Consider the following 72,089-nt stretch of genomic DNA (forward strand, 5'->3'; position numbering starts at 1 on the left):
TGATAGACTGGATTTCATCGAAACCTAAAACATGGGTTTCAAAAGTCCCCTTGAAGAAAATGAAAAGACTACAGCCTGGGAGAAAAATTCATACATCTTATAAAGGCCTTTTATCTTGAATGCATAAAGATTTCCCACTCAGTAGGACTTAACTCAATATCACTTCAAAGAAAAATAAAAGGGTTAAAAGACACATTTCTCAGGAAGATATAGGGGTAACTAATAAGCACATTTAAATATTTCACAATTTAGTCGGTAGGGGCAAGTGAAAACCCAAGGAGATACCAGTTTACATCTGCTATAATGACTATCATCCAATAGATAACCTCTAGCATGTGTCAATGAGAAGAAGGAGAAACAAGCTCTTTTAAAAAAATTAAAGTATAATTACCATATAGTGTTATACCAGATTCAAGTGTACAATATAATTCAACAGTTCTAAAAATTACTCGTGTTACTAAGTGATTCTTTTACTCAGTATTTGTGGCATCTTTCCCTGGGGAATACCTTCCTCCCTGGGGAAATCAACTATATCAAGAAAACCAAAGAACAAAGCAAATCAAACACCCTGATCAGGTTGGACAAATGGCCTATAGGAAGCATTTTGTTAGAGAAATGTCCATTGTAAAGCCGATAAATGGATAACCTTTTATAAATATACAAAATGTTAATAATGAGTGTGATTAGCGTGCTCCACCGGTTTACTTCTCCCCCAGCACCACTGGGGTTTCTTACTGAATTCCGTGTAAAATCAACACCACTTACTACTTCATTTTCCCATAACTGAAAATGTCTCTGCTGACCTCCTCTGTGCTCTGAACCTACTGCAGGGATCTTATGTGCAAGGAGCCAATAAAGGAGAGACTGAGGGATGAGGAGTTCACAGAAGTCCAGACACGCTAATGCTCGGCTCAGCAGGGACTCTAATCTCAAACTGGATATCAAGGAAAAGGATAGGATGCTTTGGTGGTGCTGGAGGGGGACATGTTTCCCTAAACAGGATTCCAGAGTGTGCAAAGTCTGTGGCCAACAAGAGACTGACTACAAAACTGAGAATCTCTATTTAATGCAAATACCTGAGCCAAAGTTTAGACAGAAGGTAAATTAGCTGAGGATGTTTATCGGCTAAAACTCACAAAGGATAAATATCCAAGACATAAATCATTTAAGTTAAAAAGTATTTTATAACATTTCCTCTAATCTTAAATAATTTAGTAATTCAACTTTTATATCATTTTATCTTCATTTTTATCTATAGCATACTCTCAATGATGTATTATAATACTTGTATTATGTCCATTTTTTTTTGTATTTATAAGATTATTACATTGCTGTTACAAAGTAACTGACAATCTTCATTTGCCGGACACCCTCCTTACTGTTCTGCATGTAGTGCATTATTTAATCGTCATAAACCTATGAGGTAGTTGCTGATTTTCCTTTCTGCAGATGAGGAGCTGAGAAACAGCGGTGTGAGCATGGACTCCAGGGCTCACAACCAGGATGGGGAGGGCCGGGAACAGCGCAGGTGACCTGGCTCTGCTGGATGCTGGAGCCTCGGCAGCCCAGCCTTCCCTTGGCGCCACCTAAAGGACACAGATAAGCTGGTCTCTGAGGGAGAATCTCCATGGACACCAGATATGAAGAGAGCCCCTCAGCTTCCTCGTCATCAGACAGGTGCCCACCACCTCCTCAAACAACCTGACCCTGTGTGGTCGCCCTCAGGTTGGTGAAACATTAAACGTCAGGTGACAGCACAGGCAGTGTTTATACAGAACATGCATGTGTATTTCCAGGACCAGGAACTGGGGGATCAGATTCGCAGGGAAATGCTGATGCCCAGCAGCAGAGCCTCGAGGGGTGGGTGACAGCCTTGCTGTGACAGCCAGTCTGGGTGCAGTACAAGTGCCCGTCACTGTTGGGGGATGAGTTAGTGCCGTGGCTGCAAGCAGTGGTACAAGGAGCAGCACAGGGGAGCAGTGAACTGTGGGGACAGACTCATGGACAGACATGGGCTGACAGGGATGCTAGGCCATTTATATACACGTAAATGTGCACTATTCACGGGCAAATCTCTACAGTTTTCACAGGTACAGAGGACACCAAACATATCAGTCAATATTCTCATTTGAGGCTGGGAAACAGGGGCCTTGCAGGAAGAATCCCCTTACCTAAAACTGCCAAGCACACTGAGTCCACACCTGGGAAGCAGGCTTCCTGCCTGGTAGGTCTGGCCCTTCCCCTCCCCCAGCAGGTCCTTTGCAGTAACAGACACCACTTCCCTGGGCTCCACCCTGTGGACTGTCCCTGTAGGACCTGCCTGCAACGCTCAGCAGTGGGGGCCAGAAGACAGAGGAAGGAGCAAGCCAACTACTGCAGCTTTTAACCCAGAATCTCAGTACTGAAGACAGGACCACAATTCGCATTCAAAGCAACAGCCCAGTGAGGACAAAATTAATCCCTGAATCACAAACATCCACGCGGGTTACGTAGGGCACAGGCCTCAGAGCCTGGCAGACTGGAGGTTCTCCGTGTGTCTTTCCTAGCTGGGCAATCTCAGGTGGGTGACTCCACCTCCCTAAGCCTCTGTCTCATCTGCAGAATGGGATGAATGACACCTGCTTGAGGCTTGCAGGGAGGGAATCGGTGTGTACAGCGTGTGACACTCAATAGAGTGCATTTGTTATTATTTAATGGATGGTTTCTGTTACAACCTTTACAAATAGTCTCTCAAAAAAGGCAAGCAACTCTTAATTCACAAGGGCTAGAGGAATCTCTCCTACGTTCTCGGTCCAGCACCGTTACCTGAATGATGGACGGCTCCTCAAGAGCAGCTTCTGCTCCTTGCTCCTGGCAAGTGAGAGAGATTCCTGAGTTCTGCAAGCTCTCTGAAACTTTCCTCATGGCCCCTTAGTCTTTAGAGCTTAAAGGAAACTCTCTCTCTCTCTCTCTTTATGTCTCTCCGTACACACACGTTGAATCTGTATATATGGAATGGATGGTGTCATGGGTTCATGGGTTTTGGACTTTGTCAGACTAAGGCTTTAATAAAGCCTTCAATACTTCTATGACTCTGAGCAAGTGAAATGTTTTAAGATTTCCATTCACTGACCTATCAAGTTTGGATGGTATAACTATGTTAGTATGTTATTATAAGGAACAAATGGTTATAAGAATCACATTTTATGTAAGATTAATACTATTTATTTACAAAGGAACCAATTTGGCCCAATCCCAGGCCCATGGTGGGGCATGTCTCCAGAGTGAGCATTATTATTCCCATGCACAGTTACTTTCCCAAAGACACACGTGTCCCAAGGGTCAGGGCTTGGACTGGAGCTGTCATTCTGTCCTCTTCGATGCAATAAAACCTCAGAGAGTAAGGAGGTATCATTCGGCCTCCAGGGCTCCCCTTTGGCAGTTCCATATAGGAAGGACCTCTCCCCCCAGTGCACCACTGATCAGACCACATCGCTGGGTGCTCAGAGGGCTAAGCCCCAGGCTGGACCCCTGATCCCTGAGGCGAGCAGGTCTGGGAGGCTGGCAGGCACAGGGACTGGGTCTGAACCAGCTGTTCCCTGCAGACCGTGTGCACCTGGCAGCCTCGGAGCCTGTGGGAAAAGCAGGCAGGATGTGAAGCTGTGGCTGAGGTTTCTGCGCTCCCCTGGACTCTTCTGGAAACTGTCCTGGTCCAGCCCTGCCACCGCCCTAGCAGGGAATGGGGCTGCTGTCTGGGAAGCTGGGGGCAGGGGAGGGACACTGAGCAGCAGGGGGCCCGGGAGCATGAACTGTGCCCTAGTCTGGCTTCCTCTCTCCTCCACTGTCAACAACTATCTAGTCTGGCATGTTGAGTGGTGATTTGGACATCCAGCTTATTCCCTGTAACCTAGTGAAGCAGTGAAATTGTATTCATCTCAGACTCTCTTGTGGTCACAAGGGAGCTGTCCCAGGTCAGGGAGAGCAGGCCAGCCTCTCAGAGTTTAAATGAAAAGTCCAAGCTTTAGCACCTGGCTCTTTGCACAGGGTCAGCCTGAGTCCACACCTGCTCTGACCCACCTGCCTCTCCCCTGGGGCTGAGGTCAGGGGCCATCAAAGCAGTTGTATTCATAGCAGCAGCAGGATGACCTGGGAGGACAGGAAGTACTGCTCCCTCCACAGCCACCTGATTTCTCTCTTCCTGGGGACCAGGGGGTCTTGCACAGAACCCTCTACTCTCCTCATAAGGGTGGGGGAAGTCTTACCTCTTCTTCTCTGCTGCTCAGGAGTTTTCTCCTATTACTTTCTAGACATGTGTCTTTTTTTTCTAAAATTCAAGTTCAATTTGTCAACATATAGTATGTCACCCAGTGCTCATCCCATCAAGTACCCTCCTCAGTGCCCATCACCCAGTCATCCCATCCCCTGCCCGCTTCCCCTTCCACAACCCTTTGTTTCTTTCCCAGAGTTAGGAGTCTCTCATATTTGTCCCCCTCTCTAATTCTTCCCACTCATTTTCTCTCCTTTGCTTGAAGTAAGTCAATCGGAGAAGGACAATCATCATACGGTTTCACTCATATGGGAAATATAAGAAATAGTGAAAGGGATTAAAAGGGAAAGGAGGGAACATGTGTCCCTTTTAGACAAATATATACTTTCAGTGTCACTTGGAGAATACCACCGACACACCACAGAGGGAAGAGAAGTAGAAGACAGGAAAACAATTATCACCTGTTGAAATAGTTGTGCAGGCCCAGGATGGAGGCGCTCCTGCTTGAAGTATCAAGTCTGCAAACTAAAGCTTAGGTAACTTTCCTATTCCTGTAAAGGCTGCCCTTGAACAGAAATACAGGCTATCCCAGCCAACCAAGCCCCAAACATCAAGAATGTGTAATGATTTCCCTGATCTAATTAAGATTAAATACACAATCTCAGTCGATAAATTTAAGCTAAATACTATCTCCATACACCGGCCTGACGTGCCAGCCTTGTGAGGAAATCCCTAACCTTCCAGCTCATCCTGCCTGTTCCCCTTTTGCTGCTTCTAAGGCTCTATAAAATTCCCTCTTGCTCTGAATCCCTGGGGCAGAGTACTCCACTGCTTATGAGGCCCTGAACTCTCCAGTCCATGGATTGTTCTCCTTTGAATAAAGGACACCACGCTTTACACGCTAAATTGTTTTACTTTAATCATTTGACTTACCCAGGAGAGTATTTGGCTGGAGGTTTGGGGTAGACTTCATTACACAGTAGGTCTCATCATGGCCCACACTTGTTCAGCCTTGAATTTCAGCAGGGTTTGAAGAGAAACGTTTATAATAACTATGAGAAATAATTAAGAGTTTTGAAAGTGAAATAAAATTTATTTTCATAAAAGAATAGACGGTTGTAAATTTTTTCTGCAAAGGAAGATTTTTTTATTGGGTGAAAGTCTAGAAAAGAGAAGAAAATAGAAAGAGACGTTCGACCAATTTCTCACCACCCCCATTGCTCATCTTCTATACTGAGGCACTTTCCACTTGTCATTTTACTGTGCAGATGTCACCCACATTCTCACTCTTTTTCCCGCTTAATATTTTAGTACAGCTGCCCTAGACACCTGCTGAGAGTCTGAATGATGGCCCTGGAATATTCTTTTAGCAGAGTATTCTAGTCACCACTTCATCAACTCAGTACAACCTCAAAGCTTGTATTTTGGGACACTTGAGCCTTAAATCTTGGTTATAGCTCAGCATGTCTCCCTTTCAGCTTTGACCAAGAGGAAGATCTCAGGAGCTAGGTCTGGTATCAAGTGCTGAAGGATCCAATCCTCCTTGCCCCAAGCAAGTTCCCTTCCTAGGCATCCCCACTGCCTTCTCCTTCCAGACTGACACGCTATCGTTAGCAAAACTAATTGTCATAAGTACACCCAGGAGTTCCTGGTATATTTGGCACACCCAAAAAGAAACCTTCATTTCAGACCAAAGTCCACGCTACCTTGACTCCTCACAAGCTTCATTTCAGATGCGTTCCTCAGCTGACCCTTCCTGAGGCCCTGCCTTTACCATTTCTGAGGATCTGACACTGGAACTACAGCACCTGGTCCCACCCCCTGACCTTCACTGTCCTTGCTTTCTGGGCTCCTCCCTCCCTGCTCCCTCTCTTTCACCAGTACCTGCCAGGGCCACCAGGAAGCACAGGCTCAGTCTCTAACCGGTCCTCTGCCACCCACCCAGTTGGTCTCCTCCCAGCAGGTGCAGCTGCAAGGTTACCCTGGGCTTCTCTCCACCAGGTGGGAAGTAGACCATGATATGTCTCCTTGCCTTCCTGTTCACTCTCTTATTTCCCGGTAAGGCCAGACTCTCTCCTTGGTGAGAAGTGTGGGGGGTGCCCTGAAGCTCCAGGCCACCCTAGGCTCACAGCTGTCCCCCTCACAGGTGGTTTGGTGGCATTCAGCCTGGAGCAGCCATCCGTGGTTGTGGCACGCATGGGCAGCTTGGCCATTCTGCCTTGCAAAGCCAGCACCAAGATCAGCTATATCCACTGGTACCGTCACCAGGAGCATACGACCCCCCAGAGGATCCTCAGACTGGAAGTGTCTGGATCTTCTGTGCACAAGGATTCAGTCCTGAAAGCAGATAAAATCATTGCCATAAAAGATAAAGATGTCACCAGCTATAGCCTGTTGGTGCTGAAGCTGGAGAAGAACGATGAAGCCGTGTACTACTGTGCTGCCTGGGAAGCGCACAGCCCCATATGCTGACCAGGTCCCTGAGCAAAAAGTTCTCTGACTCTGGGTCTCCAGGACTGGCACTTCAACCACCCCTGAATCCTTCGGGTTGCCCTGGGGTCACCCTTCAGCATCCCAGACTCTTGCGGACACTCCCTCCACATGTCTACTGCATGTAATCCTGGAGGCTAAGGAGCCCCTGGTGCTCAGACTGGCATAGATCCAGGGAGCTGTCCAGCCTGGAGGGACTTTTCTGAAGATTATGCAAGTGTCGTTGCTGAAGCATTTGGAGCAGAAACGGTGGTGCTCGATGCAGTAGCCTCTAGCCACTAGCCACAAGGGGCTACTGAGCACTTAAAATGTAACTAGTAGACTAGTCCAAGCTGAGATGGGCTGCTTGTGTAGCACACAAGTCACATTCTGGAGACTATAAAACTTACAGTATGAAATCTCTTAACACTTTGTATGTTGAAATAATATTTTAGATATTTTTTTTTTTAAGTACACTCTACACTTAGCATGGAGTCCAGTACAGGTCTTGAACTTATCACTGTGAGATCAAGACATGAGCTGAAATCAAGAGTCAGATGCTTAACTAACTGAGGCACCCCAATATCTTTTTTTTTGTTTTTGTTTTTAAGTAGGTTCCACACTCAGCATGGAGCCCAACATGGGGCTTGAACTAATAACCATGAGATCAAGACCTGAGCCAAGATCCAAGAGTTGGTTGCCTAACCGACTGAACCACCCCGGTGCCCCATGCATATCTTTGACTAAATAAAAATAGTCCTAGAATTAATTAATTTTTTCTATTAACCTTCTTTAATGCAGTGGATAGAAAAGTTTTAATTTGTGTTTCAAATTGGTGACTTACATTTATTTCTATTGAATAGTACTGTTATAGACTGACAATTTTTTAAAGATTTAATTTATTTATTTCAGAGAGAAAGAGAGAGAGTGTGTGCATGAGTGAACATGGGGGAGGAGTAGAGGAAGAATGAGAGTCAATATGGGACTCGATCCCAGGACCCTGAGATCATGACCTGAGCTGAAATCAAGAGTCCGCCACTTAACCAACTGAGCCACCCAGGTGCCCCTAGACTGGCAATTTAAGATTCTGATCATCTCCCTGAAAAATGTGCAAATAAAATATCATGCAAATAATGTTAGGGATAAAGGACTCTCTGGAGATTTGCCACAAAGTGGTTAAAAGCTGAGAATGAGAGTCAACTCCGGATTCTACTTTCTAAGTTGCTGCCCTGTGAACAATTAATTACTTTACAGGGGGGAGTCAGTAATTAAAAGCACAGTATCTCTCAACTTCTCAGCACCCTCATCCACTGGCATACCTGGAGCTCAAGCTCCTATGGGGGGACATGATTCTCAGTGCAGGATAACACAATGAACCCTGAGACCCGGGCCTTCTACCTTCCACTTCTGAATACTACCTCACATGGGGTTTTGAGTACAGCTTTCCTACACCTCTGTTCTCTCATCTGTAAGCTGAGGTGATCTACCTGCTAAAATTATAGGACTTATTTCTGTATTAAAGCACAATTTTAGAAATAAGGTAGCAATATGTTCACTGCCTTCTTATAAAGCTAGTCAACTTCTTGAGAAAGAAAAGAAAAGAAAAGAAAAGAAAAGAAAAAAAGAAAAGAAAAGAAAAAAAGAAAAGAAAAGAAAAGAAAAGAAAAGAAAAGAAAAGAAAAGAAAAGAAAATCTGTGTTATAGATTCTCTGGCCCTAAAATGGAAAACACCTGCTGCTGTATGTGGGGAAGAAGAAAAAGCCCTTTGAGGAGGTATAAGCTGAACAAAACCCATTTTCAATTGAAATTTCAAAGTCTATATACAGCTTAGTTGCCTTGAGAAAAATGATTAATGAAAGGAAAGTCTAAATGATCTGAAGGACATTGGTCCCTCAAGCTCACTACTCCTCCTCTGTCTCCCTGAGCTTCTGTATTTGCAATGGGAGATTTATAATTTAGACATGCCTTCTTTTGACAGAGTTCAGCTAACACCCACACCTTACCCTCTACTGAAGGCCTAAGGCTAAGACCTCCAGCATGTGCAGGAAGGGGTGGAGTTGGAGGCGTAGAAACCTATCTTCCCTCTGAGGACTATTCCTTCATTTATCCTCCCCACTGTCCTGATACAACTGAACACTTTCCTCTCAGTGCCTGACCACAGAGCAGTGACTCTGAGAGCTTATTATTAGTTTGGTTAGAGAAAAAATAGCTAAATATGAAGTCATTGTCATGAGAAGTCATCCCAAGTCAACACAAATCTCAGTTTTTGACACAGTTCCATAGTGCCTGTGAGTTACATCCTAAGAGGACAGTGGCCTTCTGGATGCAGCAAACAAACCCTATGTGGAGGGAAAAGCAGGCCCATATTTGGAGTCATGTCCTCCTCCTGCCTTCTCCTTGTGGATATCATGAGTTTCACCATGGACACTTTGGCCACACACACCAAATGAAAACCAGCCAGAGGCCAACCAGCCCTCCTGTCCTAAGTAAATATTTGTTAACTAAATGGTTGTTTAAATGGCTAATTCATAGAAAAACCGAAAGCATCTTATTCGAATGTACAGGACTGAGTATAGTGGTAGATCTATCAATGTCTGTTGTGATATTTTGACTATTAGAAAGGGGTTCATATTACCTCATGGGTGGGGGATTTTGTATAGATGAATGCTTGAAATATCCTGATGATTTGGGATCAACTCATTTTCTTTCATTCCTGAGGTATGTGAGACACAGTGACTTTGAATTACATGACCAACATTATAGTATCAAATTAAGGCTGATTAAGTCTAAGAGTATCTTAATATCAGGATTTTCGTAGATATATTATCCATTACCAACTGCTCACACATGCTAGTATTTTGGCTGTTACCTCAGATTCCCGTTTGTGCAAATCACAATTTAAAAATTGTCTGGCATGCCTGGAAATCCATGTTGACTCTTGTGTGTTGAGTGGTCTTTATGTTTGGGCCTGAGTACTGGTTCAGGGACATAGCCTCAGCAGAGGAAAGGGCACAACTTTGGAGAGGTCACCTCTACACATTGGGATCAGGATAGTTTTTTCTGTCACTTCCATATGTCCAAAATTGTCTTACCAAAACTATGTACTGTTTTTGAATTTTATTTTAAAAAAGAATTAACATGTTTCCTAATATTAAAAATCACTGCATATTTCTAAGCACTTAAACACAACATGTGCAATTTGACGGTTAGAAAGGCCTGTAACTGGCTCTGTCCTGATCACTTTTCTCCCTTCTTCTCAAACAAGCTTGGGTTCTTTACAAAGCAAAATCTTATTTTCTCTCCTGATTCCCACTCCCTCTGTCTGCCAATTTAGAGACAAGGTTCATGGTTGTCATGTTTTGTTGTTGTTGTTTTGATCTTTACAAACCTTTATTTAAGAAAGAAGATGTAACTATGAAAATACTACATACTAAGCAGGACAAAGACTATGATCCTGAGGTCAAAAAAAGAGAGAGAAAGACATATGTCCAAGTATTAACAAGGCTACCTGAGTGAAAGATGATGGGTAGTTATTCCTGCTTCCTTACATTTTCAATAATTTCCCAAAATCCTATAGCGACACAGAGCTCAGAGTATCTTCTTGGGCTGAGTGTGTGTTTTCCCCTGTGCAAGACAGATACCAGCTACTGCAGAGAGTGACACAAGTACTCAGTCTTCTTATTAAGTGTACTATAATTTCCTTGCTTTCTTTAAGTCTCTTTTATCCACATGCAGATGTAGGAATGAGATCATCCCTAGCAGAATAACACACATTGTAGGATAGATCCTCCACCTTTTTCCACACTGCTCTGTACCCCCTTAGGCTAATTTCTATGGATTTCATTAATGGGCATCTTTGCTCTGATTTCTATCAAATGTTGAAAGTTGAAGTTTGAAGAACTATCACCATGTCACCCAACAAAAGCATTTCTTCTTGGACATCAGATTTCCAAGGCCCTAGGAGAAAAGAAACACATTTCTCCAATGGCTTCATTGGTATGAAAGGGAATGGCCACTCCCACCTGCACCTCTTGGTTTCTGAGCATAAACCTTTGGCTCTGGGTTATACAACACCATATGTTGGCTCTGGGGAAGGATGCAGCCAACCTAAGGCCACCTGTCAGGGTGGGAATCCTGAGCTCACTCTGCTCCCACTTCCCAGTCTCCTGCTGATGCTCCCACTGTCTGCTCCCAAGCAGCACCCAGAGATAAGGAAGACCACAGGTACAGTCTATGAGGGTCTGCCTTGTAATACCCGGGGCAAGGTAAAGAGAGGTGGACAGTCCATCTGCAGGAGAAAAAGAATGTATTCAAGCAAACAGTCAAATAAGTGGGCTATGTTGGCCCCCAAATAAATAAAACAAGTTGAAGAGTCAGGAGAAGATTTTATCTAGTTCCTTTCATTTCACTCTCCACAAAACCACCAAGGTCCCCTCTCTAACAGAACAGGATATATTCAGTAAAGAAACAGGAAACAGACAAGTGTTGACAGATTATCACTAAATTCTGTGCTTTTCTAGTTGATAAATTAGCAAAAAAAGGAGCATATAGATTATTTGTAACGCTTTTGTTCTTCCATTATATCAGGGATTCTGAGTTATTTTTCGAGCTATTAAGCAAGTCATCATCACCTACTATAATAAAATAAATCAAGAGATCTCTGTGTATATAAAAGATTACAGTGCTTTATGAACCAATATTATGATGAATCCAATTCTGTGCTCTTGATGTTCTTTAATGCAATACAAGTGTGCACTAGTGAAACAATCCCAACTCTCATTAAAGGAGCCTAGAGAAATACCCGCCACCTTCATGTCAACTAAAATCCTGCCTCTAACATTTGTTATAATTGATTTATCCTTTCTGTTTTTCCTTGATCTATGTTCTTGCTACCTATGAGTCAACATATAGCTGTAGCAATCACAAGCTAATCATTCCTAATAACTGCAGCAATTCTGTTGCTGTTATTTTTTTTTTACTTGTAGATTGAAGATACAGAATAATTACCAAAAATCTGCAATTATATTCTGAAAGTGGTAGAATTAGCATTTGCAGTCCATGGGTCAAGAGATTTCTTTGATTCCTTTTCTTTGCTCAGCCAAAGCAAAAACAATCAATTAGTTTATATGTGCAGAGTTGAATGTATAGTCATTCTCTCAAGGAGCTCAGTTCCACTTGAAAATAAATAAATATAATGTTCTGATAAGAATATAATAAAAGGTATTTTATTAATGAGAACTCCTTAAGTACTAGACACTGAATTAAGCACTTGATACACTTCTTGTTATGTTATGCCTCTGTAGCAAAAAATGATCAGACTAATGGCTATAAATTGTACCCCCACATGTATCACTCTAACCTTGTCCTCCGATGCCAGGTTTGATTTATTTACCTATTGGCGTGAATTCCTATTTGGACACTTCATACTTTGAGGTCTGATTATCTCAGAGAAAAGTAAGGTATAGTATCTCATTCCCCAGGGGTTTTCAGTAATTGTGAAAAGCTGAGGCTGAAGATACTGGCGATGAATAAAATGGAATTCATACCCGTTAAGCTCCATTGCCTGTCAGAAAATGAGCTAGCTGTTGTGTCTGTCCGAGATCCTGTGATTATCATAAAAGTCCTGCAAATGAGGATGCCTGGATGGCTCAGTGGTTGAGCGTCTGCCTTTGGCTCAGGACATCATCCCTGGGGTCCTGGGAATGAGACCCGCGTCAGGCTCTCCACAGGGAGCCTGCTTCACCCTGTGCCTGTGACTCTGTTTCTCTCTCTCTCTCTCTCTCTGTCTCTCTCATGAGTAAATAAATAAATCTTTTTTTTAAAAAAATCCTGCAAATAAACTCATTTCATGGAAGGAAGAATTGATGCTTAGAGAGGAACAGAAATGTTTCCAAATACATAGTCCAATTGCACTATTGGGCCACTTTAAAGATCTTTAATATTTGTTAACTTTACAAATCTGGCATTTGTGGGAAAATATGGATTGTCCCAGACTGGCTACTCAACCCAGGAGAGCCTGGTCAGGACAGAATGATTGGTCACTCAAGTAGTCATGGCACACATCTGGAAGAGTTTTCTTTCTGTATAGTCTGCCCCAAGACCTTTCCTGCTAGTGGAGTTAAAAAGGCTATAAAAAATCACATAGGGCATCCCTGGGTGGCTCAGCGGTTTGGCGCCTGCCTTCAGCCCAGGGCGTGATCCTGGAGACCCGGGATCGAGTCCCATGTCAGGTTTCCTGCATGGAGCCTGCTTCTCCTTCTGCCTGTGCCTCTGCCTCTCTCTCTTTCTGTGTGTCTCTCATGAATAAATAAATAAAATATTTTTTTAAAAAATCACATATCTTCTCTGTTTTGTGATTTTGCTTTAGCAGAAAGTATCAGAGATCAACTACACGGAGAGCACAAAAACTTCTTAGGAGGACTTAACTAAAAGATCAACATATGGAATGAGGATGAAGCTTTGGAAATTTGTAACTGGTATAGTGTTATTTTCCTACATACATCATGCCATCAGGAGCCCTGCCCTGGTTTGGACTAAACCATAACAAACAGCATCCATGAAAGGAGATGGTGGCTATGACCAGAAGAATTTTTCTTTTGGGTTAATTGTGAGATAGCAATATGGAAAGTCAGGTATCTCAGTCCTAGAATCCAGAGGAAAAGAAGCAGACAGCCACTAGGAGTGCCTGCAGGATGCCAGCCTTCCTACTCCAACCTCCCATTGACCTGATTGCCTCCTGATGGGGGTTTCTGTCTGGGGTTGTTGAGAACAGCCTGAGTGAGTCAGGAATCATTTCTTCTTTGAGTCTTGAGATTTCCAGGGAGTATAGATGACCCAAGCTGCATAACAAGGGACTTGAGGTGGTAGAGGGATGGCATCTGATTGCAGTCATAAGTGTGATTCCAGGGCTAGCTGCTGTGCCAAATGAAGAAGATTAATACGAATGTCACTGGAATAAAAATGTCCTAAACTGGGACCTTTGTCTCTGCATTCTATAGCCTTGGGAGAAAGACATATACACAGACTCATATGTACATACATACAGATGTACATATACATGTATACATATTATTACACAGTAGTATATAATACGTTATAATAAGTACATATGGAAGAAATGAAGTGTCTGCTTTAAGAATGTGTGTTCCAGATCTAGATCCTTTGGTATAAATTACTGTTCTTCCACTTAGTCATCCAAGACCTTTGATAAAAATTTCTAGTGTGTCAGAGTCTTCATTTTCTCATAGGAAAGATAGAACAATAGTAAAAGCACCCATTTAGTAGGTTTTGTGAAGATTAAATGAGATAATGAAACCAAAGTGTTTACCGCATCGTACCTGCCACATGAGAATACCTTCAATATTGAGAGCTATTCATGTTACAAAAAATAAAATAAAATCTCTATTCTCTGAAAGTGTTTAAAATAATTAGTTAAAGATAAAATCTGCCTTTGTTTACTTCCCTGTTTGACATAATTAATAAACAAGAAATACTTTTTTCTAGGAATGTCTGAAGTGGCCATTTATCTCCCTTTTTGGCTCCTAGCATCTGAAACCATTGTCTATGTCAGGGGAATTCTCCACCTTATAAGCCTTGGTGAAAGAATGGATTTACTCCCAGTATAGGAAGGAAAAGTTCCAGATACTGCTTCTCAGTGTTCCATACAGCTAAGTTCAGGTAGAAAGTGTGGGCTTTTCCAGATAGACATGCTCCCCACAACTGCCACCCTTTCACACACACGCACACACTTATATGCAAACAGGCACACATGCACAGAGGGACACAAGCAAACAGGCACACGTGTGCACACACACACACACGGTCTGTAAGGAAATCCCTGGTATCAACGGTGGAGCAGGGGACCTCCCTCCAGAGTGACTATGGCTGTCTCCTCTCCCTCTCCTCCTTTTCATTTCTAGGAGGCACCTTCCTGCAGAAGAGTCAGTCCTCTTAGTTGTAGGCCATTGGCCTTCAGGTTTACCACCCTCTATCTCCTCAAAATTCAATGCCTTGTGTGGATCACCTCAGAAATTGTATCTATTGCAAAGCAGAGAAAATACAGCAGCTGCCTCAGGAGGAAAATCCAGCCAACATGGCTTATTCTTCTCTTTTCTCCTCAAGAAGAACTCAAGTATGAGTTCGCATCAGTTCCACGTATATGTCACAGAACCAGCCCTAAGTTTTAGGAAGAATTGTTTCAAACTTTAATACAGGCAAATATTTAGAGAAAACCATATGGAAATCATAAAAGGCAAGCAAAAAATCTTAGCTGAGGAAAAGAGGAATGTGGAAAAACGCAGAAAAATAAAATGCTAATAATATGTAACTGATTTTCCAGGCTACTACTTCAAAATGGTCATCAAAGCATTTTCACAATGAGAGTTGTGGCAAATAATAATGTTTGACAGTATGGGAATGTTAAATTTGAGACATGACAATATAAGTAGAAATAATATCTAATCATTAATAAGAATTTCATATATTCCAGAACCTGTGCTAGCAGTTATAATAAATCTGAAATACTCTCAGTTATTTAATATGCATTAACTTCTGAGATAGTATTGTTATCACATCCATTCTCAGATGAGGATTTCAAGACAGAAAGAGATTAAGAAATTTGCACCAGACAGCTCCTGAGTGACAGAGATAAACAGTTCGTCCCTTCAGACATGAAAAAGCTGTGTCAGTGACGTGAGAAAATGCTCAGAATATGAAGTGACCTGAAACAAGAATACTAAAACCCTGTGCATATTGCACCTGTGACTCATAAATGTATTTGAGTCTACAAAATAATATTCATACCCATTAAATTACATATTCATGTAATTTCTAATTACAGAAAGCTAGAACTTCACACACCATAATGAAAGAGTTGCAGCTCTTGGTGAGATACTCATGGGCATTTTTATCTTCATCTTTATCCTTTTTCTTTAATTTTCTTCAAAGAATATTTTTACCTACATGTCCTGCTTAGCAGCCATGTGACATTTCCTCATTCACTCATCACTCCTCTGTACCTCGCCGCCCTGATCTATGAAATGAAAACAACAAGCATCCGTATCATGTGATTCCTGTGAAGATGAAAAAGGTGAAGAACATTTAGAAAAAAATTTAAAAATTCTCTTTAAATATTTGCTCTTCTGAAATTAATATTTATTAAACATGCAATATATTAAACTATTATACTGAGAAAGAGGGGTCATATAATGGCTCCTGGCAAATAAAAACCATTCCAATTCTATAGAAATCAAGAAGCTTCCACAGTTCCTTCACATTCAGAGACCTGCGGAGACCACCAGCCCTATTTTGAGATGGGCACAGCAGCAGAAGGCCTGCAAAACACAGTGATCTCAGGCCCTGCAAGTATGCAATCAGCACTAAACAGCCAATAACCCACCTCATCAACCACTTCTTTCCTCTTGCACAGTTCAGGGCATGCCCTCAGACACTGAGTCAAGGGGCATGTAGCCACCAGGTTCCCACTTATCTGCTTTCTCCTTTAGCCTGGAAGACAGCATGTCACTGCTCTAAGTTTTCACCTTCTTCTCCTTCTGGGCTCCTGAGTCACACTCCTGGATGATTGCAGTCTAGATGAGTGAACAAAGAAATTCTGTAATATTTCTTATGTTATTACAGGTTCATTGGAAATTCTCTTCCTTTACTAACAGTTGGACAGGAGTTATCAAAAGTGGAGCAGTTCCACATGTCCATTTCCACAAAATTAAAGAAAAATATTGAGATATATTGCAAGATATCCAGCTCAAGTTTTGAAAAGGACACTGTTCATCGGGAGGAGCAGAAATGAAATCAGGCTTTGGAAGGTCAGATTTTTATAACGTTGGCAAAAATCCCAGCTCCATGTCATTTGGATGGAAAGAAAATAGGTTAGGCAAAAAGTGTTCTTAAATTTTACTTCAATCCTCACTGTAAATATCATAGATAAAGATGTGGCTATTTACTACTGTGGGGATGGTACCCAGGGTCCTAAAACTGCGGAGAAAACCCACACAAGATCTCCTCTTGGGTCTGTGCCATCCATATCCTTCCCAACAGTGGCAACCACAGCCATCTCCCCACCTGGGCTCCCAGCCTCAGCCTCCCTTAATCATCAGCATTTCTGGATCTTTCCAGGAGCCATCTTGCATTATGCTTGCACATTAGTTTCCAGCGGACCTCAGGAATTGTGCTTCCAAAGTGTTCTTGGACACTACTTCCCAGTGAACTAAAGTCCTCTGTGGAGATGATAGCACACAGGCTGTACCACTGTCCATCATCTCAGCATCCAGAGACCCCAGTATGAGTAAGCTTCAGGTTGAGAGAGGGAATCACTGTGTGCCATTTTAATGGCATTTAAAAGAAATGCCTCTGTAATATAGCTTTTGTTGGTCCATTTTACAACTAAAAAAATTAAAGCCTAAAGAATTCAGGCTTAATGTTCCACCAAGAGCTCTCTGAACTAGACTAATGGGCACTGAAAGGTTTAAGAATGCAATACTTTAAGTGAACCATAAGGGAGCTGGTGAACTAGGATTGGTGCAAAGAGCCAGCTGATGTGTGACAGAATTGTCCTTTTTACATCTGATTTTACTTAGATTTTCCTTAAAGAACTACTGTTAATTATATGTGTTCTCATATTTACTGGCTCTTTCTTTGCATGAATCACTTCTTTCTGCCACTGACCTCATTCATGAAATGGAGATAATCACAACAGCAATCTCATGGAAATGTAGAGAAGATTAAATAAAATAATGCAAGAAAATGTTTAGAACATTGCCTGACAAATAGCAAGTCTACCATGTACAGTAGATGCATATTAATTGTACAGCTTATAATTGCATATTAAACAATGCTTTGAAGATGATTATTTTCATCATGTGATATCTTGCTCATGAGACAGTTGCAAGGCCCAGGGCAAGTAGAAACTGGTTTCCAGAGACTGCTCTGACCCATGTATCCCCAGTAATTACGACCTAGTCCCTTCATGGAAGCACTCAGATTATAAATGAAATCTAATTTCTCTGAGTTCTAATCTTCGTGGTGATATCTCAATTAATTTTATAAAACACAATACTCTGTTGCATTTGCACATGGCCTATTCGATAACATTCATATATTTCAGGGTCTGATTGTTGTTCTTTAGTGCTGTGTTACAGAAGATAAAGGTCAGCTTTCCTATCTGGGTCTCAAATTAACAGCAAACAGAGACAGATAGACATAAGGGCTTAACCCAACAGGCATGTTCTTATGTTTCCGAGCAATGTTTCTGCAGTATGGGATTCCAGGGGGAATAAGTGGATGTGAGAACCTCCTGCACCATTCCAGACTGACACATTCATACCAAGAATTTCTCTCCATATTGGGAGCTCTTACCCTATTTGCCCAGCACTCATGGGGTGCAGGAAGCCCCAGACCTGCTCATATCTGTGATTGACATAAAGTATTCCAGGGAACAATGTAATCTATCACTCAATCCCAGAAACCAGAACCAGGCCCCTCTTCTGCCACTGGACTGACCAGTCCTACTAACAGGGACTTGACTTCTTATCTCATCACTGGGGAGCCAGCCTGGTCAATGAGATGCCACTGCCACAAATTAATAAAATAAAAAGTGATGATTGAGAATTGAATTCTGCTATTAGTAGGTGGGTGGTTGCAAATTTTTAAGGAATAATGAAAGAAAGTATATTGTGTGAAACTATAAAAACTCCTCTCCTAACTCCTGGAGTCCACATGCCAACCATAGGAAAAACCTATACTTTAGAAAATGTTCTAATATTGGCACCTTTGATAAAGTGATTATCTGACCACATAATTACCACACCTGCCCTTTACCCCTGTTTCTTGATATAAGGGCAACACATTCATTCTGTTTCTCATTCTAAGGATCAGGTGGAGCTATCAAGTGCAGAGATGCCATGGAGGGCAGAATGAATTCCTCCCACAGCAGTGTCAGCCACTTCTCAGGGGCAAAATCAGGATCCTGTGTCACACACCCTGTCAATCGGGTGATTCCTAACTGTGGTGGGTCCCCAGCAGGAGGAACCTGAGAGCCTGAGTCTCAACAGGGCCTTACCTGGCCCATAACTTGTCTACAGAAATAAAGGTAAGAAGATCCCTGAAAGGAATGTAGAGTCAGAGAACAACAAACCATTTCCAGAAAGAAGTGATTGAAAAGAGGGATCAAGCTTTTCACAGAATCTGTGCAAAATGCTTTATACAGATTATTTCATTTAATCCTTAAAAGAGTACATCAGAATTCAGCTGAAGTGTCTGCACAGGGACTGGTCTCAGGAGACGGAGCCACCCTGACTTTTTGATACACAACAACCATGAAACATTACAGTGATGAACAGGAGGGAAGAGGAAACCTTATCTGTGTGGCTTTGAAGTCATAACATACTATGTAGCCACTAAAAACATCTTTTTTGAGGAATTATAAGTAAAATTTACAAATTTACTGAGGGACCAATACAAGTCTCCCCAGATCTAAGCCTTGGTGGGCATTTCTAAGGTGTACGTATTAAGCTCCAAGGCATATAGTTCCCAGAGAGGACTTGATCAAGATGGAGAGCCAAAGGTGGAATCAGTATTTACAACATTCCTGCAGTCAATATTTTATTGGCTTTTACTTTTAATAGTGAAATTGTTTGTATAACAATTTAAAATATAACTTGATATGACACTTAAAATAGCTATATATTTTATTTTCCCATCTAATACCGCTCCTATTCTGTAACTCCTTTAAAAAAGAAAAACTGAAAAGCTACAATTAATCATACTGACAATAGAGGTTACCATGGAACAGGAATTTCGTGAACTAGTCTTAATTTTGCAAATACAGTTTTATTTAAATACAACCTTGGCCATATACTTACAAATTGTCTATAGGTGTTTGCATTACAATGGCAGAGTTAAGTATTGCAACAAAAACCCACAAAGCCTAAAATGTTGACCATTTGGCCCTCTATAGAACATGTTTCTCATTTGCTGCCCTGGAATTATATACTATGGAGTGGCATTTATTTTTGTTTTACATTTCACTATTTCTCAGTTTTTCCTCAATGACCCTTTTTTACATATACATCCTCCTCATATTATCTGTCTTACTCTGGATAAATTATTTAACATATCTTTGATTCAATTTCCTCATTTGAAAATAGAAAATATAATTATATTTACCTGGAAAAACTGTTGAGAAGAGTAACTCAAATAATACATACAAAATTCTTACAAGTGCTTGAAGCATGCCTAATGCTCACTATGTTGAAGCATTATATTCCTTATATGGATTACTAGGTATATTAGAATACAATATAACAAAATATAAAACAAAGACCATAACCTATTTTTTCTTTCTGCTTTATTTAAATAATAGAAATAAGTGAAAATACGCAACTTTTCTTTCAGAGATTTCTAATAGAAAACCTGCCACTGACATTCCTGGAATACAGCCACGCCTATTCATTTCTTAACTGTCTATGACTGGTTTTGAGATACAAGGCAAATCTGATGAATCACAACAGAGACATTAGAGCCAAGAAGCTAAATAAAATATTTGTTATCTGACCCCCAACAGAAAAAAAATATTGACAACCTCTCCTGTCCAAGAAAGAGTATGGAAATGAATTTGTAACTAGAACCAAAATTCAAGATGCAATAAGAAAATATATTAATAAAGCTTACTCCATGAAAATGAAAACAAAGCTTGCATGGCAAAAAGCAGCAGAAGTTAAATCAAAGGACAAATGACAAACCATGAGGAAGTGCTTGCAACCTGTAGAGCATGTAATGGTCAACTATCTCCAAAATAAAAAGAGAAATACATTTTTAAAATGGAGGTAATACATTTCAAATATCCTGTAAAAAATGGCAAACGACCTAAAAAACTAGCTCATAAAGAGAAATATAAAAATAACGCTTAAACATATACAAAGTTGCTCAACTTCGGCTATAATAAGGTAATGATCAATTTAAACTACACTAAGATACCATTTTTCATTCATGAGTCTGGCAAGAAAAATCATTTTGCAAAAGACTCTGTTGGTGAAGGGCACCTGGATGGTTCATTCAGTTAAGTGTTTGCCTTTGGGAACAGGTCAAGATCCCAGGGTCCTGGAATGAGCACCCCTCATCCCTTTGTCAGGCTCCCTGCTCAGTAAGCAGTCTGTTTCTTACTTCTGTTTCTCCCTCTCTCTCTGCCCCTCTCGCTGCTCAATATCTGTCTCATAAATAAATAAATAAATAAATAAATAAATAAATAAATAAAATCTTTAGAAAAATAAAAATATTTTTGGGAAGCTTCCCTTTATGCTGCCAGAGAGGAACAGCAGCTACTACTAAAATCCTCCCAGACCTAATCTACACCATCACCAGTGTAAGAAATCAATAACTTCATCTGCCAGGGAAGGTGTTGGTGGAATCCCATTGCAGTTGAGGGAAGACAAAGGATGCAACCACTGAAACTTTGCCCAAAACATCTCCTGTAAGTCCGAAAGTAACAAGTTTTCATTTGCAGAAGGATGGGCATCAAAACAATGGCCTGAAGTAGGTGGGCACCTCCTGCACTGGGGGTGGGGGACGAGGATTGAAAATGTTCCATCTCTGGAAAAAAGGCAGGAATACCATGTAGGTCACATCCTTAAGACCCAGTTTCACTGTATCTGCTTAAAATTGAGACTTAATAAAAATATCAGAGAATGTCTCCATTCCTGACCTTTCATCCCCATGCTGGAAAACCTTGAGTAAAAGTCACAGTGGAATAGATCTAAGAGAGCTTCAAGAGGCAGACTCTCTCTGGGGAGGAGAACAAGGAGAAGAGACAAAGACAAATTACAGCTAGAGAAATTTTAAGTGTTTGATCTCTCACAACAATAACTTTCAACCCTGATAACATAGCAATGAACTTCAAATCCAGTCTAACTCCTGACTAGTTAACCCAAACCCCCACACTAAAAGTCTACCAGGAAAGATGGGCTCATTTTCAAGCACAGGATATATTTAATTCAGTATCTATTATAACATAGAACAAGTCCAGCTTTCAGTTGAAAAATGAAAGGCATACAAATCAAGAAATAATATAGCCTGAGGACACAAAGTAATCACCAGAACAGCCTGAGTCATGACATAGATGTTGGAAGTATCAGGAATTTAAAATAACTACGATTAATATGTTATATGCTCTAATCTAATAGAAGAAGTAGACAACATGCAAGATCAGACAGGTAAATACAGGAAAAATTACAAAAAGACCTAAATGGAAATTATGGGAAAGAACAAAAAGGAAATACGAGAATAAAAAAACACAGTAACAGAAAGAAGAATGCCCTTAAAGGCTCAACAATGGACTTAAGAGGTATAAGGAAAGAATTACTTAACATAAAGATAGTCACTAGAAATTACTTACATTGCAATGGAAGGACATGAGAGAGAGACAGAGAGAGAATGATACAGATAGAGGAAGCAGATCATCATTATTCATAGAAGAGAACTATAAGAACGCTTCCCAGTCTCTCTCTCCCTCTCTCACTCTCTGATTTGAACCAGTCATGGACATTAGTCCTTTAACAAGAAAATAGCTTCTTTACACTAATATCATTGGATGGTAACAATCACCCAATAATGAGAGGAATCTGCTGATAGACTTAGTAGCCCTATGTTGCAGGATGTTTTGGTATCATTACCATGGCTCCCTTTCTCTGCAGTCTAAGAGTCTAACTTGTGTGTTCCGAGCCCCCCTACCTCTTACTAAATCAGCTCTCAGATTTGTTCTGTGATCACCCTATTATTCAGCCACCTCTCCTGATAAGTGCTGGCAGGATGCTGCTCCCATCACAGGCCATCCTGGTGGCCTCCCTGTGGAGCTGTAAGTGGTTTTACCCATGGGAGATTTCATTCAGTGAACAAAGCTGATAACAAACAAACAAACAAACAAACAAACAAAAAACAAAAAACAGAAAACAAAAAAACCCACAAAAACAACAACAAAAAAAACCCATGGACAATCAAGTCAGCCCATTTGGGTGGGAAGACAGTGACATAGTTAATCAAACAATGTTGATAAATTCCACCAAGACCTTAACTCTTCAGAAAAATATATTAACTCTAGACTCTAAGTTTTTCTTTAACAAATGTATTCTGGGGCACCTAGGTGGCTCAGCGGTTGAACGTCTGCCTTCGGCTCAGGGCATGACCCCAGGGTCCCTCATCAGGCTCCCTGCAGGGAACCTGCTTTTCCCTCTGCCTGTGTCTCTGCCTCCCTCTCTGTGTCTCTCAGAAATAAATAAATAAAAATTTTTAAAAATGTATTCTATTTTCCTGAATGTCAAAATGTTGCTGTTCGCCTTTGTTTTTCTTTCAGATACAAATGCAGACATTTTAATAACACAACTCATACCTTCCATTACCAAGAGTAAAGGAAATACAGCATTTTTAAAATGCCAAATAAAAACAGGTGTCTGCAGGAAGAATGTATAAATACAGTGGTACCAAAAGAAGCCAGGGCATCTTCTAAAATGCATTCTGTACATTTTTCCAGTGAAAATATGGTTCATAAACAAGGTGATGGTTAAGAAAGATATGAAGCCAGTAATGACAGAAGGATTTGCCATCAAGTCTCAGGATACTCTGAGTTAATGAGGCAGCTGCTGGACTGTATTACTGTGCCTGCTGGGATGCACTGTATGGAAATGTTCCACTGCCACTGACTAAGGAGCTCCCACAACTCCACACCCCTACAAACACATGCATACTCCTTTCTACCTACCAAAGGGACCTGGCTACTGTCTATATAGGATTTTTTTCCTGCATCTGTGTCCTCAGGAGGGTTTGAGCTAGGACCCCAAGCACCCAATCTGTGATGTTTCTTTCAGTATGTCACTTTATCTTCTATTTGTACTCTTTGGGGCCTAGGGTAGCTTTGGGCAGTGTGAATTTGCTTTGCTTCTCCATCTATGGGAGGCTTCCTGGGAAGGAAACTAACCAGTGTACACAATGGTGTGCTGACTTTCAATGAATGAATGGATGGATGATGGAAACTACAAGGCTTTGGAGTGATATAAACCTAGGTTTGAATTCCTGCTCAGCCAATTAGCTGACAGCACAATCCAGGAAAGTTACTAAATCTTTCTCATAGGATTTCTGGAAGCTGAAGGAGGTTCCGTACAGGATAGTTCTAGCACAGGGTCAATATATCACAGTGTCCTTTCCCATTAGCTAAACTGCTTTACCTAGACATCTCAGCTAACACAGGAACTCAGGGACTCTTTTTTTTTTTTAAGATTTTATTTATTTATTCACTATAGTCACAGAGAGAGAGAGAGAGAGAGAGGCAGAGACAGGCAGAGACAGGCAGAGGGAGAAGCAGGCTCCATGCACCGGGAGCCTGATGTGGGATTCCATCCCGGGTCTCCAGGATCGCGCCCCGGGCCAAAGGCAGGCGCCAAACCGCTGCGCCACCCAGGGATCCCTCAGGGACTCTTTAAAACTTACATCTTACATTGTCCTCCAAAAAAACAGTAAACCATTAAGAGTAAGTAATGAAAATAGTAATAGTTAAAAAAAAGTAATAGTTTTCATTTTAAAAAACTAAAAATTCTGACTAGAAAAAGAGTTGATGGCAATAAACCAAAATATTTATTTTTCTCCAAGATTTTCCTTCATTCACAGCAGAGTGTAGTAATGTCATAGCATGTAAAGCAATAACTATAGTCATTATTAATATGCCCAAGCTTTGTGAACTTTCTACAAACTACTCATCTACAAAAGGGATCTGCTTCTCTATAAAGCTGTTGGATTATTGTCTCATTTGTTATACAGAATACGACTTTTCTTCCTATCCTCATGATAACCATATACCTTCCCACACTCTTGCAAAATATAGTGAAAAAATCTATAGCTCAAACTTAAAAAGAGCTCAAGGATAGGTGTTTTTTAAAAAGATTTTATTTATTTATTCATGAGAGACACAGAGGGAGAGAGGCAGAGACACAGGCAGAGGGAGAAGCAGGCTCCATGCGGGGAGCCCAACGTGGGACTAGATCCTGGGTCTCCAGGATCATGCCCTCCAGGGGCATGTGCTTGCCTCCAAGGCAAGTGCTAAGCCACTGAGCCACCCAGGCTGCCCAAGGATAGGTGTTTTTGAAGAAAAAAACTAAAGGAAAAATGTGAAGGTGTTGACCCCAAAGGAAAACAACAATGAATTATTATAACATGGGTGTTTTAATAAGTCTTCTGGGCTCTCTCTTCTTTATACCAGGAACATAATAAAATAACACTGAGACAGATCTTTCTGAGAAGATCTTTCATTGGTTCTAAAGCAAACCTTCCTCCCCTGTCCTGGCCTCTGAAGAACAAAGGCTGCCACTGCCTCCCCAGTCCTGATTCGTGCTCCATCTTGGAGTCCATTCTGATTAGTCACTGGCAACCCCAACCCCATGTATTTATGTATATCTTTGGCTTGGGTTTGTAGGTCCACTCAACCTGTTCAAGTGCCTCTGATTTCTCTACATTGCTTTTCAAATTAAAGTAACATAACAATATTACAATCTCTTAGGGTCAAGTTTCTTTTACCTCAACACCAGACAGAATATTGCACATACCTTGCAAGCACACTGAGGTTTCCCTCAAGAAGACCATGTTCTACTGGTACCAATGAGAAGAAAGAGATCTCTGAAATGAATTATTTTTGACTCAACCAATGTTACTTGTGAGGCTAGCCTGATTCTGGTTTGAGACAGATAAGAAAGACAACAGAGTCTTATCTGATAATTAATAATGTCATCAAGCCTGATGAAGCCATCAACTGGGATCTCACAAAATCAAAATCAAACTGTAAAAAAAAACTTTTTCCATTACTTTCAACTCTTTTCTCACTCGAGTAACCACAGCAGACCCTTTTCTGTTCTTAATCACAAGATCATAAGCCGTTGGAATAGGAAGGGCCTTTTGGACATACATAGCCCAATGCCGGCATACCAAATTGGGATGTGGGAGCCCAAGGTTGGCAAATGCTTTGTCCAAAGCTAGTTAACCACAGAGACAGGGCTACATGTACATTTCTGAAGCTCACAGAATAGCTTCCAAAAGTTTTCTTCTTTCAATATGTTTTCATTTTTTAAATAAAAAATCTCACTGATTTTGTTTTCATTTTTAAATAAGAAATTTTTATTTAAATAAAAATTTTAAATAAAAAATGTTATTTAAATAAAAAATAGATTTATTTAAATCTATTTTTAAATTTAAATTTATTTATTTAAATAAAAAAAGATTTTAAATGAAAAATCTATTTTTCTATGGGAAATAGAATTCTACAAATTTCTCCTTTTATTCCAGGTAAATATTGTCATCATGGTAAATTATTTTCTCTTTTTGCATTGCCTGGTAAAGGTTCATGTTGTCAAATGATAAAAGTGGCTTACTAAAAAATGCAGAACATTGTTACATTTCTCAAGCATATTCTGGTGACATATTTGCGTTTTCAGTTACTGAAGTATATAGTTTTTCAGAAATACAATCCTAAATTGCTAACGGACCAGGTCTGGTGTTCATGAGAACAAAAGGTCTTTTCCTTTGATGCATCTCTGAGTAGTTTCACACACTTGAACACCTGGAAATCAAAACCTCTTAATTCTCTGAACACTGTTCCTGATAATTTAGAAAGTCATTTGTTCACCACTTGGTCCTGATCTTTTCTCTCTTTTTTATTCTTTTTCCCTTTCTTCCTTCCTTCCTTTTCTTCTTTCTTTACTTTTATTTGTTCTTATTGTTTCTATTAGGACTTTTCCATGATTACTGCCACCATTGAAAACAGACATGTGGGTCAATTAATCAGAGGAAAATTTATAAAATAAGAGATGCCATGAAGTCTATATTCAAGGATTTCCAAGGGAACCCAGAAGATCAAATTGTTAGTAGAAGGTTTCTACCTGTTGGTCATGCCATGAAGCTCAGGAGAAGGCTAATATTTTTGTGGAACCTCTAACCAGTGTGAAAACTCTGGCTGGATCAAGATTATTTGCAGAAGGAACTAAGCTCATAGTAACTCCCCCTGGTAAGTAACTTTGTTCTATTTTGATCCTGTGAAATGAAAAACTAATAGATGCTTTTTAGAGAAAACAATGTAGGATCACCTCAGCATACAGATAGTAACTTTGCAGCTACTGGTCACAATATACTATTATTCTCAATATATGGAAACAAAACTACTTTGTAAATGGTTTATTTACTTCCCTTCTTACAAGCAGATTGAAAATCTCCTCTTAGAAAACACACACACACACACACACACACACACACACACACAGATAGATTCAGGCTTGAAATTAAAATTCTTGTGGACCATGTCTATAACCATAGGTATAAGTTATTAGCTCAAGATTGTTTTTTTCTTCTTGATGGCCTTTTAAGTGAGAAACACTTTGATTAAGTACCTCTAGCATTAGTAGTGATCTTTTCTTAATGAATAATGTTCCTTTCTCTAATAACTTGCAAAACCTGCAAAATTGCTTTTGATTTTATCTTTTAAATTAATTTTTTTTGCTTTTGATCTCGTCTTTAACAGCAGTGCAAGAAGTTTAACTCTTACAGTTAATGACTATAGAATATCAGTAAATTCCACTCATTCTTAATACTTTAGCTTCTTAGAGAGGAGGCTGAAACTAGTAAAAATTTGTGCTGCTTTGAGTCTTGTGATATTGCATAGAGATGATCCAGCTTAAAGGAATTTGTGAGTTCAAAGCTTCAGCTTGAGTTCACAAAAGGAGTATGAGAGTCTGTCAGCATGATTTTATATCCTTGTTTTTTCATTTATTGTCTCAGTAAACATTTATTGAAGGCAGTTTCTATGCTGGACATTTGAGGTAAATAGGTGCACAAGACACAGTCCCAACACTCATAAGCTTGTAGCCTAGTAGTTAAGTATTCTAGATTGTGATTTGACTGAGCCATAAGTTTTTTGGCTTGTGACTGCCAGAGACATAGAATGACTTGGATTCATGAGCTCTTTTCCTTTCTTATTTTGATAATACTTACTGCTTGTAAAATCCATGTAGTTTATTTAGCGGATTATTTGATAAAAGGGCCCCAAACCATCCCATTAAAGAGAATAATAGTATTAACTGATAATTATTGAGAACCGGATGCCACATTGTGGAGATTCAGTGCCTTATCTAAATCCTGAATGGCCCTATACAAGAGCTCCTCTTATATCAATTTCACAGTAAAGAACTTGAGGCTTAGGAAGTTTTGTTATTTGCCTAAAGTCACCTGCTTAGTTACTGTGGGAAAGTTTGGGACCTAGTAGAGACTTATCCATTCCAAAGAGCTTGGCTTAGATCATTTTGCCTTATTAGAAACAGTAAGCCATTTTTAAAGTTCTGAATATTTACTCTTCTGTAGCCTGACTTTTCCAATCAACTCTTTAGTAGGATGCTTAACTGGTAATAGCTCATAATTTGTATCACCCCTCCTGTAGAAAACAATGCTTTTGCTTCTAATCATGGCACTAATGTTGCCTCCCTTCCTCATGATCAAGTAAGTCATGTTGAATATGCACTTATTAAATTCTTACAATGTAATTCCAAGGGTATTTCTATAAAATGCCAAGTCCTTATGACACCATTGCATTCAACCGTATTTCTCTATTGGCATCAAATTTGCTGAAAATATTTCAGCTAGCAGAAGAATGGGAGTGGTTGTACTATATGCTTGACTCAATCGCATAACTCAAGAGTTGCCTTCCCACTCATGCTGGGACAGCTGCAGAAAGACCAAACTAAATAGAATCCTCTGAGGAACAGCACAGGATTTTAAATCAGTGGCCTGGAACCTGGTAGAGTAATTTCAAGTTCAAAGGAGCAGTCTTCCAGGAACAAATAGGTTAAAAAATCATCATTAATATTTTAGACTCTGTAACAACTCCTCTGGTCTATCATCAGTGGGGATTGGATTCTGAAAAACCCTTACTTTATAATTAAACCAGATACCCACCCCTCAATACATAGAAAAATAATACTGTAAACATATTGAACATTCATTTGTTAAATACTACATTATTTCTATTTTTGTTCCTCTTTGAAAATTATAGAAATACTAAATCTAAATTACACACTAGGAAAAGAACTGATATGATACATGAAAACCTTTTTTTAAAAAAAAGAGATTTAGAAGATTCAGGAAAACTTTCAGAAAAGATAAAATCATACACACCAACCTTGTGGGTGAGATGAGAAACACAGACCTAAGCTGCCTAAGGCAAGAGGGGTCAGTTCATCAATATTTAACTATGTTCACGTCTAAAGTGATTTTCCTTAAGTTTCATCTTTGTTTAATGTTAGTAGGGACCATTTTATATATGTATATATAGATATTGAAAAATATAGGCACAATTTTGAAAGAGATACAAAGGGAGATTTCTGTAAAAGCTTTTGAGACAGTGGGATCGGTATGGCTGGTACAACAAAGTGTTTGGTCCTGGCACAGTGCTCAGGGTTACAGGTAAATATTTTTTAATTCTTCCATATAAACAGGGAAGGAAGGCAGGTGATGCAGGGGCTGTAAGCTAGATGCTGGCTCAGAATTCAAGGATTTGTTCCCAGTTTGGTCACAAATAGCGGCAGGATCCTTGGGGAGGTAAGTGACTCTCTGTCCTTGGAGGTAGTTGACTGAGCTAGCATGGAGGACATTAACAAGGAGCTAAGTATCTACAGCAACTGAGGGTTCCTAAGGGGTGAAATGGTTAGGGCCATTTGGGATTTCTGCATTGAAACATTTGTAAAAAAAAATTGTGTATCTTATTTATTTTATTCCAAAAATAACCAATGGAAAAGAATGAACCAAAATTGATAAATTTGCCATTTGTCTGAAGGTAATTCATATCAGGTATCTATGCATTTAACAGCACAAACATATCCAAAAATGTCATAAGCCGAGTTTCTTTTTTCTAAATTCAGTCTAGTGAATTTGTTCATTTTTTATTAGCCTTAGAGTTGAAATTTTGCCTGGATGGGAGAGAACATTCACAGGGATGTTTCTACCCTACAGAATTTTTCAAATAAATGTTTTCAAAGAATTTTCACAAAGCTAGTAAAACATTGCAAAAATGAAAAATATATATTTTGGTTTACTTAGTGGTTGTGATCACAGGCATAAATGAATTCATAAATTAAAAAGCAATTTTCTGGTCCACCATAAAGGCCCACAGTAGGAGTTTCAAGCCAAACGTTCGGCATCACCTGGCCGGAAGTCAGTTTGAGGTAGAAATTTCTGGTGAGATCTTGGAATATGTATAGAATGTACTGTTGGTGGGAAAGTGTCGTTTGTTTGGACATCATAGGTGAAGCAGTTCCATGAACTGACCCCATATTACTAGGCTTTACTAGCTTCCCTTTGATTTTCTTAGCACTGGAAATGTGGTGGATAAGATAAGTGATTGCCTTAATAGATGTGTGAAAGGCATATTTTTATTGTTGATGGTTCAGAGAATTCCAACATAGTTGAATAAAGGGAGGTGCAAAGGAAGGAATGCATCTCTGTGCTTGATGGCATAGATCTAAGTGTTACCCCCAAATACTGCATTCCCATTAGTGAGTGAAGGTTTGGTAACATGAGATTAAAATGTCACGTTGAGGACAGAATCATCACCAACAAATTGCTAAAATAATGGTAATAACTATAATTATAATCTCCCACTTTCATAGCATGTTTAGATGTGGAAATCTTAGGGGAGATTTTAATTCCAATCCTTACAGTAAAGGTCAGCATAGACACTATTGTGCAAGTACTATAATAAGCTCTGACTCTGTGTCTGTGTAGACTTGCATAAAGTGCTCATGCACAACATGTATAATTGTCTTGACAGTGTTTCACCCAAGAACAAAGTTGATCATGACAGGTAACTTTTGTGAGTTCACCTATTTCCTTTTCTGATGGTGAAAGGGTGTCATCAGAGAGCCTGGACTTTGGACTCAGACTGACCTAGAGCTCCAGCTCTACCACTTGCTGTTTTCTGGGCAGCTACTCTCTGGTCTCGGTTTCCTGATCCATAAGATGGGATAACAGGATGTATTTAATTTAGGGGTCATGTGAATATTGAATGAGACACTGTGAATAAAGTACTGGGCATGTTGTGTAACACATAATGGGTGGTTGCATGCATGTTGCCTGATTTCAAACCCAAGGAGAGAATTGTATCTAGTATAGACAATGGTTCTGCAACAACAACAAAAAAAAATGAAATTAAGATGTGATTTTTTGGGGTATTTTTGTATTTGTTCTATGAACTTTAAATCTGAGTCCTTGGGGCACCTTGTGGCTCAGTTGGTTAAGCATCTGCCTTCTGCTTGGGTCGTTATCCTAGGGTCCTGGGATTGAGTGCTGCTTAATGGGGAATCTGCGTCTTCCTCTCTGTCTACCACTTTCCCTGCTTGCGTGCTCTCTCTGTCAAATATATAAAATCTTAAAAAAAATAAATCTTAACCTTTTATCTTAATTGATATCATGTCTAACACTAACAAATTTGGGCTTCATGCTCATATTTAGTAGAAAAGCAATTAAATTTTAGAGTATTTAGAAATACAGTTACATTTAGAGTTCACACTTTAAATATACTTAGAAATGCCCTAAATTTGAAAATCACATGTATATGAAATAGTAAAATTATATATTTAATAGGAAAAAATGAGAACAAGATAGAGAAATTTTGAATCCATATTACATGTGGTTTTGAATCAATATTAATATGTGGAAAAAATGAGAATAGAGAAATTTTGAATCAATATTAACATAATACCACACTTGATTGAAAATGTGTTTGCATTTGGTAAATTTATATAGAATTCATACTGCTTCATCTTAATAAAATGCCTACCACTCAGGCAATTTACCTCAAACTTTTTTTATTAGGAACATATATAAATGTATTAGACAAACTTGCTTATTTTGTAAACTGGTTTCTAGTTTATGCACCAATGAAATGACCTTGGGCATAAAATACTCTGTTAATAGTTTAAAAAAGAATGTTGAAAGAAAAAGAATGTAATATAATTACCCAAAATATTGGCACCAACCATATATAATCAAGTACACTATTTAATGGTCAGTTAACTATCACATTGAGAAAGTTATGGCTCTCAAGATTCATTCTATTCTGAAAATAATGAAATTTTAGGAATCTAGTTAAGGAAAAGGAACAGGATGTAAACATACGGTCTTACCATCCAGAAATTTTCCAAGTTTGTGATTTGATTTTCAAGTTCTTTACTATGATAAATCAGAAGTATTACTATAAGAAAGCCAAATTTCCTAAGATGAAAACAAGACTACTGTATTGACCAGAGGCAAAAATTATGTAAATATCATATACCTTGAAAAAGAAATCTTGCTTTATATAACATGCTTTTTAAATTAAAAACAAAGCATATCATTGGAGAAATATACAGTGTCCTACTATTATAATCAATAAAATGCTATCTGCACTACAAACAAGATATACAAAGTTACAATAAGCACATTATTACCTAACTCTCTTTACAGTATGGGCAAAAAACTTGGGTTGTTTGCTTACTAATTTACAATATAAAAATCAGGAGCTTTGCAGCACTGGAAGAAATTCTCACAAATGTTTTTCCTGTTTCCTTTTAAAAGAGAATTATTCTTACTCGAATAAGAATATTCTCTTATTCTCTTCTTAAGATTATTATTCTCTTCTTAAGAGATTATCCATGAAAGTATTATTCTTACTCGAAACTAGCACAAGAGGAAATGATTAAAACATTTGTGTTTCAGTTGGAGATCAAATTGTAAAGGGCTCTAGTATATATTATTTCAATCATTAAATTAACATTATGTAGTCAAGTACCATTCCAGCGTTCAAATGACATACCCTTGAAAACCATGATGTTTTGTTATATATTTTGACATTATGTCTACAAGAAATTCTGGAACCATATCTGTTAACTTTATACCAGTTTTTTATGACTTTTTTCAGCAGGTGAAATCAGAAAACTATGGAGTACTACAAAATTCAGCCGGCTTGTAGGGCAGATTCACATTTGGAGGAAGATGCTAAGAATCAAAATATGGTGTCTTCTTAGTCCGGCTTCAACTTCAAATGAAAGTATAAATATAATATATAAATATATAATAAGCTCAATATAAGCTTATTATAATATAAGCTCAATATAAAATGAGCTTTTAGTGAACATTTCCTAAAGTAAAACAGAATTCTGACCAATGCATTACTTGATAAGTTTATTTAAAAGCATTTCTGAAAACAATATATTTTTAAATTAAAAATTTTGGAAATATTGCCATTTTGTTTCTAAATTCAAGGCATTGTAAATAATTTGGAGGTGCAGCTTTAAACACTACTGTTCTCAAAATCCTGGAGTGGTTCAGTTACAAGAATAAGATGTTCTATAAAACCAGAAATTGTGGCACCTGAGTGGCTCACTCAACTAAGGACCTGGCTTCCCCTCAGGTCATGATCTCAGGTCCTGCAGCTGAGTTCCACATTCAGGCTCCTTAGTCAGGGGAAAGTCTGACTGTCCCTGTCCCCCTGTCCTTACCCCCACTCCTGCTCTTGCTTTCTCTCTCTCTCTCTCTCAAATAAATAAATAAAACATATAGAAAACAAAACAAAAAAACAGAAATCAAGAAGATTTCCAGTACTCAAAAGTAGTCATGGGATCCAATTTGAAACTAAAACATCAACTTGGTAGGTTGTCAAGTATGCATGGAAATAGACTCCCATTCAAACGAGTGACTGTGTATTGTTTAAAAGTGCCACATATCGGGATCTCTGGGTGGCGCAGCGGTTTGGCGCCTGCCTTTGGCCCAGGGCGCGATCCTGGAGACCCGGGATCGAATCCCACGTCGGGCTCCCGGTGCATGGAGCCTGCTTCTCCCTCTGCCTGTGTCTCTGCCTCTCTCTCTCTCTGTGTGACTATCATAAATAAATACAAAAAAAAATATATCTAAAAAAAAAAAAAAAAGTGCCACATATTAATCTAGGCCCTGCTACTCAATAGCTGTGACTTTGGTCAAGCTACATAACCTCTAGAACCTCTTTTCCCATGTAAACAAAGAACAGTACCTTATAACCCACTGTGGTAGAAAGGCCATAATAAACACTAATTTTATGGCAACTTGCCTTGCTTTTCTGTGTGCTGGAGTGTTCCAAACCACACGATGTTCGTCTTTCTCTTATAGCGTTTTAATTGTTATCCATTTTCTCCCACAGATAAAAATCCTGATGAAGACATTCCCCCCAAGCCCACAGTTTTTCTTCCTTCAATTACTGAAATTAAAGTCCACAACACTGGAACATATCTTTGTCTTCTTGAGGATTTTTTCCCTGATGTTATCAAGATAGACTGGAAAGAAAAAGATGATGAAACAGTTCTGCAATCCCAGCAGGGAGATACCATGAAGACTAAGGACACATACATGAAATTCAGCTGGCTGACCGTGACTCAAGAATCAGTGGCTAAAGATCACAAATGCATGGTCAAACATGAGACGAATAAAGGAAGGGTTGACCAAGAGATCGACTTTCCTTCAATAAGCAGAAGTATGTGCATGTAAATATGAATATAACCTTCTAGAACTCTTGTTTCAAAGGGAAAAACTCTACCTTTCTGTCAAGTATTTTTTAAGATTTTTTATTTATTTATTTGAAGAGAGAGAGAGAGAGCACAAGTAGGCAGAATGATAGGCAAAGGGAGAGGGAGAGGGAGAAACAGACTCCCAGATGCTGAGTAGGGAGCCAGATGCTGGGCAGAATCCCAGGATCCTGTTCTCAAGCCGAAGGCAAACACTGACTGAACCACCCAGGCACCCATTTGTCAAGTATTAATGAAAACAAGCAATTAGAAATTTTTCTTTAGTGTTGTTAACTTTTAATGGTAGCATAAATGTGCTGCTATTTCCCCAGAGAATTATAATAGAATGGACTTCAGAACATACAAAAAAAAAAAAAAAGAAAGAAAAATTCACTTAGCCTTTCTCACCTGTTTCATCATCCAAAATATTAATGTCACAGTGATGTTTTTTATAGTCATTTCATGATTTTATGAAACAATCCATGTGAAAGCACCTAGTAACCTTGCACACCATAAATGCTCAAAAGAGAGTCCACTTTTGATGATTTTACTTGATCAGGAAATAAGACCAATTGTACATCTTTCAAGAATGTTCTACTCAGGGATGCCTGGGTGACTCAGCGGTTGAGCATCTGCCTTCGACTCAGGGCGTGATCCTAGGGTCCTGGGATAGAGTCCCACATCGGGCTCCTCTCAGGAAGCCTGCTTCTCCCTCTGCCTGTGTCTCTGCCTCTTTCTCTCTGTCTCTCATGAATAAATAAATAAAAATATTTATTAAGAAAAAGAATGTTCTACTCAGCAGTTAAAGTTCTTATCACTTCAATCTCGCTCTACTCAAACATTAACAATTAATTATAGGACAAAAAGCTATTCATTTGATGGAGCTGGATCACCGCTCCACCAGAAATAGTACTTTGGCTTCTGAGGTTTTAGTATGGTCTTGGGTATTTCAGACATGAATTTTATATACCAGCATAAGGGGAAATTTAGTAAGAAAGGATTGGGTGAGGCTAATGTGTACATACGTTCTTCATTCTACACAAAGAATGCATTTCTTACTATTGGTAAATGCTGCTCTTCAAACATGTATTGCAATATCGACATGTGCCAGACCTGGTAGGAATGCAGGATGAACTACTCTCCCAAAAAGGATCACACAGCAAAGCAAATATACTTTTCCTAATCAGTCTGGGTCACTCATGATTCAGGCATGGTGTCCCAAAGGAGTGCCATTGGTGCAAACATTAGTCACATTTCAACAGTGTGGGCAGACAATTGAATGTGCCCTGGCCTGCTGTGATCCAGTAACTCACTAGACTCAGAAGTCAAGTCCTGAAATATTAATATACAGACCAAGGTTCCAGAGGCCCAATAAGAAGGAACAAGTTTGGATTTTCCTTGTGCTTAACAAGCACTTTTTAAGCAGTGGGGAACAAGCACATCCTAAGACCTGTGAAGAGCTTTGCTATATACAAATCTGAATTTCTGAAGTAAGTCTTTGTTTCTGGAGTGTTGAAAAAAACCCACGGACCCAAAAAGGAAACACTTGGCTTACGGCCCCAAGTCACTAAACCAAGACTTAATACCTAACCCAAGTGTAATTTCAACCCCCGGAAGAGTAACCTTTAACCAGTCCACATGGGAATTTCCTGTTCAGCCCCAGGAAGTTTCCTGATTGACACTTTCTTCACCTTGGGAGAGTGGCCCTTGCCTAAGACAATGGATTATTTGCTAAGAATTCCCCTTTTTCCACTCACACTCTATTGTAAAAAGTGTTCCATCCCCATAGGCCTTTAGAGCTCCCTTCTATTTGCTAGATGACCTTAGTCAGAAATTGATCCATTAATACAGTCATTAGATCTTTAACATTTACTTGTTTAAATTTTTGTTCTTTACCAGTTTTGGTGGCAGCGATTCAATCCAATATGGACTCCCACAGGCATTCAGAGACAAGGAGGAAGAGACAGGTGGTAACTGTGAGCCCTCTAAGTTCACAATCTTTCTCGCCTGTTCCAAGCACTGTGGGTGAGTTCTCCCTGGTTCCAAGCTCCACTCTCTGGGTTTTGACTTCTAATCTGATCAGCTTTGCTTTACGGGGAAGATCAGCTTAGGCTGGCAGAGTGTTATGCCTGAGTTCAGTTGAGTTAGCATGTTTGCAGGCATATTTGCATAGAGTCCAACTGAACAAGCAGAAGGATATGCCCAGAGCCAAGCCCCTAACCTTTCAGAACAAACTCCTGAGATGGAAATCTCAACAAGATTTCAGGGGAATTGTTGGTGGTGCACACAGAGTCTTCTTGTGGCCAGAATTCAGTAACATCTCTTACTGCCCATAGACTAATGTGCACCTAATTGATTGTCTTCATTTGTGTAGATAAAGGCCACTGCTAACAGGGAAAGGTGGAAAAAACTACAGCAATAGGTGGGCATGAGTCAAGCATTTAGAGGCTGTTAGAGCATTCGATACCTCAAGAACACACCCCTGATAGTAGTAGCTGGTCAGGAAATGGGGTGGATCAGCACTAGGTCACCCATCAACCTCACGAAAACTTCTGGGCAAGGAGCCACACTCTGAAATACCCACAATCCCCAATTTCAGGACACAACCATTTTAGGTGTTAGTTTAGCTCTGAGAAGTCCAATGTCTTAGCTAATGGGATCCTTAAATTCTAAAGAGTCAAACACATGACTTTCCAATGCACCTATTAATTTTTTATTTAAAACTATATTCCTAGATTACAGATACCTAGCAAAATCGCAAGATATCAAAAGCTTGTTTTGTGTCCTAACCAACTGACTTGGTTGGATTGGATTGGAATCAGATTGGAAACCCCAGATAAGAATTGGAAACCCCAAAATAATACCAGACAGGAATGTGGGGCATAACTCATTTCAGCCAGATATATTTGGACTGGGGTGTGAGTTAAGTCCATTTGAGGCTAATATCCTACTAAACTGTTGCGAGCCCTCAGGGCAATGATAATCTAGAAATACAAAGCCCATAAAGGGGGAACTTTCCAATTAGATAATTCTTAATCATTAAGAACCCACTTAAAAGCAAGGGTTCTCCAATTAAACAGAACCTCCAAAAGGTTTAAAATTCCAAGGTCATTTTATTGAAAGACTCATTGCAAAAGGCTAATGAAAAATTAAAGATGGAAGAAGTACCTAAAACAGAAGACTATAAGACTGATCTAACTCCTGCTCCCTTCTGGCTCCTTTGAGTGCTCATTCTAGTCTGAATTGATTTTCCACTCTGAACAGACTACACAGCCATAAACAGCAGTCTGCTCAGTTCATAGTCTTACAGACACCTCCATATCTACCTTCACAGGAGAGTCCCAAATGAGCCCCTTCCAGAGTTGATGAAACTGGGTGATTTCTGGAAAATTGCTATGTGCTTTACTTTCCTAAACAACCATGTGGAAATTCTGGTAAATACCAGGACCTGCACTGGGATCCTAGAAAAACTGGCAGAAGCCAGGGAAGAGTAGAAACTCTTAACAGAAGTAGCTCCTTCCAAATCTCTCTCCATGGTGCCTAGTCCAGCGGATAGTAAAATTTTTGTAGTCCCATTCTTTCCAAATCCAGACCCATTGCTATTGATCCTTTCTCTCGCAGAGAGAGCTATTGCCTTCTTGTTTGTGTCATCCTGCGTAACTGCTCTTAGCTTTCTGCTTACCTGGGACGTGTGCCCTGTTGGTTTCTTCCTTTGACTCTTACTGAGTGACTCTGGATCTTGGGAAGATAATATCCTTTGCATCGTATTTAGGGATCCATTTTACACCCAAGAGAGATTATTCCATGCTGCCAGAAATCCTTAAAATTCAAACTATGTACCCAGAGGTAAGGAAGCAATTTGAGGCTCATATGTTCTGATAGGTTGTATCAAACTATGGTGTCATTTCACCTAAATCAAGTCTTTAAGAAACTCAGAGCAACTATCCTGACAAATCTTAACAGAAGTAGAAATGCAGCTCTTGAGGCAATTCAAAGTTCTTCTATTCTTTTACCTATCCCCAAGTTTCTCCTATTTATGGAAAATGGCTTATAAATTATTGGCTTTAGGAAGGCAAAATCATTCTTGGAGGAACATACATTGCTTCTTTGTCTTTAAAACTCTACATCCTACTAATTCTTTAAAATTTAAGCATAATCCACAAATGCCTGAGACTGAGGGAAAGAAAAGAAAGTTACCTTCTATTTCCATCAATTTATATTCTTCTTTATAAACCACTATTAATCCAATCTGAGGAACATACATTGTCTTCTGATTGACTTATTTATCAGCATAATACCATCCAGTTCATCACGTTGAAAATGTGGTATGCTAATTGCACAAATTCCTTGATACATAAAACAATCATCTTTAAATCTTGTGGAGAAAGAGCCCTTTCTAAAATATGAACTGCTAAAGAGCTCTTGTGCCTCAATTCTAGTCTAGTCTCTTAATAATTCCAGAGACAATACAAATCTTGAAATTATCTCCAAATATTAGTGACTCTGGGGTCTTTGCAGCAGTCTGTGTGTCCATAAATATATGTTGTCAGTGTGAGATATTTTTCTGTCTGGATGGTGTTGCCAAAACTAATTTGTAAATAGCTCATTTCCTTGATTTGAATACAATCACAAACAATGAGGACTGGGCATTCTAAAACTCTCAGAAATAGAAACTAACTCAAATGTCTTTCAACTTTACATGATCTGAGCATGGTTGTGGGTTTAAGTAAAATAAGCATATATTTACTGCCTTATCAGCACTAAAATGAGAAATTTCATGTGCCTGAGTTTACCAAAAGTCAAATAAGTAGATATGATCTCTGTTATAAAATGTTATAGGAACTAACTTAGGAGAATGATGGACTTGGATGTTTCATAAGGTTTTTTTTTAATTTTTATTTTAATTCCATTTAGTTTACACACCATATTTACATAGTTACACACACTATATATAACACTAATATACAGTATTGTGTATACAATATTGTGACTCAATACTTCCAACATTACCTATGCACATCAGGACAAGGGCACCTCTTTATTTTTTTTTAATTTAAATTCCATTTTCCAACATATAGTATAACACCCAATGTTCATCTCATCATGTGCCCTCCTTAATGCCTGTCACTCAGTTACCCTATCCCCCCTACCCGCAATCCTTTGTTTGTTTCCCAGAGTTAGGAGTCTCTCATGATTTATCTTCCTCTCTAACTTTTCCCCACTCAGTTACCCTCCCCTTCGCCTATGATCTCTTTCACTATTTCTTATAATTCCATGTATTAGTAAAACCATTTGATAATTGTTGTTCTCTTATTGGCTTATTTCACTCAGCATAATACCCTCCAGTTCCATCCACAGTGAAGCAAATGGTGGGTATTCATCCTTTCTGATGGCTAATACTCCATTGTATATATACACGAGAACTTCATTATCCAGTCATCTGTTTTTTTTTTTTTCCATTCATCTGTTGAAGGACATCTTTTTATCTCCTTCCATAGCTTGCTTATTGTGGACATTGCTGCTATGAACATTAGGGGTGCAGATGTTTTGTTGTTTTACTACATCTGTATCTTGGTGTAAATATCCAGTAGTGCAATTGCTGGGTGGTAGGGTAGTTCTATTTTTAACTTCTTGAAGAACCTCCACACTGTTTTTCCAGAATGGCTGTACCAGCTTGCATTCCCATGAACAGTGCAAGAGGGTTCTGCAAGGGTACCTCTTAATTCCTATCACCTACTTTACTCATCCCTCCCCACATCTCATAATGATTTTATGGGTAATCTCAGCTAAACTGTTAGGAACAAGTAATTTCAAAGATGTAAATAAAATGAAAAAATTTATATAAAGTTTTAAATAGTCTCTCAAATATTGTTGGGAACTTAAATCCTTAAGGTTTTGCTGAGATAGGTCACCTGTTAAGTTATATTGATTATCTAGATCATTTCCAAGCAAGATAAAATATTAAAGTATTAACAAATAAACAAGGTTCATCTGCTTATGGTTTCCTTTTTTCAGAGACTGAAGATAAATGTGGGCATGTTCATAAATGTATTTTGCGCTTTACTGAAAGACTGTTTTATGAAGATGCACGCTTGTTGAAATTATGAAAAGTATTCATAAATTTGCCAATATAAACAATGCTGAGTAAAAAAACAGTTCACAACTGTTTACTTATTAGCTTTCATTTAAAATGAAGGTTTCTAAGTGTTAAGAATTCTAGTATATGTAATGAAGACTACTGAAAATAATATGGGAAACAACCGAAAGTATAAGGAAAAGTAAGATGTGTCGTTTAATAAGAAAAAGTATGAGGAATGGAAATATGTTTTTTGAGGGAGAAAAAGAAGGATTTTGTCCTAAAAGGAGGTTGGTCACCTAATGAGGGTAAACTCAGGACAAAATCTGAATGTAAAAGAGAAAGTTGTAGAGGTTTCTACAAAGGCAATGTTAGGAAAGGAATGTTATGTGTGGTCAAGAGTGGCTAATTTTAGAATGAAGAATTTTCAAATCAAAAGTAAGCTGATGCAGCATTAGAATTTGTTTTCTCTCTGTCAAAGGACAAAGGGTTTTGTGGGTTTGTTTGTTTCCTTTGGAGTTTTGGTCTGCTTAAGTCTTTTGACCTGGAACATTCCAATGGATTTGCTAAACTAGTCTGGCTTATTTAATATGTCAAATTACATGGGATAGAACAATAGAACTTCATACTAAGTTTTCTGGATATAGTATTTGTAAGATTGTGCCACATGTAGATAAAGACCATTCTGCTTCTACAAAAAAAAATGGCCCATCATTATCAGTCTGCTTATGATTCAGAGAAATGAAGGTGGATAAACAATAAAAGTATATTAAACAAAGAGTCAGGCCTAAGGGAAAACTAGGCCACTTGGTTCTTCTGGGCTCCCTTGGCAAACCCCATTTCTCTTAGTTTTTGTTTTTTCATTCCATAACCCACCATAGAGCATTATAAATGACTCAGATTATAAAAAGATGTCAGTGGAAGACTTCTATAATAGTAGAAAATGATTTACCATCAATGTCTAACCTGTCAGATCCATAATCCTGGAAAATCCTGTTGTTGTCTCCAGAGGCTTCGTGCCTTCTCCCTCTGTACCCTTTGAACACCTGCAGCTGGAATTCATTCCTCTGCCATTTAGTATGGGTTCTCATAAGCCCTTGTCATTGTTTGTGTATTTTCAGGATGGTTAAAGCCTTTCCCTACCAAGAGACTGATGTCCTCACTGTGGCAAAGACACTATTAAAAATGGGTTTCCCACCTTTTGTGATCTCCAGTGACCAAGACTCATACATCACTGGGCAAATCATAGATCCTTTAGGAAAACCTTGCAAACACTTTGGAATTGTCTCAGTGTACAATTTTCTGCTGATCCTTCATGTTCCCTGCTAGTCTGACCAGCTAATGTAAGTCTCCAAAGCCTGATGCTCAAGCCGATCATCAACAGGTTATGGAAACCTTCCTAGATTACAATTAAAGAGATCCTCTAAGTCACAGTTTACAGCCAACTGATGAGGTATTTTAGACAAAACATTAGAGGAAGATAGTCCTCGAACATCTCAGTTAAAAGAAGAACCTATAATGTTTGTCCTTCTCCGATTCACTTATTTCACTCAGCATATTCTGTATGTTGGCAAATTGAACACCAATAAAAAATAAATTTATTATTAAAAGTAATAATAATAAAAAAATAAACACGGATGAAAACCTGTAAGAAAAAAAAAAGAAGAAGAAGAAGAAGAACCTTACCAAGTGCTTTCACTGTAAAACTAAAGGTTGAGCCTGGTACACATCACACAGCTACAGAAGTCTCCAAATAATACCTGAGCCTGCCCAGACAATGGAGTTTCTGAATCAAATTGAGGGAAAAAGAAGTAGCTGACATCCAAATAGCCTGTATCTCCCACATTATTGCCAAAGGGGGTAAACTTTGGAATTTATAGCAAACATTTATTTCAGGCTAGCAGAAAAATCTTACCCTGCTCCTAAATTTTTTCAAGGTAAGTAAGATATCTCATTCATTGACTCTCCTAAATTTACATCTGTAGCTAGTTGGGACTACCAAGAAGCCACCAAGATTCACCCCTTTGGCAGGGCCCTCCTTCCCCAGTTTGGGATAAATGTAAATGAGGTCTGATTAAGACTTTCTCATTCATTCTTGAAATTGTTGCAGAATCGTTCCTAAAGCAATGGCTACCCAGCAAAAATCCTTAGGTTCTGGCCAAAGCATTTCTTAAAAGTAAGATAACCCTTGAATATCTGCTGGCTGAGCAAGGCTGGATCTGTGCTGTAGACAACACAATGTGCTATACTCAGATGAACTGTTGGAAAGGGTAAAACCAGATAACATCAGATCACTGAATAAGCCACTTGGCTTAAAAGAGTGACTCCTTCAGAGGGTCTTTCTTACTTCTTTGATTTTAATTGCTTTGAGTCTTAGGGACCTTGGCATCAAATAGCGCTCCAAACATGGGGAATTATCCTGTTTATAGTAATCATATAATCTGCCTGTGCATTGCCTTCTCCCAAAAGCTTTACATACAAATACAAAGCCAGTAACCTCCAAGCAATTGAACATTTCTTTTTGGCATCTTCCTGCTTTTATTTTTAATGTAGCCTTTATACTCTTACACAGTTTTTATTCTTCCTCTAAATCCCAAAGCCACACCCTAAGACAGGTGCACACATGAGGAGAAGAGGTGAGTGCAGGGCTTCTTGTGCCACATACTAGATTTAAACTCTACTCTTTAAAATAAGTAAATAAATAAATAAATAGATAAACTCTACTCTTTCATTATCAATTGCATGACTATGGGTAAACTATTTGCATTTTCTGGGCCCTCCGAAATGACACAAATAACACCTAACAACAACTCCTAAGATATGACATGACATATGTGGAATATCCAGTGTAGATATCTCATTTAGCTGCTACATTATAAGTACTAGCTCCTGCCTCTTTCTCCCCACATATGAACAAAGGGAATGATGAGGAACATTCTTTCTATCTGCTGATCCACCCTCCATGTCCAATATCAAGGGACTTCTGGACCCTAATTATCATCATCATCATCATCATCTTCAGTATCTTCATCATCCAACTTTATATTTTTGCTTAATAATTTTGATGCCTTGGGTATTTATTGCACATGAAGATGCAGAATTACAGAGCAACTGAGAAAGTGTTCTTAAATGCCATGTTGCTGAGATTGCAATCTAGATTCTAATACTTACTGTTTGCATGAAATCAGGCAAATGTTAGAAACGACAAATGCCCACTATTTGCTTCCACGTGGATGGATCTGGAGGGTATTATGCTGAGTGAAATAAGTCAATTGGAAAAGGACAAACATTATATGGTCTCATTCATTTGAGGAATATAAAAATTAGTGAAAGGGAATAAAGGGAAAGGAGAGAAAATGAGTGGAAATATCAGTGAGAGTGACAAAACATGAGAGACACCTAACTCTGGGAAATGAACAAGGGGTAGTGGAAGGGGAGGTGGGTGGGGGGTTGGGGTGACTGGGTGATGGGCACTGAGGGGGGCACTTGGCAGGATGAGTACTGGGTATTATGCTATATGTTGGCAAATTGAACTCCAATAAAAAAAAGAAATCAGGCAAATGGCTTTTCTCTCTGTCCTCAGTTTATTTGTAAAGTAAATAAAATAAATATTCTTTGTAAAGAATAAAATAAATAATCTCATAATTTATTAGAAAATTAAATAAGATTTACACTTTGCATGCAAAGTTCTCAAAATAAATAACATTTAATTTTTACTTAATGAATATTGCCTTTTATTCTTACTTAGAGACATGGTGGGGATGAAAATGCTAAAAGCGACTTATCACCAATACTTTTTTTCCCATTGGATTCATTTATTATAAAAACAACCTAGGTTTTTAATACTTTGGAATGTTCTAGATGAATTTCACAGTTTTTTGACTGACTTGACTTGCAAACTTGGATCTGAGTTTTCTAGGTGGTGGTGGTGGTGTGGTGGTGTTATAGATGTTTACTGTTCGGTTGTGCTGGTGTGAGAGTGTCACTTCAACCTAGGTCATCAGAAATTTATACAGTCACCCCTCCTCTCTTATTAATAAGTCCTAACCTTCAAAACAACAGATGAAACTAATAAGTGATTTCTTTTAGACAACCAGCAGCTGCAGTTCATGAACACCTCTGCCTACTATACCTATATCCTCCTCCTCTTCAAGAGCTTGATGTACTCCATCATCATCACCATCTGTCTGCTTGGGAGACCAGCGCTCGATGGCAATAGGAAGAACTAACACATGGTGCCACCAGGATCCAATTTTTCCCATTGGCTGCTGTTCTAAAATGTCTGCTGTGGATGTAGTGGGGCTTTCTTTCTGAGATTGGGTTATTTCCTTTCACATGTGTCATTCTCTCTAGTGCCATTATGCAGAATGGGTTTATAAACCACTGGGCAAACAGAAACTTTCGCTCTGCAGCAAGAACAAATTCTACTATGGCTCAAGGGTGGGGCCAGGGGAGCCATCCCCAGGGGCTTCAGCACTCCTTAATGCCCACCCATTCTTCAGCCACGCAGTACCCATGCCTCTGAGGACAGATAGCATGCAACTTCTAGCTGCCTCCTTTGGACTCTTTAACCAGATAAGTGCCTGGAAGCCTTTTATTTTATATACATGGAACCCGCCATCCTTGCTACTTGAACTTTGTACCGTTTTTCAAAATAGGCACAATAAAAAGCATTGAAAAGTCTGTTTTGTCCTGTGTGCCTTCATTTGGTACAATCTAAGGGTCCAATGTAAGGGACACCATAACCACTGAGCCTTCCAATTCAGTGCTGGTTGTAATACTGGTCAATTCCAGATTTCTATTCTTGCCCTGACCTTATGACACCTACTTTGAGGCACTGGTCCAAACTGGGGAGCCACAGCCAGTGAAGGTGCCCAAGTTATTCCTCCTTCCAAGGTCAGCTGATTCAGACTCATTTAGTTCAAAACACTCTAGTGATGACAGTATAACACATCACAAGACTGGTGGGTGTGCTCAGACCTATAGCAGTGTTTCCTGGGCTCGTAAGAACCCCAGAGAGCAACAATAACACTGGAAAATAGGGTGTTGGAGATGTTAAGGGCTTGGGCTCTGAACTCCAAGTGCCTGGGTTTAAATCTTAGTTCTATAACTATTTGAACTCTCTAAGACATAATTTTCTCTTCTGAAAAGTAAAATTACAATGATCTATCTCCTAGAGTTGTGTAGATCAAATGAGCTAATTATACGGGGTACATGTATGTCTTCAACAGCATTAGCATCTACTGTTGGCAGCTCTAAGTTAGAAATAATAGATAACACACATGCCCAAGCACATATACTAAGAAGTAGGACACTCATTTTTGTGTGTATGTATATTTCTACATGTAAACAAAATGTTCAGTGTGTGGCAAGATGATGAGAAAATAGATGATCGTATATTTTTCCATTTTCACTAAAGAATTCATTTAGAATAATAACTTTTATATATTAGAATTCAAACAACATCTCATTTAAAATTGAGGAGAATTTTTTGCTTATTTACGATCAGCTTCCATTTCTATGAAACCAGTGTTTTTGGAAACCAAGTAGAGTTTCCCATGTGGAAACAGCATAAGACCCAGCAGACTGGAAGAGGAAATTTAATTTCAGTCTTCTCCTTGATTCTCAAAAATTTGTTCAGATCTCCTTGGACAAATGTCTGGGCCTCTACTTAGGGATCTGGAACTGTTTTTGCATGTGGAATGCACGGAGGCACAGAAGGGAAAGCAGCAAATGACCTGAAGCTGTGTAGGCTGATGTCCCTGCTGGGGCTCCAAGGCAATGTCTCCTGTGGTTCCAACTCCTTAGCACCTTCCGTCCTCAACCCAACCTGGGTTGGTCTGCACTGGGGCATGCAGAGTGGAGGAGCATGGTGGTGCAGAAGATGGCATGAATGACAGGAGGCTGCTGGTGTGGCGATGGTGCTTTATTTTGCTTTTTTTTTTTTTTTTTTTTGTCTACGTGCTCTGTCAAATGTGGTTAATTCACGGAAAATGATTGAAGTCAAACCGGCCTCTACTGGTTGGGCTGTGAAAGCGGTGGCTCTGGTGTTGTAAGATGAAATAAGGACAGTTAAACCACAGCCAACTTTGTTCACTTCCAAAAGGCCACAGCTAATGAAAAGAAAATATCGGTCTGCACATGCATGGTCATGCTGTCAAACATACTCTTAGGCTGTGGGTGAGGGTTCCCCTATTTTATATCAAGTTCATTTCAAGCATCTGCTATGTGAATTAAGATCCTTTTACCAGGACTGTTGAGACACTGCCCCCTCAGTCCACTCTGATGACACTGTTCTGAAGGAAACAGCACACAGACTTCTTGTAGCACTAGGCGATCCCTGACGTTCCACCAAGGTCTGTGCTTTCTTTTTTTTTTTAAGACTTTATTTATTTATTCATGAGAGACACAAAGAGAGAGAGAGGCAGAGACCGAGGCAGAGGGAGAAGCAGGCTCCTTGCAGGGAGCCCGACATGGGACTCAATCCCGGGACTGCGGGGTCATGCCCTGAACCAAAGACTCAACCACTGAGCCACCCAGGCGTCCCAAGTTCTGTGCTTTCCACGGCAGATGATTCACTCAGGCTCCCACTTTCGGTCTCATTTTGTCAGTGTTGGCAGGGTGACACAAGACTCTTGCCCATGAAGCTTATAGCACAGGTAGACTGTAGATGTCACAACAGCAGGTCCATCTTCCTCACAAGAACACAGACATATAGAGGCCCTGAGTTCAACTGTGTAATTGGATGTCATAGATTGAGTGATCCCAGTCCCTCTAAAGGGACAAGTGACTGTAGAGTCAGAATGAGCGAGGCTTAATAGAAGAGATGCACATCAGAGAATGTGTGGTGGGAGTGGAGCAGAGGATGGCTGTTCAGCAATGTGAGCACAAAGAGTTCCCCACCTGAGCTTGGTACAGAGAGGGTGCCCAGTCCTGGGACCCGATCTGTCCAGTTCCTGGGGAAACAAACTTCTATTGCTGAGTTTGCTGCTTATGGCTTTTACAGTCTGACTTTACAGCCCATAGATTCCATTCCTTTTGGTCTGTGCTTAGAGCCAACTTCTGGGTGAGCCTTGGCCTCCATAAGCATGAGCGCCATGCTACTGCTTCAGCCCAGCATGTGTGGGAGAGAGCTCTTTCTCAGGGTAAATTATACACTCACATCCAGCTTAGGCATCATCTATGGGCCTGGTGTAAATGTGACTCCACTCTTGAGACAGGATATTCTAACTGTGGCCACACCATTGAGTTCTTGAGGTTTGATTCCCAAAGGCCAGAATCTGCAGACCCTCCTCACCCCTTTCTCCACCTTAAGGAACCCTTTCTGGTTAAGCCTCAGCCTCCCACACCCCTCTTGGTGGCACTTCTATCATTTAGTCCATTTTCAGAACAGCATAGATGGAACTGATCCAACCTGAACAAATGCACATTTGACTCTGTGATAACATTCTTAGTTATTTCTTCAGGAAATATATCTGACCAAATAATACTACTTTTCTATTAGGTACATTTTTTTTTCTCTAAAACTGGAAAACATCTAAATGTCTGAGGGTAGAAAAACATTAATTTAATAATTCCACAAGATATTTTGCATCCACTTAAAATTATATATATGTAATATATATATGTGTGTAACAGCACAGTAAATGTTCATGATATCAAGCAAAAGCAAATATATAATGAAAAACTGTATCTCCCATAGGACCATATTTATAAATATAGGTACTTGCATATATTTATAAATATATTTATATAAATATATATCTGCAAATCAGAAAGACAAGAAGAAAATAACTGGGTAACTCCAATCATTTCTTTCTACAGCAAACTGATTTTATTAGTTTTACAGTACAATTTTTAAAACAGGATATAAATAATATTGACCTTATGGCCACAATTATGTGAACTTACAAACAAAAAATGAGCAAGAGACAAATTAAACTATCAACAGTGATGTGCTCACAGAGTTTGACAGATAGGTGCTTTTTGTTCTATGCACAGTTTTACAAAAGCATGTATTTATTCTCACCATTCGGGAAGGAACATATCAAAAGTAGCCATGGGAAGACAAGGGAGCATGGGAAGGATGGAGCCTCCTCATCCACAAAGCAGCCTGCCGCACAGATGTTTTCCTCTTGTCAGGTAATACACCTCATACAGCACATTTTCTTTTCCTGAGAATGTCTGCCTGCTTTATAGCCAAGAACTACTCTGCATGGGAGGATAAATAGCAGAGAACCCTGAGAAAAGAGTTGTCCCACATCTTAACCTCACAGTTAGGTGAAGTTTGTGATAACATAAATAGTTAAAGGTATCTCTGTAGGAAGGCTTCACTTTCCAGCCTATTAAACTAGAGCTGACATGTCTTGGAATTATTTGGGAGTCCTAAATAAAGCCAAACTTTTAAAAAAGATTTTAGTTATTTATTCATGAGAGACAAAGAGAGGCAGAGACATAGGAAGAGGGAGAAGCAGGCTTCCCACAGGGAGCCTGATGCGGGACTTGACCCCTGGACCCCAGGATCACGATCTGAGCAAAAGGCAGACTCTCAATCACCTGAGATGAGCCACCTGCACATCCTTAAAGCCAAAAATTTTTAAAGCCAAATTTTTAATTCAAACATAATAATACGTATACTTTGCACAATTTATAAGTGAATGATAGCAAGTCTGGTCGCTACAGTCAGCAAATCTTCTCATAGATGCCAACTATAAAACTGAACTACATCAATAAAACTAACCATTTCAGTGGCTGGGAAATGTCCAAATGCATGTAACAATCTGAAAAGTGTTTATCCTTGAAAAGCTGCGAAATCCAGGGAACAACAGCAGCACACTTGCCTACTGTGACTCCCATTCTTTCCCCCACGTCCCAACACCCAGCTCCACAGGCATGAAAGATTTTCTGAGATGGGACAGGGCATGAGGACTGGCTGCAAAATCACACAGTGAAAGGGAGCTCAGTTAATTTGGGGTGGGGAGTGATGAGATGGCGAACTGACAATCTGCATGGTGTGTAGGCAGGAAGGCCAGGGGCACTGCTGGTCTGAGATTGTGGTCATGGCTGCAGCAAGCATGTGTTTAGCTGAAGCTGTGTGCATGCTTAGCAGAGACTCAAGTGTCTAAGCCAGCCAAGTACTGCTGGTTGACCCTGAAGTGATTAGTATAATCAGAGGAACAATGAAAAAACTCAGAAAAAGTATAATCTGGGAAGACTTATACTTTAGCCCACGCAGTTTATGTGCTAATTCCCTAAAACATGCATGTGCTACCCAATACCTACAGCAAAACCATTTGGCAGAAGTGAAGTCTTAATCAAGTTGCTGGAACACATTCCTGAGTAATCTTGGTGACCATGAAGCTATGTAGACACAGGGACCCAGGAAGCTAGGCTGAAAAATAAAATAACTGAGAAAGAAAATATCAGAGAGGTGAGCAGCCACATATTACAGGGGATATAATATCACAGATGAAGTCCAAGCAATTTTCTCAGCATAAAAACATAAGTGAAAACAATGTTTTGAGGAAAAATCACAATCTGGAGTTGCTACAAGATATTTTCAACAAAATGTATTTTATTAAAAAAAAAGACAGGCAAAGAATCACAAAAGTGAGACTATTTTTAGGGGAAAAATCCCTTACAACTCAATATAAACTGTTCTTGAGACGTGTAGATACTCTCTTTAGCAAACAAAATCTTTGAATAACAATTGTGTCCAATAAATATAAAAAACCATGTTTAAAATATTAATGGAAAATATGGGGAAAATGTCAACAAATAGAATAGATATTCTAATGAAGGATACCAAAATTACAAAACAGAACATATTTTTTTTTAAAAAAAATCTAGAGTAGAAAAGTTTTATCCTGAATTGAACTGTTCACTAGAGGGCTTCAAGAGACTATTTCAGTTGGCAGAAGAAACAATCTCAATACAAACAGACATCCTCAACCTAATAAAGGGCATCTGTGAAAAACCATAGCTGACATCATACTTAATATTGAAAGACAGAATGCTTTTGCCCAAAGAACATGGACAAGACAAGGATGTCTGCTCTTGACACTTCTATTAAACATGGTTTTAAAAGTTCTAGACAGTGCAACTAGAAAAAATTGTAAAGATCTCTATCAGATTAAAAGGAAAAATAAAAATATCTTCACCCACATGACATGATCCTGTACGTAGATAATACCAGAGAATCTACGTGCACACAAAACCAAAAGAAGGACTCATAAACAAAGTACACATTTGATGTACAAAATATCAGTTGGATTTCTATATACTAGCATGAACTACCTGAAAATGAAATTTAGGAAACAATTCCATTTACAATAGAACCCAAAAAGAAGAAAACATTTAGGAATTAATTTAACACAAGAAGAGCAAATCTTGCATGTTGAAAATTACAAAACAGTACGGAATATTAAAGAACATCTAAATAAATGCAGAGAGGATCCATGTTCTTGGATTAAAAGCTCCAATATTGCCAAGATGACAATTCTTTTTTTTTAATTTTTTTTAATTAATTGTTATTGGTGTTCAATTTACCAACATACAGAAAAACACCCAGTGCTCATCCCGTCGTCGTCAAGTGTCCACCTCAGTGCCTGTCACCCATTCCCCTCCAAAACCCGCCCTCCTCCCCTTCCACCACCCCTAGTTCGTTTCCCCGAGTTAGGAGTCTTTATGTTCTGTCTCCCTTCCTGATATTTCCCAACATTTCTTTTCCCTTCCTTTATATTCCCTTTCACTATTATTTATATTCCCCAAATGAATGGCAAGATGACAATTCTTACCAAACTGATTAAAGATTCAAAGTAGTAGGTTTTGTGGGCACAAATTAACAAACTTGCTCTAAAAATAACATGAAAACCCAAAAGACCTAGAATAGACATAATAATTTTGAAGGAGAACAAAGTTGGGGGATGGACGTGGTCACCCTGCAGAGGCAGTGTGGGGAGAGGCACATCCAAAATTTGACTTGGATGATGAAACTGATGATGCCCCCCACACAGATGGTGTGGAAAGCTTTCTCACTGGCAAATGAGGTCCTGGGGACAGCAGGACAAGCCTTTTAAGCAAGGCTTTACAGTACCTGGTTTCAAAGCTCATAGAAAAATTAAGTTATGCAATTAAGCCAATGTGCTACTGGTGCAAAGAGAGCACACAGGACAATGGAAGAGTACTCAGAATCCAGAAATAATCTCTTATGTTTAAGGTCAACCAGGTTTTCATGAATGTGTTGAGTTAATTCAGTGCAAGATGAGATAGTCTTTTCAGCAACTGGCTCAGCTACAGGTGGGTTTTGAAGGCAGAAGAATAAACTTGTCTCCTTACCTCCTACATACGTGAAAATTAATTCATTGTGGACCATAAATTAATGGAAGACCTAACACTATAAACTCTCCTAGAAGAAAACGTAGGAGAGAATCTTTCTGATACAACATTAAGGCAAGGAGTTCTTGAACACTCCTTCTCTCCTACTACACACGTGCATTTTGTCTTGAACAAAGCAGCTTCCCAGCAGAGCACCCTGACAAGGTTTGTCCTACTTCAGCTCCATAATCCAATGAAACGGAAATGCTCCCAGCACCACTAGGTGGGGATAAAAGTCAGAGCCAGTGGATTTGGAACTGTAAACCTGATTCACAATGATGTCTCCAGAGGTTTTCCTCCCATTATTATCCTGCTGCTCTGAAATTCTAGTTAAGTGAACATATTACTCCTGATACTTTCATTAGTCTTAGAAAATAAATGCTATGCAAAAACATGCACGAAACTGTGAACTTCCTTTCTTCCAAAGAACAAATCCTATGATGTACAAAAAATCTCCATGAAATAAGCCACATATTGAGATATACAGAGTTTAATACTTCTGAGGTTTTGCTGGCTGAGAAATTAATTTCCTGCAAATTCACATCTGTATTTCATCTAACTCTATGCTTTCCTGTTTAACCTACATTTAGATGCAATACCAAGGTCCAGAATATCATGTTACTTGGAGTTCCCCTGATTTGCTGGGTCCCACTGCTGTGTCTCTGATCACTCACATGAGTCTTTCTGCCTGGAATCTGCTGTACCATCGTGCGTGTGTGTGTGTGTGTGTGTGTGTGTGTGTGTGTGTGCAAGTTCAATTACTCACTGAGCTCAATGCTGGGAATACAATAATGCAGTCTCTAACTCAGGTCCCCATCTGCGTGGTAGGAACAGCCGGGTCAGCGCTGAGGGCAGGGAGCCAGCACAGAAGACAGGGCTGTGGGAGAAGTTCCTAAGGAAATGCAGAGAACACCCTCCCAGCAGCCCGGGGATGGGGGTGGGGTGGGAGAAGCCTTCTCTCCTGTGAGTAGACAGTAGGGCTGCAGAGGTAATAACAGTGGAAAGGATAGAAAAGCAAGCTGAGCAATGGCCTGAGGGTTTTGGTACACAATACCTTCAGCAAAGCTATTGAACACAAGGACATAGTACTGGGTTATTGGACAACTGGGTTAGGATGGTGAAAATGGTGCTTTCTGGAAGGCTGAGGACCCATGACTTCCTTAATCCATTCTAAAAGTGAAGGCGTTGGCACTGGGGAAGATGTGATCAACACTGCGTTTCCATTAATACCTAATGGCAGCACATGGATTAGCTGTATTCATGGATTACAGCCCTGAGCCAGGTTCAAATTCTACTTCTTCTTTTTACTCCTCCAGTGACCTTGCACAAATGATTTCCCTCTCAGTGCCTCCCATTGTTCACCTCTAAAACAGAATTCATGAGACTTTTACGTCCAAGAGTGGCTTCAGGAACCAATGGAACAAGGCTAGTGTCCTATTTCACATGGGGCTCTGGTGGGGCTGAGACAGGGTGACTGAAGCAGGAGGCAGGAGGCTGGTGCAGAAACCAAAGCAGGAGATGCTGAGTGGATGGTGGAGAAGCAGGGGGTGGGGCAGTGATGGGACACAGGAGGCAGGAATCCAGAGGGTGGACATGGTCCAGTGAGAGATGGGATGGGAGCCCCCAAGAAAGGGCGGGTATCCAGGGAGGCTCTGGTCTCCATCACCAGCAACCAGGTAGACAGAGCTCCATCCTCACACAGGAGGTCCTGGAGGATGGTCAGGTGAGGGCATGACAGGTCATCAGAGAACATCCAGCCCCTACCCCTGGTCTGCCTGTCTTCTGAGATGCAGAGGGCACGTCTCTGTGGCCCTCGGGGACATTTATTTTACACTCTGGTCTCACTACAGGTCCCACAGCAAGACCAGGTCTCAGTTACTTTCCTGTCTTCCATGCCTGCTGTGCTCCATGTCTGCTCAGTGTTCTAAGAGCAGAGGGAGGGACGAGAGGAAGGGAGGGCTGAGCTTTTGAGCCCCGATGTCCCCTTAACCCCGCCAAGTGTGTCAGATCACGACTTCCAGGCTCTTCCATCTAGAAAATGTGGGAGGCTGTACCTGTGACAGGATCTCTCTGGGAGTAAAGGGCACTGGTCACTGCTGTGGTCAGCTGACAGACACATCATCCAACATCATTTGCATTAGACCTTTTACATTGGGAGGAACCTGCTCCCAAAGATCCCTGTCTGAGCCAGAAGCTCCCAATGCCCGGAAAAGCTCTGCCCACATCACTCTGTCTCCAGCCCCTGAACCGACACTGGGCCAATATGGGTTTCTCCATGGCCCTCGACCCCCCTGGCTGCTGGTGCTCTCCTCCTCCCAGGGTCTAGCAGGCCACTGTGTGTGTGTGGGGGGGGGGGACCGAGTTTTGTCCCCCACAAGGTCCAACCTGCAAAGGCACTGTCCCCACAGAAGGGACCCCTGAAATGCAGAGCCGGGGCTCCCCCTAGTGGTTGGGGAGCCCAGAGATCATCCCACAGGACCTGGGCCTAGTCCCTCCAACCCCCAACTAGGATTCCTAGCACCATGACCCCTGATCAGGGTGATCCCAGCAGGAGCCTGACTGACAGAACGAGGGTCAGGGGACATGGGGTGTCAAGCTCTGTGAGTATCAACAAAGTTGCAGGAACAGTATTTTAGCAAATCACAGCACACATGCACACTCAGCAGCCTTAGTGAGCTACCTGGAGAGGAGGATTTTTTACATTCTGATGATCATTAAGCTTATCAGCTGACACTAAGTGTCATGTAGTACCAGTCTCACTTTTGCGGATTTTCCTTTCTGCAGATGAGGAGCTGAGAAACAGTGGTGTGAACACTGACTCCAGGGCTCACAGCCAAGACAGGGGGGAGGAGGGGAGGCAGAGACAGCAGAGATGGCCTGGTCGCTGGATGCTGAGCCTCTGCAACCCAGCCTCCTCTTGCTGCATCTAAAGGGTACAGATAAGCTAGTCTCTGAGGGAAACACTTCATGGACGCCAGGAATGAAGAGAGACGCTCAGCTTTCTCCTCATCAGAGAGATGCCCATCACCTCCTTAACAACGTGACCCTGTGTGGTCACCATCACATTTCTAAAATCTTGGATGTCAGATAAGAGCATGGGCAGTGTTTATAGAGAACATGCATGTGTATTTCCAGGACCGGGAACTGGGGGATCAGATTCCCAGGGAAATGCTGAATGCCCAGCAGCAGAGCCTCGAGGGGTGGGGGACAGCCTGGGTGTGACAGCCAGTCTGGGTGCAGTACAAGTGCCCGTCACTGTCGGGGGATGAATTAGTGCTGTGGCTGCAAGCAGTGGTACAAGGAGCAGCACAGGGGAGCAGTGAACTGTAGGGACAGACACATGGGCTGACAGGAATGCTATGCCATGTGTATACACGTAAATGTACACTATTCACCAGCAAATCTCTATGGTTTTCACAGGTACAGAGGACACCAAACATATCAGTGTTCTCATCTAAGGCTGGGAAATGGGGCCTTGCAAGGAGGAGCCCCTTACCTAAAACTGCCAAGCACACTGAGTCCACACCTGGAAAAGCAGGCTTCCGGCCTGGTAGGTCTGGGGACTTCCCTCCTCCAGTGGATCCTTTGCAGTAACAAGGCATCACTTCCCTGGGCTCCACCCCAGAGGACTGTCCCTATAGGAGCCTCAGCGGCCAGCGGGGGGGGGGGGGCGGAGGGCAGAAGTCAGCAGAAGGAAGAAGCCAACTACTGTAGTTTTCAAGCCTGAAGCTTATTATTGAAAACAATTGGGAAGTGGAACAAGGTCACAATGTGCATTCAAAGCAACAGCCCAGTGAGGACAAAATTAATCCCTGAATCACAAACATCCACGCAGGTTACATAGGGCACAGGCCTCAGAGCCTGGCAGACTGGAGGTTCTCCGTGTGTCTTTCCTAGCTGGGCAATCTCAGGTGGGTGACTCCACCTCCCTAAGCCTCTGTCTCATCTGCAGAATGGGATGAATGACACCTGCTTGCTGCTTGCAGGGAGGGAGTCAACAAGTACAGTGTGTGACACTTAGTAAGAGGTATTTGTTATTATTTAGGGGATCAATGATTTCTTTTATGACCTTTAAAAAAATTAGTCTCAAAAAGGTAAGCATCTATAAATTCACAAGTAGTAGAAGAATATCTCTCTCTGTGTGTCTCCCTGTCTCTCTCCCTCCCTCCCTCTTTCTATATATAGAAAGATGTATATGTGTCTGTTGAGAATATATACAGAGAATGGATGGTGTCGTGGGTTTTGGTATTTGTTAGACTTGGGTTTGAATCAACGCTCCATTACTTACATGACCCTAAAATATCTTAGGATTCCAATAGGCTGATCTGTCAAATGTGATTGTTATAACTACCTTGACATGTTATTATGAGGAAAAGATTGTTATACAAATCACTTCGTACATAAGACTGGCAATATTTATTTACAAAGCAATTAATTTGGCCCAATCCCTGGCTCATGGTGGAGACAGAGAGCTTGCCTGGGATAGTCTGCTCTCACAGCTGCTCCTGGGGCAGCCTCCTGTCCCTGCTCACGGAGTCCCTGAGCACAGGACGGTCAGCCAGCGTCCCTGCTCTTCCTCACTCCCAGCTTCTGTGATGACACTTGGTATTTGTACTTTGTAATAACAGCCATTCTAACAGGTGTGAGGTGCCCCGTTAATTGTGAGTTGGTTTGTATTCCAAGAATTTCAGATAAACAACATATAGTTTTGTAACTTATGTCCCAAATATTATGTATTTGTGCTTTTTTCCCATTAACTCTCGCAACCCTGTGTGAGGCAGACTTTTGATTTGAGAGGAACAGAATTACTGTATCACACTGGTTTGCTATGTGCACATGTGCACGCACACACACACATCCATTTACCCTGAGAATAGCCAAATTGGACTAACATCGCTGATTCTAATTCCTTCTAATAAAGCAGGCTCAATGATTATCACATTAACTCACCTTTTTAAAGGCGTCCTTGGTGAGGAATGTCCAAAGCCTGTCGTTATCTGTTGACTGAGAATACTCATGTGTACCTCACAGATTTTATTATTTTCAAGGGTTATAAACTGAGATTAATGTTTGAAAGGGGCCTGATCTCATGCCTGACATGTGGTAGGTTTTCTGCATGTAGTGACTGAGCTTGAAATGCCAGGTCCACTCAATGAGAGGTGCACACAGTAGAGAGGGGATGGAGCTCTAATCCTGCCTCAGCTGCTCATGGTCCTGTCATACTGAATGAGTCACTTGCATTGTAGGAGCTGTTTTCTCATCTTTAAAGATGAGGAACAATGAGGCTTCTGATAGGAAGGCTTTCCTTTTCTTGGGGAAAGATCTTCCTATACCCTGTGGTCCTTCTAGCTGGACTTAGAGTCAAAGTGATATGAGACAGATTAACAGGAGAAAATCAAGTTTAATAGGCAGACATATGGGGAGTCCATACAGACATGGAAATTCCCAAGAATTTGGAATAGGCAGCTTTTATAAGCTAAGGAGAGAGGCAGGGGTCTAGGATATAAAAGGTCCAGGCGCAGGAAGGTGAGAGGAGAGCCCAATTTGGAAGAACAAGGCTGCCCAATGATGCAGATGATTCCTTAGGCAAAGTGGAGTCTCTGTTAATAGCCCTTAGGCCTTGGTTTTATTTTATTTTTTTAATATTTTATTTATTTATTCATGAAAGACACAGAGGAGAGAGAGAGAGGCAGAGACATAGGCAGAGGAAGAAGCAGGCTCCATGCAGGGAGCCCGATGCAGGACTCCATCCCCGGTCTCCAGGATCACGCCCTGGGCTGAAGGCAGGCGCTAAACCACTGAGCCACCCAGGGATCCCCGGGCCTTGGTTTTAAACATGGGGTTACTTGTCTAACAAAAAGAAATTATTTTTCAACAGTTTTTTTTTTTTATCAGCACAAAGTGTTATAAAGGTATAAACTGAAGATAAAAGAAAAAATATTGTATGCAGTCCTTTCATCAAAATATATCAGTGGCTTTCCTATTTTGGGGTTTCTGGGCCTGGCCAGTTCACTAAGAGTCGACATCACGTGGAAATCCAATTTATTTCCTGTGACCTAGTGAAGAAGTAAAACTGGATAAGATCTCATACTCTCCCATGGTCAGAAGGGAGCTGCTGCAGGTCAGGGAAAGCAGGCCAGCCTCTCAGAGGTTAAATGAAAAGGTTCAAGCTTCTGCTCTGATCCACCTGCTTCTCCCTTTGGGCTGAGGTTTGGGGCCATCAGAACAGTTGTATTCATGGCGGCAGCAGGATGACTTGGGAGGACAGGAAGTACTGCTCCCTCCACAGACACCTGATTTCTCTCCTCCTGGGGACCACGGGGTCTTGCTCAGAACCTTCCACTCTCCACATGACGGTAGTTGGGGGGAAGCCTCGACTACTCTTTCTATGATGCTCAAGAGTTTTCTCCTATTACTTTTTAAATGTGTGTCTCTCTTAGAAAAATATAACCTTTCAGTGTCACTTGGAGAAAAGCACAGCTGCACCACAGCAGGAAGAGAAGCAGAGGAAAGGAAAACAATTGTTACCTGTTGAAATGCATTTCCAGATCCAGGATGCACCCTCTACACTCTGGGGTGGTGAGTAAGCAAACTAAAACTTAGATACTCTCCTGTCCCTGTAAATGCTGCCCTTGACCAGAAACTGTCTATCCCAGCAAGCCAGGCCCCAGACACCAAGGATCTGTAATGATTCCCCTGTTCTACATAAGACCAGATCTGCAACCCCAGCCAATCAGCCTAATCCAGATTCTCTCTCCTCATTCCTGACTGACCTGCCAGCCTTTTGAGGAAATCCCTGACCTCCCAGGCCATCCTGCCTGTTCCCCTGGGCTGCTTCTAAGGCTCTATGATATTCCCTGTTGCCCTGAATCCTTGAAGAAGAGTGCTCCACTGCTTGTGAGGCCCTGAGCTCCCCAATCCATGGATTGTTCTTATTTTAATAAGGGACATCAAGTCTACAGATTAAATGGTTTTACTTTTGTCATTTGAGACACCCAGGAGAGTATTTGGGAGTTTAGGTAGACTTCACTACACACTGAAGGCTAGTCATGGCCAGCAGTTGTTTGCATAAAAACAATAATTGCCTAAAAACAAAAAAGGCTGATGAAGTAAATTAAATTTATTCTCATAAAAATATAGATCATTGTGGATTATCCCTTCATATGTAAGATTTTCTTATTGGTAGAAATCTAGAAAACTAGAAAGAGAGTTGTTACCCAATTTCTCACCACCCACATAGCTCACCTTCTATATTCAGACTCTTTCCAACTGTCATTTTCTGTGCAGATGTCAACCCCACTGGCACTTTCTTTTCCACTTACCACTTTGGCACTGCTACCCTAGACACCTGCTGAGGGCCTGAATGATGGCTCTAAAATATTCTTTTAGCAGAATATTCTAGTCAACACCCCACCAACTCAGTACAACCCCAAAGCCTGCATTTTGGGACTCTTGAGACTTGAATGTTGGTTATGGCTCAGTATGTCTTCCTTTCAGTTTTCACCAAGAGGAGGAGCTCAGGAGCTGGGTCTGATAGTGGTTGAGAAGGACCCAACCTTCCTTCCCCAGCCAAGTTCACTTTCTGACTATCCTCACTGCCTTCTCTCCCCAGGCTCACAAGCTATAACTAGCATTACTAATTACCATAACTACACCCAGGAGGCCCTAGTATACTGGGTACAACTAAAAATTAATGTTCATTTCAGTCGAAGGTAAATACTACCTTGACTGAATTGAATTTTCATGTCAGAAAGTTTTTTTAGCTGACCCCTCCTGAGGCCCTGCCTTTACCATTTCTGAGGATCTGACACTGGAACTGCAAGACCTGATCCCGCCCCCTGGTCTGCACTGCCCTCAGGCTCCATGCATGCTTCTTCCTCTGGCCGCACACACACACACACACACACACACACACACACACACACATACACATTTTCCAAGACTGTAATATTTTCTGAAATTCTACTCTATGAGGACCCTATAAATTACCTTACTGCAATCAGCCCAATTTTGAGGTGAACACCATTCCCCAACATTTCTTGAGCATTTTCTATGCATCTGGAACACCCTACGTGCTTTGCTCACGTTCCCTGCTTACTCTGCCTGCAACCTAATGAGGTCCCTTTTGACATAAGAGGGAAAGGAGGAGAAACAGCTTGCCCAAGACTATACAGCTATAATGTTTTTTGTTAGGGCATTTAAATCTTCTGATGAACCCTTTAGGAGAAATACTCCAATGCTCGCTTGGGGTGGTGGGGGCGTGGACTACTGTCTTTTCAGCACGGATCTCTGCTCTGTGCTTGTCCCTGCTTCCTGAGCAGGATGCATACCCATCACTCTGTTAGTACCAAATGGCCATTTGATGCTTGAGATTTGTGTCCAGTCAGATCTGGCTAACATCACCACCTAATTCTCTGTAAGCATTCAACCTTGGAAGAGTTATAAAATGTGAGCTATTCCCATTTCTGAATGGTGGATAGCAATATTTATCCCACAAGGTAATTTTCAGGATTTAATCAAACAATGAGCAGAAAATAATTAATATGGTGCTCAGGTGTAGTCTATGTCCAATCAAAGAAACCTGTTATCACTGGTGATCTCTTTGCATCAACATTCCTCAGTGTTTTTCAGGGCCCTGACCGTCCCACCCCTTGTGATCAGACCTGTGCCTACCCTACCCTCTAGCCCCTCCCCATCCCTCCCTCAAGCCTCTCTCTCACCAGTACCTTCAGGTGCCTCAGTGAAGCGGAGGCTCAGACTCTAACCTGCCCTCTGTCACCCACCCAGGCAGTATCCTCCCAGCAGGTGCAGCTATGAGGTCCCCCTTGGCTTCTCTCCACCAGGTGGGAAGAAAAATCATTCTGTGTCCCCTTACCATCCTGTGCACTCTCGTTTCCCCATAAGTCTTGACTCCCTCCCTGCTGCAGGTGCATGGGCACCTTCAGGCTCCTGCCACCACCTCACAGCTGTCCCCCTTACAGGTGGCCATGCTGAGACCAGGCTGGAGCAGCCTGCTGTAGTCGTGGCACGTGAGAAAAGCTCAGCCTCCCTGCTGTGCACAGCCAATGTCAAGGCCAGCTATATCCACTGGTACCGCTACCAGGAAGGAAAAGGGCTCCAGAGGCGCCTCCACCTGGCCATGTTCCAATCAGATGTGCAGTGGGATTCGGTCCTGGAAGCAGACAAAGTCACCGCCATAGAGGTCAAGGATGGCTACAGCTGTACCCTGTTGGTGCTGAAGCTGGAGAAGAGCGATGAGGGCATGTACTACTGTGCTTCCTGGAAAGCACACAGCCACTCACTCTGCCCTGGTCCCCCGTGCAAAAAGGTCACTGACTCCGGGCCCTTCAGGCCTGGCACCTTCCACAGCCTCTGGGTTTCTGGAGTTGTTCTGGGGTCAGCCCTCGGCAACCAGACTCTGGCGGGCACCCCCTCGGCAGGTAGAGCCCTGGAGGCTAAGGAGCCCCTGGTGCTCAGTGTCGCTCAGACCCAGGGAGCTGTCCAGCCTGGAGGGACTTTTCTACAGATTGTCAGGAGCAGTGTTTCTGAAGTATTTGGAACAGAAACTGTGCTGCTCAGTGTAGTAGCCACTAGCCACTAGCCACTAGCCACAGGTGGATACTCTGCACTTGAAATGTAGCTTTATGCTAGTCCAAGCTGAAATGGCTGCTTATGTAACATACAAACCATTATTTTGAACATTACAAATTGAAAGTTAAATATCTCATTAATAATCTCTATATTGATTGCATGCTTGAAATAGCTTCAGATACCTTGGATTACTAATTAAAAATGATCCTAAAGTGAATTTTACTTCTTTTTTTTAAAAAAATTTTTAAGGTAGCAGCTGTCCCTATACAATGTTTGTTGTTGTTGTTGTTGTTGTTATTTACAATACAGTACTAGCAACTTTAATACTAACAGAAGGTTTGACTTTTACAAATCTAAAACAAGAAAAACAGAACCAACCACTCCTAAAGTTACTGATACCTTGTCCTTGTCTAATGTTGCTCTTAAAAATGAAATTAAAATATACGTATGAGTTAATGATGGGTTAATATCTGCAGTGCTTCTAAACTTAATAGGGGTATGCCACTGATATAAACATTACAAATTTGAAGGTTGTTATATCCTAGGGTAATCATGATTTCTTATGTTTGTCCTAAAGGTACTTTCATTAAATCATGATCTGAATCTTAAATTAAGACCTGTCTATCTTTGGGAACCTTAACTTTTCTGCCCCAATATGCTCATAGGTACATATTATTTTCTCAGTGATAGAGCTAAACAATCCCAACACTGGATTTTTATTTCTGCCATCCTTCCTTTCCTGACCTAACTTTTTAGAATGCATAAATTTGCTGAATCCTATTAGGATGCACTTTATTACACAATAAAATGGCAAATATATAATTTGACACCTCATTGGTGATCACTGCTACAAGGGGAGATGTACATAAAAGTCTAAAAGAAGACCACAGATGATAGATATTCATGCATTTAGTATTTGTGCTATTTGGTTCATGCTGAGCCAAATACAACCTATACTTTTATTATAGTCATCTATTTGTCTTAACATTTGGCTCAATTCCCAGCTTTAGATTTGCTAAGACAATTATGTTTCCTTATGTGTCAAGTTTTAGACAATTATTAAGTGCTTATCTTAAGAGAACCTGGTTCTTAAGTATTTTCTAACACTAGAAATTGTGTATGCTAGGAAATGGGGGGTTATCTTGACAGTGATATTAAAATGCTAGAATCCAGTCTTACTTTACTTACTGAGTACGTAAAATTATATCAATAATGGTGACTATAGGGGCGCCTGGGTGGCTCAGTCCGTTAAACATCTGCCTTCAGCTCAGGTCGTGGTCCCAGGGTCCTGGGGATTGAGCCCCGCATTGGGCTCCCTGCTCAGTGGGGAGTTTTGGGGAGTTTGCTTCTCCCTTTCTCTGCCATTCTCCCTGCTTGTGCTCGCATGCTCTCTGTCAAATAAATAAAATCTGTGGGGCATATCCAGGAGGCACATAAATAGGAGGCACAGAACCATTTGGGGACATCATTGGAACCTGAGCAGGACCACTCATTTTGTTTTTACAGTAGCAGCAGAGAACAAAACCCAACAAGGAAACAGCGTAGTACACGTTTACAGCTTTAATTGGAGAACAGTTCCGCTTTTTTTTTTTTTTTCAAAGCTACAATGTTTATTTTTGGCTCCAATTGCTGACCCACATTTATTTCTACTGAACAGCACTCTTATACACTGACAATTTAAAAATCTGATTATCTGCCCTGAAAGATGTGCAAATAAAATATGATGCAAATGATGTCAAGGATGAAGAACTTTCTGGAGATTTGCCACAAAATGTTTGAAAGCTGAGATTGGAAGTCACCTCCTGTTTCTATGTTGCTGCCCCACTGCCTGCTATTACTTCGCAGTGGAGAGTCAGGGAACAGAAGCTCAGGAAGCTGAGGGCCTACTTCTCAGCACCTTCCTGCACTGGCATCTCTGGGGCTCAGCTCCTGTGGGGGGACATGATCCTCAGTGAGGTTGATGCATCAGCCCTGGATGAGACTCAAGGCCCCTTGCCTTCTACTTGTCCTTAAATACTACTGCATATGGGATTTGGAGTCCAGAGTCCCTGAACCTCTCTTCTCTCATGTGTAAAATGAAGTGGTTTAACTGCTATAATTATATAACTGATTTCTGCATAAAGCAAAATTACACAAATAAGATATCACTATGGTCACTACCTTCTTATAAAGGTAGTCAACTCTGATTGAAAAGGCCAAAAAAAAAGAAAGAAAAGAAAACTAGTGTTACTGATCCCCCAGCCCCAAACAGGAAAATCCCTGTTGCTATAAGTGGGAAAGCAGAAAAAGCACTCTGAGGAGGTCTAAACTGAATTAAACTCATTTTCTTTTATTTATTATTTTTTTATTGGAGTTCAATTTGCCAACATATAGCATAACACCCAGTGCTCATCCCATCAAGTGCCCCCCTCAGTGCCCATCACCCAGTCACCCTAACCCCCCGCCCACCTCCCTTTCCACCACCCCTTGTTCTTTTCCCAGGGTTAAGAGTCTCTCATTTTCTGTCTCCCTTTCTGATATTTCCCACTCATTTTTTCTCCTTTCCCCCTTATTCCCTTTCACTATTTTTTATATTCCCCAAATGAATGAGACCATATAATGTTTGTCCTTTTCAATTGAATTTTCAAAGTCTATGGAAAGCTTAGTGGCATTAATGAACATGATTACTCAAAGTCTAAATGATCTCAAGGTTCACTAACTCCTCTTTATTCTCTGAGCTTCTGTTTTTGTGGTGGGAGATTTTTAATTTAGACATACCTTCTTTTGAAAGAGCCCAGCTAATGCTCTGACTCTCTATTAAAGGTCTGAGCCTTCCAGCATATGCAGGAAGGGGTAAGGATAGAGAGGCAGAAATCTATCTTGGTCTGTTTGGGGGATGTTTTCATTAAATTAAAATTTTAAACATGAAATTTAAACATAAAATTCCCCATTTCCTAATACAAGCAAACCCTCTCCTCTTGTGGCATCCTCTCAGGGCCTAACTCCACAGAGCATGACTCTGAGACCTGACTATTAAACTGACTATTAAACTTAGAGGGAAACTAGCTAAATATGAAGACACTCTCAGGAGAAGTCAGCCCAAGTCAATGAAATTACAAGTTTTCAACATGATTCCATATGACCTTTGAGTTACACATAACTGGAAGGACAGTAGCCTTGGGCATGGAGCAATCAACCCTATGGTGGGAAATGAGGGGCAAGCCCAACTTTTGAGACATTTCCTCCATCTGCCCTTCTCATCTTGGCTAAGATGAGTTTCACCAAGGACACTTTGGCCACAAACACCGATGGCAGACCAACCAGAGGCCAACCAGCCCTCCTGTCCTAAGTAAACATTTGCTAATTAAATAGTCGGGGTTTTTTTTTAAGATTTTATTTATTTATTTGAGAGAGAGAAAGAGAGAGAGAGAGAGAACAGCAGAGGGAAGGAGAAGCAGACTTGCCACTGAGCAGGGAGCACAATGTGGGGCTGGATCTCAAGACCCTGAGATCATGACCTGACCTGAAGGCCCAGGCTTAACCGACTGAGCCACCCAGGTGCCCCTAGATGGTTGTTTAAATGGATGATTCATAAAAACACCAAACGCTTCTTATTCCAATGGATAACACTGGGTATAGTGGTGACTACATTAATGTCTGTTGAGGTGAGATTGATATTTTGAGTATTAGAGAGGAGCTCACATTACCTATCGGTGGGGGATTTTGCATAGATAAATGATCAAAATGTCCTCATAATTTGGGCTCAACTCATTTTCTTTCACTCCTGAGGTGAGTGAGACACAATGAGTTTGAAAAATTTGACTAACATTATGTTATCACGTTAAAGCTGATTAAGTTTAAGGATATCTTAAATATCATGATTTCATAGTAACATCCATTACCAACTGACCATACATAGTAGTACGGTGTAAAAGTTGATGTCCGTTACCTCAGACTCACCTTGTAAAAATCACAATTCTAAAAATTGCCTGGTAAACCTGGAAATCCACATTTCTGTTTTGTTTCGGGTACTCTTTATATTCAGCTCTGAGCACAGGTTCACAGGCACAGCCTGGGCCATAGGAATGGGGATAACTTTGGAGAGGTTAATATTAAACATTAGAATCAGGAAATTTTTTGTCACTTCCACATTCCCTAAATTATCTCATAGACACATTGCATTGCTTTTAAATTTTATTTTTAAATATATTTTAAAAATAATTCATGGGGTCCTCAGTCTCGGGCCAAAGCAGTGATGGATTATACAGGTATGGCCAAGACTAAGGATCGAAACCATCCAGACAAGAAGAAGGAGGAGCTGTTTAAAAAGCAGGAAGATTAAAGGTGGAGCTGTCCCAGCTGCACATTGTCGAGGTGACAGGAGGTGCTGTTTCCAAGCTCTCCAAGAAAGGACTTAATTCACAAATCCATCACCTATGTTCTCACCATCATCAACCAGACTCAGAAAGAGAACCTCAGGAAATTCTACCAGCATAAAAGGACAAGCCCAAGGTATGAATATGTAGCCCAAGAAGACAGGTGCCATGCTAGCTGAACAAACAGGAGGAAAACCTAAAGACCAAGAAGCAGCAGTGCAAGGAGTGGCTGTCCTGGTGGCAGAAGCATGTTGTCAAGACCTGAGCACTGGTATCAATAAAACACAAACTAGTGGAAAAAAAAAAAAAAGAATTCACCTGGCTCTTAATGCTAAAAATAACTGCATATTATTGAGCACTTAGACACCACATGTGAAATTTGGTAGTTAGAAAGGCCAATAACTGGCTCTGTCTTGATCATTTTTCTCTCCTCTTCTCAAACAACCTTGGCTTCTTTACAAAATAAAATCTTATTTTCTCTCCTGATTCCCATTAACTCTCTTCCAAGTTATAGACAAGGTTCATGCTTGGGAGAGCCCAGAGTAGCTTCTTGACCAGAGTATGTCTTTTCCTCTGTGTAGGATAGACACTAAGTACTACAGAGAGTGGCACAAATACTCACTCTTCTTATTAACACTGTACTATGACACTGTAGTATATGGCTTTCTTTAAGTCTCTTGTTCGCGTGCAGATGCAAGAATGAGATTGTCTCTAATAGACTTGCACACAGTATTGCTCAAAACTAGTTTCTTTCAGGAAAGTTTTTTGGGACTTTTATTGTCTGAAAGCACGATTTACTAGCTTTCATGGAACAGGTGCTAAAAAATCAGCCTCATGTGATCTTCACTTGGGACTAAGAAAAGATAGACTTTCAAGTAGGACTCTGTGTGTCCCCTTAGTTGGGGACATGAAGTTCTTTCCCAAAGGAAAGGCAAGGATGCTGAGGGACAGGAAGGGTGGATCCTCTGAAACCTGTTTTTTCCTCAGGATCGACACTCCCGTGTTTCTCCATACTGGTCTGTGCCCTCTTAGGCTAACCCCTATGGGTTCCACTAAGGAGAATCTTTGCTCTGATTGCTGTCAAATCTTGGCCAATCAAAGTTGAAGTTCAAAGAACCATCACTATGTCACCTGACACAAACATTCCTTCTTGGGCATTAGATTTCCAAGCATGTGTATCTGAGGTCCTGGGAGCAAAGAAACAAATATTTCCAGTGAGTTAATTAATATGAAAGGGAACAGGCACTCGCACCTGCACTCTTAGTTCCTGAGTATAAACCTCTGGTTCTGGGGTAGATGGCACCATATGTTGGCTCTGGGGAATGATGCACATCATCTGTCAAGGAGGCATCTTGAGCTCTCTCTGCTCCCACTTCTCAGTCTCCTGGTGATGCTCTAATGACTGCTTCCAAGCAGCACCCAGAAGATAAAGAAGACCATAGATGCAGCCTATGAGGGTCTGCCTCATAATACCTGGGACAAGGTAAAGAGAGGTAGCAGTCCATATGCAGGAGCAAAAGGGATAAATCAAGCAGATGATTAAATAAGTGAGTTATGTTTGTTCCAAATTTAGTAAAACAATTTGAGAAATAGGGGGAAGATTATATCTAATTTGTTTCATTTCACTCTCCACAAAGCCACCAAGGTCCCATGTCTAACAGAACAGGATGTGCCCTGTTCCTTTGGTAACAAAACAGGAAACAGGACTAGTGTTGAGAGATTATCATTAAATTATGTGCTTTTCTAGTTGATAAACTAAGAAAGAGCATGTAGATTATTTGTAATGCTTTTGTTCTTTGGTTAAATAATGGATTCTCTGGTATTTGTTGACTTAGTAGGTAAGTCAACACATAAGTCAAATAAAATAAATAATATAAAAGAGATCAATGTGTAGATATATGATTATACTGCTTTATGAACCAGTACTATGATGAATACAGTTCTGCATTCTTGATGTTCTCTAATACAATAAGCAAGTGTATCATAGTGAAACAACTCCAATTCTTATTAAATAATTGAGCCTAGAGAAATGCCTGCCACTTTCATAATGTCAACAAATTCAGCCTCATACATTTGTTATACTTGATTTATCCCTTCTGACCTTCCTTAATCTACTTTCCTGCCATCTATGAGTCAACTTTTAACTATTTCAATCACAAGTTGATCATTCCTAGCTATAGTAATTCTGCTGCCTTTATTTTTTAACTTCTAAATTAACTAGTTACAAAATAATTACCAAAAAATCTGTAGTTATATTCTGGAAATGGTAGTTTTAGCATTTGCACTTCAAGAGTTAATGGATTTCTTTGACTCTACAATCTGAGAAGTTGGGATTTAAAGGTAGAGAATCATTTGTGAGTAATATAAAACACCATGGGATTGAAGCCAGGTCAGCTACTCAATACTCCCTGAAGGTGTCATGGTGGGAGAATGGTGAAGCTAATTAATGTTGCATCCAAAATTTGAAACACTAGATGTCTACCAAAAATAGTGACTTCAAGGAATAAGCTTGAAAATACTAACTTGAAAAAATTAAAACAGCAGAGTATTGTATATGTGGTCAGCTCTCAGATATGTGAATATGTATATTAATAAAATCAAGGTAAATTTAAAAGTTATGCTGAGTGAAGTAAGTCAATCGGAGAAGGACAAACATATGTTCTCATTCATTTGGGGAATATAAATAATAGTGAAAGGGATTATAAGGGAAGGGAGAAGAAATGTGTGGGAGATATCAGAAAGGGAGACAGAACATAAAGACTCCTAACTCTGGGAAACGAACTAGGGGTGGTGGAAGGGGAGGAGGGCAGGGGGTGGGAGTGACTGGGTGACAGGCACTGAGGGGGGCACTTGACAGGATGAGCACTGGGTGTTATTCTGTATGTTGGTAAATTGAACGCCAATAAAAAATAAATTTATTTTAAAAAAGAGTGGTAAAGCCTGTGATGGACAATTTTTATTTCCTTGAACTTTTTCTGATTTTTTAAATGTTTAAAATGACTTCCTATAAATTTGTTATAAAGATACACACTGTAAAATGTTAAATTTATACTTACCTATAAATTTCAGTTATAAAAGTATTCATAAGTCTATAATAAAACTAAAAGTATAAATGAGTCTATATATAAATGATCACTTAAATTATATATGTATATGTAATTAAACACCAATAAAAGTTAATTAAAAAAAAAAAAAAAAAAAAAAAAAAAAAAATTATGCATGTATATAATTTCATATTTGCACATAATCATATAATTTTATATCTCTCTATTTATCTATCTAAGCTGTAGAGGGAAACCCTGTGAAAACAGTGAAAATAGACTTACCTACAGTGCTATAATAATGGAGGCATTTATTATTTTTATATACTTCCCTTTCCACAGAATTTTTTTATTGAGTTCTCATTTACTTATCCGGGCTCCCACATGTACCAGCTGTGAAAGTTAACATCCGTTTGTTACATTTCTCTCATTGGTACAACAGTGACTGTAATAATATCAGTATCTTAAGACTGTTGAGAGGAGAATATGAAATAATATATATAAAGCACAGTGCCTAACAGATAGCAAATGTTCAAAAAATAGTAAAATTAATGGTGGCTATTCCATGCCAAAATTACTTTTAGAAGTTCTTCAAGTATTGAGGTATATTTGAGACAGACAACAAGGTTTAGGCAGGTTTCAAGCCACTATCCACTCTACACACAAGTTTATCTGGTGTTATCCAAAACAAGTGAAAGATAGAAATTGAAATTTGGATTTTGTGAAGTTGTATCTGTGTTGAGATGTCCAAATTAAGTTTTTAAATCTATTCTACTGTTTGTTAATTTGGTATCCAAACAATATCAATAAAAATTCCAACAATGGATATAAATATTGAAAAATACTGCAATGTCTCACATTTCTCTGTCCTGAATCCACAAAGTGAAGGGTTTTACATTGAATAAAAGGATCTTCTCATTTGTACTGTATAAACAACTGAGAAGGACAGGGGTTTATAAAGGAAAATTAAGGCAATCCTTGCATCATCACCAACACATCAACCAACGCTGTCTCCCTTGATCTTCTGGGCACTCATGGGTGTCCTGTCTGTCTGCAGCCAGCACAGAAGGGCCCTAGGGAACCACGTGACCCACCCAAGTCAGGCCTCACCCTTCTCCCCCTGACCTGAACTATCTGGTCATTAAGTTCTTATTTTCCTGTCTTCTCAGAAAGATGTCATTGCCAGAAACATTCACCTCTTCCCTCTGAGCTCATAGGTGCTCCTAGTCCTTTCAATTTTTGATGAGAGAGCAAAGAAATTATTTAATGGTGCATATTTATAGAGCAGGTGTATAGAATTTCTCTTTTTAATAACAGTTTGGTTTTGACAGTTTAAGTAGGAGTAAACTGAAATTTTAATTTTCCAGATAAATATATAAAAAGTCCAAATACTGTGTAAGATGATATCTAGCCACTTGTACCAGTTAAAACACACCCTGATATATATTTAACAACAATGTAATGTGCTCAAGTTCATTTAGGTTCTGTAGCCAAAAACAGTACTCCCGGGTTCATTTTGACCTTGATATAAATTCACAGGAGAAGAAAATGTGGGTATTTACTATTGTGCCTGCTACAAGCATAGTATAGAGGCGTCCATAATGAAGGATAGTCAGATGAAAGACAGGCAGGAATAAGGGGTGCTGCCTTAAGAGGAAACCACCCTTAAAAGGATTTTGTACCTCTCTGGAGGGAGCCCACCACCTTTTCCCACCTGAACAACTACATGTTAGATAGATGAGCACACAGACAAAAACCTGGTTAGTTGACAGGTGCATGGAGGGTTAATCAGATGAAAACACCAACCAACAAGCCCACAAAAACCACTAGACTTAGAAATTCTGGGGGCAACCTTCCCAGGTCCCCTCCCTCTTTGAGAGCTTTGTACTGTCGCCCAACAAACTTTGCTTTGCTACACACCACTCTTTGTCTGGTCTACCTTCTTCATTCTTGGAAGTGGTGTAACCAAGAACTGTGGGCATTAAAGGAAAAAGAAATCCTGCAAAACCCAGACAACCCACACAGAGCCTCTTCTCAGGTTTGTGTCAACCTGAGAGGCCTCCTTGGCTCGTTCTCAGGGCTGGCCAATGTAAACTTGCATTATATTCACACATTAGGACCTACAGAATCCAAATCATGTACTCTTTTTTTCCTTAACTGTCTAGAGATTTCATGAACATTTAACATTGCTCAGATCCAAAGAGGAAACCACTAAGTGCCAGGAAACATGTTGCTGTGCTGATAATATATATATATCACAATTGTGATATATATCACAATTCTCTCTCTCTCTCTCTCTCTCTCTCTATATATATATATATATATATATATATATATATATATAATCATCACATTTTTGCAGTATAATATTGATTTTTCCCACTGTGATATGAATAATCTGAGACTTAGAGAGGTGAAATAACTTTCAAATCCCTCATCCCATCTTTCTTCATCTCCATCAGTTCATCTGCAGCCATTCAGCATTTATTTGCTCTGTACACACTGGAGGAGAATGTGGACAGGAGCTCATACCCTCTCCTACACTGAAGATTATAGATCATTTCACACTGTAGGATCAGGCTACAGCCTAAGCAGCATACTTACTTCTGCACAAGCCTCAGATCCTCCAGGGAAGGGGGGTGGACATTAGTGATCACAGAGTAAGGTGGAAAATCCTATCAGGACCCTTTTCCCCCTGGGGTTCTGCTGTGAGCCTAGAGAGGACTGCAGAGGCCATTTAATCAGAGCTGCTGCTCTTTCTTAGGCACTGTTCTAAATCCCTTAGATATAATCTAGCTCTTCCTGTGACAACACTGTGACATTGGCTCTGTCATAATTCACATTTTATAGATGAGGAGACAAAGGCATAAGGACATTATTTACGTTGTGCTCACAGAGTTGCCAAATGGAGATAGAGGGCTGGTTTCTGGCTCAATTTCTGTCCTTGTACGCAGGGTACTATTCTGCCTCTGAAATACAAGCAGTAGAAATGGCATTTACTTCTGTTGTTTCTACAGCGAAAGAGAAAACAAACTGTCATTCACAAGATAATTACCGAAGCAAATAGATGAATATCTATGCTGAGTCAGAATTTGAGCATTGTCTTCCTAGAATAAGTTTAAACATGTTGGCTGATTGGACTTTCAAATCATAAAACAATAAGCTATAATAGCAAACAATAAAACAGTATAAGAAAGAACAAAATATAAAACAAAATCCATAACATAGTATTTTCTTCTTTTTAAATAAAAGAAATTTAAAAATAAACCTTTTATTTTTAGACATTTATAATAGGACGCTTGCCCCTGACACTGGAACACAGCCATGCCTATTCATTTC

At 40.2% G+C, this 72,089-nt stretch overlaps 1 protein-coding gene, 1 pseudogene and 1 gene segment (V, D, J or C); all 3 read left to right on the forward strand.

Annotated features, from left to right (window-relative positions):
* Positions 1-6,261: 6,261 nt before the first annotated feature.
* LOC121501461 lies at positions 6,262-44,957 on the forward strand. The segment is given in 6 exon segments: positions 6,262-6,304; positions 6,393-6,698; positions 29,156-29,206; positions 33,951-34,280; positions 36,211-36,336; positions 44,477-44,957. Coding segments are annotated over 6 exon segments (996 nt in total).
* A 9,923-nt stretch (positions 44,958-54,880) lies between these two features.
* LOC121501688 lies at positions 54,881-61,364 on the forward strand. The gene is made up of 2 exons (XM_041773989.1): positions 54,881-54,963; positions 60,551-61,364. The coding sequence occupies exons 1-2, from the start codon at positions 54,881-54,883 to the stop codon at positions 61,362-61,364; spliced, it is 897 nt and encodes a 298-aa protein (XP_041629923.1).
* Positions 61,365-65,603: 4,239 nt separating this feature from the next.
* LOC121501689 lies at positions 65,604-65,974 on the forward strand (annotated as a pseudogene).
* The last annotated feature ends 6,115 nt before the right edge of the window (positions 65,975-72,089 follow it).

The sequence above is a fragment of the Vulpes lagopus genome, chromosome 11 (assembly GCF_018345385.1).
Source record: "Vulpes lagopus strain Blue_001 chromosome 11, ASM1834538v1, whole genome shotgun sequence".
NCBI classification, from domain to species: Eukaryota; Metazoa; Chordata; class Mammalia; order Carnivora; family Canidae; genus Vulpes; species Vulpes lagopus.

Excerpts from the sequence above, each read along its gene's own strand:
- LOC121501688 (XM_041773989.1), top strand. The coding sequence starts at position 54,881 with ATGCATGTGTATTTCCAGGACCGGGAACTGGGGGATCAGATTCCCAGG. Across the intron at positions 54,964-60,550 it reads CAGCAGCAGAGCCTCGAGGG|GCAGTATCCTCCCAGCAGGT; the intron begins GTGGGGGACAGC and ends TCACCCACCCAG.